The sequence below is a fragment of the Brachyhypopomus gauderio genome, unplaced genomic scaffold (assembly GCF_052324685.1).
Source record: "Brachyhypopomus gauderio isolate BG-103 unplaced genomic scaffold, BGAUD_0.2 sc303, whole genome shotgun sequence".
Classification (NCBI taxonomy): Eukaryota; Metazoa; Chordata; class Actinopteri; order Gymnotiformes; family Hypopomidae; genus Brachyhypopomus; species Brachyhypopomus gauderio.
Window position 1 is genome coordinate 8,733 of NW_027507124.1, and position 70,328 is coordinate 79,060.

Consider the following 70,328-nt stretch of genomic DNA (forward strand, 5'->3'; position numbering starts at 1 on the left):
CACCTCTTCCTGGAGTGGTCTTCTCCACCAGTATGGTGGATTTTCCTAAGACTTTTTTTGGGGGGGTGCTATGAGCCTATGCGTCGGGCCCTCATGTCTCATCAGACCGACCCCATTGGCAATGTGGGGAGGAAGAGGGGACTGAGGGGCGGCGCAAGGGCATGTCCATGTTCCTCCCCAGATGCTCCAGCGGCCTCGGCGCCTCCTAACCCGCAGACAGACATACATTTGCTATCAAATCAAAGCCCATCCTATCCTCTAAAATATTAATATAAACTGATTCCACTGTAGGCAAGGTAGTTAATCACTGTATGTATAGTGACATAGAACATTTGTGGAATTACGGTAAATTGCAAATAAACAAAATACAACATGACTGTTGTCCACAAACTTTAAATAAATTATGCATGCAATGTATGGATTATATTCAGATATAACCAAAAAACTTCTCTCTGCCTCAGAGGATGAAACATGGACTACTAAAAGCAACCAGAGCTTCCACTTGCCCAAATAATCCATGTACCTCTGAAGGCAAAGCATGAATGATCTCTGCAGCTTCTGCACTGTTACTGTATCTTTGTACCAGTACTCTCCTAATAAGGTGATACATAATATTTAAAATAATATAACAGGTTTGATTATTATTATTTACTTAAACTATTTCCGCTCTTTAAAAAAAAAACTCAGGAGTGTTGTGTCCTGTGGTTTTATTTGTTTCTTTGGTGGCATGCTGAAATGAAATGACAAAAAATGTATGTTAAGGTTTCCTGACTAGACAAGACTAACGTTAATGTTGGACAGTCCGTGTCCCAAACAGCACACTCTGGAACATTACATACTGCACTACTGAAAACACTTCAAACCATGGTGTCCTTTTATTTATTCGTTTATTTGTTTTATTCATTATATTTTATTTTTTACACATTCAGTGTAGTAGCAGTTTTGGACGTGGCCAGAGAGTAATGTAACTTTATGTTTCAGAGAGCTTTCTGACAAGTTTTAATATAAACGTTAGCTAACCCAAACCCTCCTAGTCTGGTACCATAACAGCACATTACAATAAAGCTATTTTATGGTCATATGGTTGGCTATTCATTGCTCTTATCACTGACCTCGCATTTAACTGTGCGTTCACACCGAAAGCGATAAAATCGCTCTCCGTCGCCGAGTCGCCAGCATCGCATCGCGTGGGGGCGTGTCCAACAAACATCACGCCGGCATGCAGCACGTGACAGATATGCAAATCACATTTTTAAAGCAGGACGCAGTATTTATGTTAATCTATTGATTACAGGACACACGATTATAAAGGAGTGCGTGTATAAAACATAGTGTGTGTATAAAATACATATAGTATATAAACCTAAAATGTTTATGTTTTTTTTTTTTACTTTTTACCCCAGACCCAAAAATCAAACAGGAATTTAAAAAATCATAACCAATAATCGGGTATACGCTAATGTATTGCAGATGTTTTTTAACAAATGAACAGTATTGAACGAGGGTGTGATGGAAATTGAGAAACCAAGTCCAAACCAAAGACTGGCACTTGTGGATTAATTGTTCAGGTACTGCTGCTGTGTTGCAGTTGGCCTGAAAGAGAAGGTTCTTGCAGACATCTTTGGGGTCAGCACAACAACTGTAAGCAGAGTTCTCATCACATGGGCCAACTATTTATACCTGGTCTTGGGGTCAGTGCCAACCTGGATGTAAAGGGAACAGGTCCAAGCAACCATGCCAGAGAAGTTTAAACAGTACTGTTCAAACGTTAAGAGTGATCCTGGACTGTACAGAAATCAGATGCAAAACTCCATCATCGCTTACACTCCAGTCTGAAACATTTTCAGTGTACAAGAATCACACAACTTTTAGAGCACTGATAGGTGTTGCCCTATGTGGTGTAATCACCTTTGTTTCAAAGCTCTTCACAGGGGCAGTGTCTGACAAAGAAATAACAAGACAGTCTGGAATTCTCAGCCTACTGGAACCAGGAGACAAGGGCAGACAAGGGCTTTATCATTGACCAGATGCTGTCTGATGTTGGTGCAACACTCATCATCCCCCCCTTCAAGAAATCCACCTGCTTCAGCAAGGAGGACACGGAGAAAACACAAGCCATAGCTCGTCTCTGAATCCTGGTGGAGAGAGCTATCAGAAGAGTCAAAGAATACCACATCTGGGACACAACCATTCCTCTTACCCTTTCAGGCTCAGTGAATCTGCTGTGGACTACCGGTTGTTGTAATGACCAACTACCAAGGTCCCTTAGATTTAAACAGTGATGTACCTGTCTAAATTATTCTTCTAACACTGGAAGAAACAAAGATACAAAATTATTTATAGTTCTATTCATGTTTAATGATGGAATGAAGGTTTTTTGTTTATATTATGTTTTTTTTTTTGTTACAGACCTGTAACAACTTCTTTAAGAGGCTTCTCTGTCCTCCACTCATTACCTGTATTAATGGCACCAGGATGATGTTTCCTCTTGTGAGTCTTGGTTCCTCCCAAGGTTTCTTCCTATAGTTTTTGAAGGAGATTTTCCTTGACCACTGTTGCCTTTGGCTTGCTCACCAGGGTTTTTTTTTTTGTTGTTGATGATTCTGGACTTCTATAAGGGTGCTTTGTGTAAAAACCACTATATAAATACATTTCATTTGATGATTAATGTTTATTAAATGTTCCTTTTCTACACAATGTTTGCATATTTCATTAATTAAGGTAACAGGCTGGTAATATAAATACAGATTTAATACATCAGGGTATATACAAAGATTCTTAAGTTGAATTTAATACCTTTTTAATACCTACAAAATATTTTTTAATACCAGCATGACTTAAAGCGGCGACTGAAGTGGCCTCTCGGTTGTTACTAACCACTGGCCTAAACCAGTCTTTAAACAGGCATGAAAATGGGTCAGTGTCAGTCCTGCCTCCCTCCTGTCGGTCATGTCTTCTGTTTGTCTTTTATTTTGAAATTTCCTAGTTGTGTCTGTCTTCACTCCCCTGCCCCCTCGTTATTGCTTTCTGCTGTGTCTTGTTGAGTCCCTTGGTTGGTTAGTGTATTTAAGTCTTGTGTTTAATCTCTTGTTTGTATGCGATTTGGTATCTTGGTCTTTTGTGTCTGTAATACTAGTCTGTATGTACTCCTTGTATTTTGTGTGACTTTGGTTTCTCTAGTGATTTTGCTTGTTGATGTCTTTGCTTTTATTTAGCCTTGTTCACCCAGCTATTTCTGTTAGTGTTGTTTGGTTCATAAGTTAGGTGTTTGATTATTCTTGGGGTATGTTTTGTGTGCTTTGTGTATATGTATCAGTTTTGTCATTAAATTCATTGTTCAGTCCGCACTTGCGTTCAGCCCTCTCTCCTAGTTGTTACAGAATAACCGACCTACAATGAACGCAGCGGACAGTGGAGTGAGGCATGTTGCTTGCTTGCCTCCTCCCAAAGATGATGAGGACTTTCAGGTACAGCTGGACTATTTGCAGTCATGTTTCATTTTGGACACTGCAGGTAAACCTGTTGCAATGCCCTCTTTAACTGACTCCCCAGACATGTACGATGGAGAGGAGCGTAATGCTGATGCCTTTGTTCTACAATGTAGCCTGTATTTTCAGTTCCTGACATGCCCTATGCCACCGGAAAAGGCTCTGGTGCTCTTTATGAGGGCAAGACTACAGGGAAAGGCGCTTCAGTGGGCAAACCTCATCCTTGCGCACCGGACGGGGGAAGCCTGGACTGTGGAGGGGTTTTTCAAACTCTTACAGGCTAGGTTCTCCGGTGTTGCCCCCCAGCCCTACAGCATGTCTGAGACTGTAGGTGCTACTACACCTCTTCCTGGAGTGGTCTTCTCCACCAGTATGGTGGATTTTCCTAAGACTTTTTTGGGGGGGGTGCTATGAGCCTATGCGTCGGGCCCTCATGTCTCATCAGACCGACCCCATTGGCAATGTGGGGAGGAAGAGGGGACTGAGGGGCGGCGCAAGGGCATGTCCATGTTCCTCCCCAGATGCTCCAGCGGCCTCGGCGCCTCCTAACCCGCAGACAGACATACATTTGCTATCAAATCAAAGCCCACCCTATCCTCTAAAATATTAATATAAACTGATTCCACTGTAGGTAAGGTAGTTAATCACTGTATGTATAGTGACATAGAACATTTGTGGAATTACGGTAAATTGCAAATAATAAACAAAATACAACATGACTGTTGTCCACAAACTTTAAATAAATTATGCATGCAATGTATGGATTATATTCAGATATAACCAAAAAACTTCTCTCTGCCTCAGAGGATGAAACATGGACTACTAAAAGCAACCTGACCAGAGCTTCCACTTGCCCAAATAATCCATGTACCTCTGAAGGCAAAGCATGAATGATCTCTGCAGCTTCTGCACTGTTACTGTATCTTTGTACCAGTACTCTCCTAATAAGGTGATACATAATATTTAAAATAATATAACAGGTTTGATTATTATTATTTACTTAAACTATTTCCGCTCTTAAAAAAAAAAACTCAGGAGTGTTGTGTCCTGTGGTTTTATTTGTTTCTTTGGTGGCATGCTGAAATGAAATGACAAAAAATGTATGTTAAGGTTTCCTGACTAGACAAGACTAACGTTAATGTTGGACAGTCCGTGTCCCAAACAGCACACTCTGGAACATTACATACTGCACTACTGAAAACACTTCAAACCATGGTGTCCTTTTATTTATTCGTTTATTTGTTTTATTCATTATATTTTATTTTTTACACATTCAGTGTAGTAGCAGTTTTGGACGTGGCCAGAGAGTAATGTAACTTTATGTTTCAGGGAGCTTTCTGACAAGTTTTAATATAAACGTTAGCTAACCCAAACCCTCCTAGTCTGGTACCATAACAGCACATTGCAATAAAGCTATTTTATGGTCATATGGTTGGCTATTCATTGCTCTTATCACTGACCTCGCGTTTAACACGGGCGCAAACTACCCGCCGCTCCAGCGAGGCGAGAGCTCGGGTCAGTGACATTGACTGTATATATAATGGACGGTACGTCACCGTTGACTCCCATTGTGAGTTTTTGAAGCCACCAAGATGGCCACAAGGACGCTGCCATCTTGAAAATTGCAGCCAGAGCATGCGCATTAGAACCGGTAGGCAGGACAGTATCTCCGCCAGAGACCTATCTCCGCTCCGACATTTGTTAGGATACGCCCACCAGTATAGACACTTTTGACGTTTTACAAAATAAACAAAGGTAAAAGGTTTTAATATTGCTGTCGAGAGTTTTGCTGTCGAGAGTTTCGCGTTCACGTTTGAGCGTCTGGTATTAGATGTCAACCAACGCAGCTATTAACTGTCAATCACCTTATCGCCACACCCCTTTAAGTAACACTTAATAACTTCTATAAAATCTGTTTATCATAGAGAAAAACACTGGAAGAGATACTAACGCAATGGGGTCTTACAGAATTGACAAAATATAATTGCTCAAAAAACTTATTTTACGTGTAATAAAAATTCAAAGTTTGTCGTCCGGCCCGTTCACCAACATGGGAATGGGCGGGGTTAAAAGTTGTACTGCAGCCAGCCACTAGAGGGCAGCTGACTCACGTTTTAAACGTTTCATCACGACAAGAGCTACACAATACTGCTCTAAAACACAGTGCTCTGATAAAGAAGATAAATGGAATGTATGGAAGCCCATTTCCGCCACCTAAAATAAAAAATAAAAATTGCTATCTCATTATTTTGAGATACTAAGTCATTATATACTATAGTATCTCAAAATAATGACTTAGTATCTCGAAATAATGAGATAGCAATTTACTTAATAATGAGAAAAAAATATATGTGCTGTTTTTTTTTACTTTAGGTGGTGGGAATGGGCTTCCATATAAATGTCTGTATTGTAAAGACGACATTTTACCCTGATGCTTTTGTCGGCATTTTTCAGGTGCCCTGGATGCTGCTGCTGAAAAAATCAGAGAATTGGAGGCCAAGGTCAGAGAATTAGAATCTCAGCTCAGGGGCCTGCAAATCAACAGATTTTGTGCAACTGATGAGAAGTTCAGATTCTACACCCGTTTTCCATCAGAGAAGGTATTTTTGATCTTTTGGGAGTCGGTTGCTCCCTCAGCATCCAGGTTGGTGTACTGGAGTAAAGCACAGAGGAACGAGGGTGTGATGGAAATTGAGAAACCAAGTCCAAGCCAAAGACTGGCACAACAAGACTGGAAATAACAAGACAGTCTGGAATTCTCAGCCTACTGGAACCAGGAGATGCATGCATGGCAGACAAGGGCTTTGTCATTGACCAGATGCTGTCTGATGTTGGTGCAACACTCATCATCCCCCCCTTCAAGAAATCCACCTGCTTCAGCAAGGAGGACATGGAGAAAACACAAGCCATAGCTCGTCTCTGAATCCTGGTGGAGAGAGCTATCAGAAGAGTCAAAGAATACCACATCTGGCACACAACCATTCCTCTTACCCTTTCAGGCTCAGTGAATCTGCTGTGGACTACCGGTTGTTGTAATGACCAACTACCAAGGTCCCTTAGATTTAAACAGTGATGTACCTGTCTAAATTATTCTTGTAACACTGGAAGAAACAAAGATACAAAATTATTTATAGTTCTATTCATGTTTAATGATGGAATGAAGGTTTTTTGTTTATATTATGTTTTTTTTTTTTTTGTTACAGACCTGTAACAACTTCTTTAAGAGGCTTCTCTGTCCTCCACTCATTACCTGTATTAAGGGCACCAGGATGATGTTTCCTCTTGTGAGTCTTGGTTCCTCCCAAGGTTTCTTCCTATAGTTTTTGAAGGAGATTTTCCTTGACCACTGTTGCCTTTGGCTTGCTCACCAGGGTTTTTTTTTTGTTGTTGATGATTCTGGACTTCTATAAGGGTGCTTTGTGTAAAAACCACTATATAAATACATTTCATTTGATGATTAATGTTTATTAAATGTTCCTTTTCTACACAATGTTTGCATATTTCATTAATTAAGGTAACAGGCTGGTAATATAAATACAGATTTAATACATCAGGGTATATACAAAGATTCTTAAGTTGAATTTAATACCTTTTTAATACCTACAAAATATTTTTTAATACCAGCATGACTTAAAGCGGCGACTGAAGTGGCCTCTCGGTTGTTGCTAACCACTGGCCTAAACCAGTCTTTAAACAGGCATGAAAATGGGTCAGTGTCAGTCCTGCCTCCCTCCTGTCGGTCATGTCTTCTGTTTGTCTTTTATTTTGAAATTTCCTAGTTGTGTCTGTCTTCACTCCCCTGCCCCCTCGTTATTGCTTTCTGCTGTGTCTTGTTGAGTCCCTTGGTTGGTTAGTGTATTTAAGTCTTGTGTTTAATCTCTTGTTTGTATGCGATTTGGTATCTTGGTCTTTTGTGTCTGTAATACTAGTCTGTATGTACTCCTTGTATTTTGTGTGACTTTGGTTTCTCTAGTGATTTTGCTTGTTGATGTCTTTGCTTTTATTTAGCCTTGTTCACCCAGCTATTTCTGTTAGTGTGGTTTGGTTCATAAGTTAGGTGTTTGATTATTCTTGGGGTATGTTTTGTGTGCTTTGTGTATATGTATCAGTTTTGTCATTAAATTCATTGTTCAGTCCGCACTTGCGTTCAGCCCTCTCTCCTAGTTGTTACAGAATAACCGACCTACAATGAACGCAGCGGACAGTGGAGTGAGGCATGTTGCTTGCTTGCCTCCTCCCAAAGATGATGAGGACTTTCAGGTACAGCTGGACTATTTGCAGTCATGTTTCATTTTGGACACTGCAGGTAAACCTGTTGCAATGCCCTCTTTAACTGACTCCCCAGACATGTACGATGGAGAGGAGCGTAATGCTGATGCCTTTGTTCTACAATGTAGCCTGTATTTTCAGTTCCTGACATGCCCTATGCCACCGGAAAAGGCTCTGGTGCTCTTTATGAGGGCAAGACTACAGGGAAAGGCGCTTCAGTGGGCAAACCTCATCCTTGCGCACCGGACGGAGGAAGCCTGGACTGTGGAGGGGTTTTTCAAACTCTTACAGGCTAGGTTCTCCGGTGTTGCCCCCCAGCCCTACAGCATGTCTGAGACTGTAGGTGCTACTACACCTCTTCCTGGAGTGGTCTTCTCCACCAGTATGGTGGATTTTCCTAAGACTTTTTTTGGGGGGGTGCTATGAGCCTATGCGTCGGGCCCTCATGTCTCATCAGACCGACCCCATTGGCAATGTGGGGAGGAAGAGGGGACTGAGGGGCGGCGCAAGGGCATGTCCATGTTCCTCCCCAGATGCTCCAGCGGCCTCGGCGCCTCCTAACCCGCAGACAGACATACATTTGCTATCAAATCAAAGCCCATCCTATCCTCTAAAATATTAATATAAACTGATTCCACTGTAGGCAAGGTAGTTAATCACTGTATGTATAGTGACATAGAACATTTGTGGAATTACGGTAAATTGCAAATAAACAAAATACAACATGACTGTTGTCCACAAACTTTAAATAAATTATGCATGCAATGTATGGATTATATTCAGATATAACCAAAAAACTTCTCTCTGCCTCAGAGGATGAAACATGGACTACTAAAAGCAACCAGAGCTTCCACTTGCCCAAATAATCCATGTACCTCTGAAGGCAAAGCATGAATGATCTCTGCAGCTTCTGCACTGTTACTGTATCTTTGTACCAGTACTCTCCTAATAAGGTGATACATAATATTTAAAATAATATAACAGGTTTGATTATTATTATTTACTTAAACTATTTCCGCTCTTTAAAAAAAAAACTCAGGAGTGTTGTGTCCTGTGGTTTTATTTGTTTCTTTGGTGGCATGCTGAAATGAAATGACAAAAAATGTATGTTAAGGTTTCCTGACTAGACAAGACTAACGTTAATGTTGGACAGTCCGTGTCCCAAACAGCACACTCTGGAACATTACATACTGCACTACTGAAAACACTTCAAACCATGGTGTCCTTTTATTTATTCGTTTATTTGTTTTATTCATTATATTTTATTTTTTACACATTCAGTGTAGTAGCAGTTTTGGACGTGGCCAGAGAGTAATGTAACTTTATGTTTCAGAGAGCTTTCTGACAAGTTTTAATATAAACGTTAGCTAACCCAAACCCTCCTAGTCTGGTACCATAACAGCACATTACAATAAAGCTATTTTATGGTCATATGGTTGGCTATTCATTGCTCTTATCACTGACCTCGCATTTAACTGTGCGTTCACACCGAAAGCGATAAAATCGCTCTCCGTCGCCGAGTCGCCAGCATCGCATCGCGTGGGGGCGTGTCCAACAAACATCACGCCGGCATGCAGCACGTGACAGATATGCAAATCACATTTTTAAAGCAGGACGCAGTATTTATGTTAATCTATTGATTACAGGACACACGATTATAAAGGAGTGCGTGTATAAAACATAGTGTGTGTATAAAATACATATAGTATATAAACCTAAAATGTTTATGTTTTTTTTTTTTACTTTTTACCCCAGACCCAAAAATCAAACAGGAATTTAAAAAATCATAACCAATAATCGGGTATACGCTAATGTATTGCAGATGTTTTTTAACAAATGAACAGTATTGAACGAGGGTGTGATGGAAATTGAGAAACCAAGTCCAAACCAAAGACTGGCACTTGTGGATTAATTGTTCAGGTACTGCTGCTGTGTTGCAGTTGGCCTGAAAGAGAAGGTTCTTGCAGACATCTTTGGGGTCAGCACAACAACTGTAAGCAGAGTTCTCATCACATGGGCCAACTATTTATACCTGGTCTTGGGGTCAGTGCCAACCTGGATGTAAAGGGAACAGGTCCAAGCAACCATGCCAGAGAAGTTTAAACAGTACTGTTCAAACGTTAAGAGTGATCCTGGACTGTACAGAAATCAGATGCAAAACTCCATCATCGCTTACACTCCAGTCTGAAACATTTTCAGTGTACAAGAATCACACAACTTTTAGAGCACTGATAGGTGTTGCCCTATGTGGTGTAATCACCTTTGTTTCAAAGCTCTTCACAGGGGCAGTGTCTGACAAAGAAATAACAAGACAGTCTGGAATTCTCAGCCTACTGGAACCAGGAGACAAGGGCAGACAAGGGCTTTATCATTGACCAGATGCTGTCTGATGTTGGTGCAACACTCATCATCCCCCCCTTCAAGAAATCCACCTGCTTCAGCAAGGAGGACACGGAGAAAACACAAGCCATAGCTCGTCTCTGAATCCTGGTGGAGAGAGCTATCAGAAGAGTCAAAGAATACCACATCTGGGACACAACCATTCCTCTTACCCTTTCAGGCTCAGTGAATCTGCTGTGGACTACCGGTTGTTGTAATGACCAACTACCAAGGTCCCTTAGATTTAAACAGTGATGTACCTGTCTAAATTATTCTTCTAACACTGGAAGAAACAAAGATACAAAATTATTTATAGTTCTATTCATGTTTAATGATGGAATGAAGGTTTTTTGTTTATATTATGTTTTTTTTTTGTTACAGACCTGTAACAACTTCTTTAAGAGGCTTCTCTGTCCTCCACTCATTACCTGTATTAATGGCACCAGGATGATGTTTCCTCTTGTGAGTCTTGGTTCCTCCCAAGGTTTCTTCCTATAGTTTTTGAAGGAGATTTTCCTTGACCACTGTTGCCTTTGGCTTGCTCACCAGGTTTTTTTTTTTGTTGTTGATGATTCTGGACTTTTATAAGGGTGCTTTGTGTAAAAACCACTATATAAATACATTTCATTTGATGATTAATGTTTATTAAATGTTCCTTTTCTACACAATGTTTGCATATTTCATTAATTAAGGTAACAGGCTGGTAATATAAATACAGATTTAATACATCAGGGTATATACAAAGATTCTTAAGTTGAATTTAATACCTTTTTAATACCTACAAAATATTTTTTAATACCAGCATGACTTAAAGCGGCGACTGAAGTGGCCTCTCGGTTGTTGCTAACCACTGGCCTAAACCAGTCTTTAAACAGGCATGAAAATGGGTCAGTGTCAGTCCTGCCTCCCTCCTGTCGGTCATGTCTTCTGTTTGTCTTTTATTTTGAAATTTCCTAGTTGTGTCTGTCTTCACTCCCCTGCCCCCTCGTTATTGCTTTCTGCTGTGTCTTGTTGAGTCCCTTGGTTGGTTAGTGTATTTAAGTCTTGTGTTTAATCTCTTGTTTGTATGCGATTTGGTATCTTGGTCTTTTGTGTCTGTAATACTAGTCTGTATGTACTCCTTGTATTTTGTGTGACTTTGGTTTCTCTAGTGATTTTGCTTGTTGATGTCTTTGCTTTTATTTAGCCTTGTTCACCCAGCTATTTCTGTTAGTGTTGTTTGGTTCATAAGTTAGGTGTTTGATTATTCTTGGGGTATGTTTTGTGTGCTTTGTGTATATGTATCAGTTTTGTCATTTAATTCATTGTTCAGTCCGCACTTGCGTTCAGCCCTCTCTCCTAGTTGTTACAGAATAACCGACCTACAATGAACGCAGCGGACAGTGGAGTGAGGCATGTTGCTTGCTTGCCTCCTCCCAAAGATGATGAGGACTTTCAGGTACAGCTGGACTATTTGCAGTCATGTTTCATTTTGGACACTGCAGGTAAACCTGTTGCAATGCCCTCTTTAACTGACTCCCCAGACATGTACGATGGAGAGGAGCGTAATGCTGATGCCTTTGTTCTACAATGTAGCCTGTAGCCTGTAGTTCCTGACATGCCCTATGCCACCGGAAAAGGCTCTGGTGCTCTTTATGAGGGCAAGACTACAGGGAAAGGCGCATCAGTGGGCAAACCTCATCCTTGCGCACCGGACGGGGGAAGCCTGGACTGTGGAGGGGTTTTTAAAAACTCTTACAGGCTAGGTTCTCCGGTGTTGCCCCCCAGCCCTACAGCATGTCTGAGACTGTAGGTGCTACTACACCTCTTCCTGGAGTGGTCTTCTCCACCAGTATGGTGGATTTTCCTAAGACTTTTTTGGGGGGGGTGCTATGAGCCTATGCGTCGGGCCCTCATGTCTCATCAGACCGACCCCATTGGCAATGTGGGGAGGAAGAGGGGACTGAGGGGCGGCGCAAGGGCATGTCCATGTTCCTCCCCAGATGCTCCAGCGGCCTCGGCGCCTCCTAACCCGCAGACAGACATACATTTGCTATCAAATCAAAGCCCACCCTATCCTCTAAAATATTAATATAAACTGATTCCACTGTAGGTAAGGTAGTTAATCACTGTATGTATAGTGACATAGAACATTTGTGGAATTACGGTAAATTGCAAATAATAAACAAAATACAACATGACTGTTGTCCACAAACTTTAAATAAATTATGCATGCAATGTATGGATTATATTCAGATATAACCAAAAAACTTCTCTCTGCCTCAGAGGATGAAACATGGACTACTAAAAGCAACCAGAGCTTCCACTTGCCCAAATAATCCATGTACCTCTGAAGGCAAAGCATGAATGATCTCTGCAGCTTCTGCACTGTTACTGTATCTTTGTACCAGTACTCTCCTAATAAGGTGATACATAATATTTAAAATAATATAACAGGTTTGATTATTATTATTTACTTAAACTATTTCCGCTCTTAAAAAAAAAAAACTCAGGAGTGTTGTGTCCTGTGGTTTTATTTGTTTCTTTGGTGGCATGCTGAAATGAAATGACAAAAAATGTATGTTAAGGTTTCCTGACTAGACAAGACTAACGTTAATGTTGGACAGTCCGTGTCCCAAACAGCACACTCTGGAACATTACATACTGCACTACTGAAAACACTTCAAACCATGGTGTCCTTTTATTTATTCGTTTATTTGTTTTATTCATTATATTTTATTTTTTACACATTCAGTGTAGTAGCAGTTTTGGACGTGGCCAGAGAGCAATGTAACTTTATGTTTCAGGGAGCTTTCTGACAAGTTTTAATATAAACGTTAGCTAACCCAAACCCTCCTAGTCTGGTACCATAACAGCACATTGCAATAAAGCTATTTTATGGTCATATGGTTGGCTATTCATTGCTCTTATCACTGACCTCGCGTTTAACACGGGCGCAAACTACCCGCCGCTCCAGCGAGGCGAGAGCTCGGGTCAGTGACATTGACTGTATATATAATGGACGGTACGTCACCGTTGACTCCCATTGTGAGTTTTTGAAGCCACCAAGATGGCCACAAGGACGCTGCCATCTTGAAAATTGCAGCCAGAGCATGCGCATTAGAACCGGTAGGCAGGACAGTATCTCCGCCAGAGACCTATCTCCGCTCCGACATTTGTTAGGATACGCCCACCAGTATAGACACTTTTGACGTTTTACAAAATAAACAAAGGTAAAAGGTTTTAATATTGCTGTCGAGAGTTTTGCTGTCGAGAGTTTCGCGTTCACGTTTGAGCGTCTGGTATTAGATGTCAACCAACGCAGCTATTAACTGTCAATCACCTTATCGCCACACCCCTTTAAGTAACACTTAATAACTTCTATAAAATCTGTTTATCATAGAGAAAAACACTGGAAGAGATACTAACGCAATGGGGTCTTACAGAATTGACAAAATATAATTGCTCAAAAAACTTATTTTACGTGTAATAAAAATTCAAAGTTTGTCGTCCGGCCCGTTCACCAACATGGGAATGGGCGGGGTTAAAAGTTGTACTGCAGCCAGCCACTAGAGGGCAGCTGACTCACGTTTTAAACGTTTTATCACGACAAGAGCTACACAATACTGCTCTAAAACACAGTGCTCTGATAAAGAAGATAAATGGAATGTATGGAAGCCCATTTCCGCCACCTAAAATAAAAAATAAAAATTGCTATCTCATTATTTTGAGATACTAAGTCATTATATACTATAGTATCTCAAAATAATGACTTAGTATCTCGAAATAATGAGATAGCAATTTACTTAATAATGAGAAAAAAATATATGTGCTGTTTTTTTTACTTTAGGTGGTGGGAATGGGCTTCCATATAAATGTCTGTATTGTAAAGACGACATTTTACCCTGATGCTTTTGTCGGCATTTTTCAGGTGCCCTGGATGCTGCTGCTGAAAAAATCAGAGAATTGGAGGCCAAGGTCAGAGAATTAGAATCTCAGCTCAGGGGCCTGCAAATCAACAGATTTTGTGCAACTGATGAGAAGTTCAGATTCTACACCCGTTTTCCATCAGAGAAGGTATTTTTGATCTTTTGGGAGTCGGTTGCTCCCTCAGCATCCAGGTTGGTGTACTGGAGTAAAGCACAGAGGAACGAGGGTGTGATGGAAATTGAGAAACCAAGTCCAAGCCAAAGACTGGCACAACAAGACTGGAAATAACAAGACAGTCTGGAATTCTCAGCCTACTGGAACCAGGAGATGCATGCATGGCAGACAAGGGCTTTGTCATTGACCAGATGCTGTCTGATGTTGGTGCAACACTCATCATCCCCCCCTTCAAGAAATCCACCTGCTTCAGCAAGGAGGACATGGAGAAAACACAAGCCATAGCTCGTCTCTGAATCCTGGTGGAGAGAGCTATCAGAAGAGTCAAAGAATACCACATCTGGCACACAACCATTCCTCTTACCCTTTCAGGCTCAGTGAATCTGCTGTGGACTACCGGTTGTTGTAATGACCAACTACCAAGGTCCCTTAGATTTAAACAGTGATGTACCTGTCTAAATTATTCTTGTAACACTGGAAGAAACAAAGATACAAAATTATTTATAGTTCTATTCATGTTTAATGATGGAATGAAGGTTTTTTGTTTATATTATGTTTTTTTTTTTTTGTTACAGACCTGTAACAACTTCTTTAAGAGGCTTCTCTGTCCTCCACTCATTACCTGTATTAAGGGCACCAGGATGATGTTTCCTCTTGTGAGTCTTGGTTCCTCCCAAGGTTTCTTCCTATAGTTTTTGAAGGAGATTTTCCTTGACCACTGTTGCCTTTGGCTTGCTCACCAGGGTTTTTTTTTTGTTGTTGATGATTCTGGACTTCTATAAGGGTGCTTTGTGTAAAAACCACTATATAAATACATTTCATTTGATGATTAATGTTTATTAAATGTTCCTTTTCTACACAATGTTTGCATATTTCATTAATTAAGGTAACAGGCTGGTAATATAAATACAGATTTAATACATCAGGGTATATACAAAGATTCTTAAGTTGAATTTAATACCTTTTTAATACCTACAAAATATTTTTTAATACCAGCATGACTTAAAGCGGCGACTGAAGTGGCCTCTCGGTTGTTGCTAACCACTGGCCTAAACCAGTCTTTAAACAGGCATGAAAATGGGTCAGTGTCAGTCCTGCCTCCCTCCTGTCGGTCATGTCTTCTGTTTGTCTTTTATTTTGAAATTTCCTAGTTGTGTCTGTCTTCACTCCCCTGCCCCCTCGTTATTGCTTTCTGCTGTGTCTTGTTGAGTCCCTTGGTTGGTTAGTGTATTTAAGTCTTGTGTTTAATCTCTTGTTTGTATGCGATTTGGTATCTTGGTCTTTTGTGTCTGTAATACTAGTCTGTATGTACTCCTTGTATTTTGTGTGACTTTGGTTTCTCTAGGGGTATTGCTTGTTGATGTCTTTGCTTTTATTTAGCCTTGTCCACCCAGCTATTCCTGTTAGTGTTGTTTGGTTCATAAGTTAGGTGTTTGATTATTCTTGGGGTATGTTTTGTGTGCTTTGTGTATATGTATCAGTTTTGTCATTAAATTCATTGTTCAGTCCGCACTTGCGTTCAGCCCTCTCTCCTAGTTGTTACCGAATAACCGACCTACAATGAACGCAGCGGACAGTGGAGTGAGGCATGTTGCTTGCTTGCCTCCTCCCAAAGATGATGAGGACTTTCAGGTACAGCTGGACTATTTGCAGTCATGTTTCATTTTGGACACTGCAGGTAAACCTGTTGCAATGCCCTCTTTAACTGACTCCCCAGACATGTACGATGGAGAGGAGCGTAATGCTGATGCCTTTGTTCTACAATGTAGCCTGTATTTTCAGTTCCTGACATGCCCTATGCCACCGGAAAAGGCTCTGGTGCTCTTTATGAGGGCAAGACTACAGGGAAAGGCGCTTCAGTGGGCAAACCTCATCCTTGCGCACCGGACGGAGGAAGCCTGGACTGTGGAGGGGTTTTTCAAACTCTTACAGGCTAGGTTCTCCGGTGTTGCCCCCCAGCCCTACAGCATGTCTGAGACTGTAGGTGCTACTACACCTCTTCCTGGAGTGGTCTTCTCCACCAGTATGGTGGATTTTCCTAAGACTTTTTTTGGGGGGGTGCTATGAGCCTATGCGTCGGGCCCTCATGTCTCATCAGACCGACCCCATTGGCAATGTGGGGAGGAAGAGGGGACTGAGGGGCGGCGCAAGGGCATGTCCATGTTCCTCCCCAGATGCTCCAGCGGCCTCGGCGCCTCCTAACCCGCAGACAGACATACATTTGCTATCAAATCAAAGCCCATCCTATCCTCTAAAATATTAATATAAACTGATTCCACTGTAGGCAAGGTAGTTAATCACTGTATGTATAGTGACATAGAACATTTGTGGAATTACGGTAAATTGCAAATAAACAAAATACAACATGACTGTTGTCCACAAACTTTAAATAAATTATGCATGCAATGTATGGATTATATTCAGATATAACCAAAAAACTTCTCTCTGCCTCAGAGGATGAAACATGGACTACTAAAAGCAACCAGAGCTTCCACTTGCCCAAATAATCCATGTACCTCTGAAGGCAAAGCATGAATGATCTCTGCAGCTTCTGCACTGTTACTGTATCTTTGTACCAGTACTCTCCTAATAAGGTGATACATAATATTTAAAATAATATAACAGGTTTGATTATTATTATTTACTTAAACTATTTCCGCTCTTTAAAAAAAAAACTCAGGAGTGTTGTGTCCTGTGGTTTTATTTGTTTCTTTGGTGGCATGCTGAAATGAAATGACAAAAAATGTATGTTAAGGTTTCCTGACTAGACAAGACTAACGTTAATGTTGGACAGTCCGTGTCCCAAACAGCACACTCTGGAACATTACATACTGCACTACTGAAAACACTTCAAACCATGGTGTCCTTTTATTTATTCGTTTATTTGTTTTATTCATTATATTTTATTTTTTACACATTCAGTGTAGTAGCAGTTTTGGACGTGGCCAGAGAGTAATGTAACTTTATGTTTCAGAGAGCTTTCTGACAAGTTTTAATATAAACGTTAGCTAACCCAAACCCTCCTAGTCTGGTACCATAACAGCACATTACAATAAAGCTATTTTATGGTCATATGGTTGGCTATTCATTGCTCTTATCACTGACCTCGCGTTTAACACGGGCGCAAACTACCCGCCGCTCCAGCGAGGCGAGAGCTCGGGTCAGTGACATTGACTGTATATATAATGGACGGTACGTCACCGTTGACTCCCATTGTGAGTTTTTGAAGCCACCAAGATGGCCACAAGGACGCTGCCATCTTGAAAATTGCAGCCAGAGCATGCGCATTAGAACCGGTAGGCAGGACAGTATCTCCGCCAGAGACCTATCTCCGCTCCGACATTTGTTAGGATACGCCCACCAGTATAGACACTTTTGACGTTTTACAAAATAAACAAAGGTAAAAGGTTTTAATATTGCTGTCGAGAGTTTTGCTGTCGAGAGTTTCGCGTTCACGTTTGAGCGTCTGGTATTAGATGTCAACCAACGCAGCTATTAACTGTCAATCACCTTATCGCCACACCCCTTTAAGTAACACTTAATAACTTCTATAAAATCTGTTTATCATAGAGAAAAACACTGGAAGAGATACTAACGCAATGGGGTCTTACAGAATTGACAAAATATAATTGCTCAAAAAACTTATTTTACGTGTAATAAAAATTCAAAGTTTGTCGTCCGGCCCGTTCACCAACATGGGAATGGGCGGGGTTAAAAGTTGTACTGCAGCCAGCCACTAGAGGGCAGCTGACTCACGTTTTAAACGTTTCATCACGACAAGAGCTACACAATACTGCTCTAAAACACAGTGCTCTGATAAAGAAGATAAATGGAATGTATGGAAGCCCATTTCCGCCACCTAAAATAAAAAATAAAAATTGCTATCTCATTATTTTGAGATACTAAGTCATTATATACTATAGTATCTCAAAATAATGACTTAGTATCTCGAAATAATGAGATAGCAATTTACTTAATAATGAGAAAAAAATATATGTGCTGTTTTTTTTTACTTTAGGTGGTGGGAATGGGCTTCCATATAAATGTCTGTATTGTAAAGACGACATTTTACCCTGATGCTTTTGTCGGCATTTTTCAGGTGCCCTGGATGCTGCTGCTGAAAAAATCAGAGAATTGGAGGCCAAGGTCAGAGAATTAGAATCTCAGCTCAGGGGCCTGCAAATCAACAGATTTTGTGCAACTGATGAGAAGTTCAGATTCTACACCCGTTTTCCATCAGAGAAGGTATTTTTGATCTTTTGGGAGTCGGTTGCTCCCTCAGCATCCAGGTTGGTGTACTGGAGTAAAGCACAGAGGAACGAGGGTGTGATGGAAATTGAGAAACCAAGTCCAAGCCAAAGACTGGCACAACAAGACTGGAAATAACAAGACAGTCTGGAATTCTCAGCCTACTGGAACCAGGAGATGCATGCATGGCAGACAAGGGCTTTGTCATTGACCAGATGCTGTCTGATGTTGGTGCAACACTCATCATCCCCCCCTTCAAGAAATCCACCTGCTTCAGCAAGGAGGACATGGAGAAAACACAAGCCATAGCTCGTCTCTGAATCCTGGTGGAGAGAGCTATCAGAAGAGTCAAAGAATACCACATCTGGCACACAACCATTCCTCTTACCCTTTCAGGCTCAGTGAATCTGCTGTGGACTACCGGTTGTTGTAATGACCAACTACCAAGGTCCCTTAGATTTAAACAGTGATGTACCTGTCTAAATTATTCTTGTAACACTGGAAGAAACAAAGATACAAAATTATTTATAGTTCTATTCATGTTTAATGATGGAATGAAGGTTTTTTGTTTATATTATGTTTTTTTTTTTTTTGTTACAGACCTGTAACAACTTCTTTAAGAGGCTTCTCTGTCCTCCACTCATTACCTGTATTAAGGGCACCAGGATGATGTTTCCTCTTGTGAGTCTTGGTTCCTCCCAAGGTTTCTTCCTATAGTTTTTGAAGGAGATTTTCCTTGACCACTGTTGCCTTTGGCTTGCTCACCAGGGTTTTTTTTTTGTTGTTGATGATTCTGGACTTCTATAAGGGTGCTTTGTGTAAAAACCACTATATAAATACATTTCATTTGATGATTAATGTTTATTAAATGTTCCTTTTCTACACAATGTTTGCATATTTCATTAATTAAGGTAACAGGCTGGTAATATAAATACAGATTTAATACATCAGGGTATATACAAAGATTCTTAAGTTGAATTTAATACCTTTTTAATACCTACAAAATATTTTTTAATACCAGCATGACTTAAAGCGGCGACTGAAGTGGCCTCTCGGTTGTTGCTAACCACTGGCCTAAACCAGTCTTTAAACAGGCATGAAAATGGGTCAGTGTCAGTCCTGCCTCCCTCCTGTCGGTCATGTCTTCTGTTTGTCTTTTATTTTGAAATTTCCTAGTTGTGTCTGTCTTCACTCCCCTGCCCCCTCGTTATTGCTTTCTGCTGTGTCTTGTTGAGTCCCTTGGTTGGTTAGTGTATTTAAGTCTTGTGTTTAATCTCTTGTTTGTATGCGATTTGGTATCTTGGTCTTTTGTGTCTGTAATACTAGTCTGTATGTACTCCTTGTATTTTGTGTGACTTTGGTTTCTCTAGGGGTATTGCTTGTTGATGTCTTTGCTTTTATTTAGCCTTGTCCACCCAGCTATTCCTGTTAGTGTTGTTTGGTTCATAAGTTAGGTGTTTGATTATTCTTGGGGTATGTTTTGTGTGCTTTGTGTATATGTATCAGTTTTGTCATTAAATTCATTGTTCAGTCCGCACTTGCGTTCAGCCCTCTCTCCTAGTTGTTACCGAATAACCGACCTACAATGAACGCAGCGGACAGTGGAGTGAGGCATGTTGCTTGCTTGCCTCCTCCCAAAGATGATGAGGACTTTCAGGTACAGCTGGACTATTTGCAGTCATGTTTCATTTTGGACACTGCAGGTAAACCTGTTGCAATGCCCTCTTTAACTGACTCCCCAGACATGTACGATGGAGAGGAGCGTAATGCTGATGCCTTTGTTCTACAATGTAGCCTGTATTTTCAGTTCCTGACATGCCCTATGCCACCGGAAAAGGCTCTGGTGCTCTTTATGAGGGCAAGACTACAGGGAAAGGCGCTTCAGTGGGCAAACCTCATCCTTGCGCACCGGACGGAGGAAGCCTGGACTGTGGAGGGGTTTTTCAAACTCTTACAGGCTAGGTTCTCCGGTGTTGCCCCCCAGCCCTACAGCATGTCTGAGACTGTAGGTGCTACTACACCTCTTCCTGGAGTGGTCTTCTCCACCAGTATGGTGGATTTTCCTAAGACTTTTTTTGGGGGGGTGCTATGAGCCTATGCGTCGGGCCCTCATGTCTCATCAGACCGACCCCATTGGCAATGTGGGGAGGAAGAGGGGACTGAGGGGCGGCGCAAGGGCATGTCCATGTTCCTCCCCAGATGCTCCAGCGGCCTCGGCGCCTCCTAACCCGCAGACAGACATACATTTGCTATCAAATCAAAGCCCATCCTATCCTCTAAAATATTAATATAAACTGATTCCACTGTAGGCAAGGTAGTTAATCACTGTATGTATAGTGACATAGAACATTTGTGGAATTACGGTAAATTGCAAATAAACAAAATACAACATGACTGTTGTCCACAAACTTTAAATAAATTATGCATGCAATGTATGGATTATATTCAGATATAACCAAAAAACTTCTCTCTGCCTCAGAGGATGAAACATGGACTACTAAAAGCAACCAGAGCTTCCACTTGCCCAAATAATCCATGTACCTCTGAAGGCAAAGCATGAATGATCTCTGCAGCTTCTGCACTGTTACTGTATCTTTGTACCAGTACTCTCCTAATAAGGTGATACATAATATTTAAAATAATATAACAGGTTTGATTATTATTATTTACTTAAACTATTTCCGCTCTTTAAAAAAAAAACTCAGGAGTGTTGTGTCCTGTGGTTTTATTTGTTTCTTTGGTGGCATGCTGAAATGAAATGACAAAAAATGTATGTTAAGGTTTCCTGACTAGACAAGACTAACGTTAATGTTGGACAGTCCGTGTCCCAAACAGCACACTCTGGAACATTACATACTGCACTACTGAAAACACTTCAAACCATGGTGTCCTTTTATTTATTCGTTTATTTGTTTTATTCATTATATTTTATTTTTTACACATTCAGTGTAGTAGCAGTTTTGGACGTGGCCAGAGAGTAATGTAACTTTATGTTTCAGAGAGCTTTCTGACAAGTTTTAATATAAACGTTAGCTAACCCAAACCCTCCTAGTCTGGTACCATAACAGCACATTACAATAAAGCTATTTTATGGTCATATGGTTGGCTATTCATTGCTCTTATCACTGACCTCGCGTTTAACACGGGCGCAAACTACCCGCCGCTCCAGCGAGGCGAGAGCTCGGGTCAGTGACATTGACTGTATATATAATGGACGGTACGTCACCGTTGACTCCCATTGTGAGTTTTTGAAGCCACCAAGATGGCCACAAGGACGCTGCCATCTTGAAAATTGCAGCCAGAGCATGCGCATTAGAACCGGTAGGCAGGACAGTATCTCCGCCAGAGACCTATCTCCGCTCCGACATTTGTTAGGATACGCCCACCAGTATAGACACTTTTGACGTTTTACAAAATAAACAAAGGTAAAAGGTTTTAATATTGCTGTCGAGAGTTTTGCTGTCGAGAGTTTCGCGTTCACGTTTGAGCGTCTGGTATTAGATGTCAACCAACGCAGCTATTAACTGTCAATCACCTTATCGCCACACCCCTTTAAGTAACACTTAATAACTTCTATAAAATCTGTTTATCATAGAGAAAAACACTGGAAGAGATACTAACGCAATGGGGTCTTACAGAATTGACAAAATATAATTGCTCAAAAAACTTATTTTACGTGTAATAAAAATTCAAAGTTTGTCGTCCGGCCCGTTCACCAACATGGGAATGGGCGGGGTTAAAAGTTGTACTGCAGCCAGCCACTAGAGGGCAGCTGACTCACGTTTTAAACGTTTTATCACGACACACAATACTGCTCTAAAACACAGTGCTCTGATAAAGAAGATAAATGGAATGTATGGAAGCCCATTTCCGCCACCTAAAATAAAAAATAAAAATTGCTATCTCATTATTTTGAGATACTAAGTCATTATATACTATAGTATCTCAAAATAATGACTTAGTATCTCGAAATAATGAGATAGCAATTTACTTAATAATGAGAAAAAAATATATGTGCTGTTTTTTTTTACTTTAGGTGGTGGGAATGGGCTTCCATATAAATGTCTGTATTGTAAAGACGACATTTTACCCTGATGCTTTTGTCGGCATTTTTCAGGTGCCCTGGATGCTGCTGCTGAAAAAATCAGAGAATTGGAGGCCAAGGTCAGAGAATTAGAATCTCAGCTCAGGGGCCTGCAAATCAACAGATTTTGTGCAACTGATGAGAAGTTCAGATTCTACACCCGTTTTCCATCAGAGAAGGTATTTTTGATCTTTTGGGAGTCGGTTGCTCCCTCAGCATCCAGGTTGGTGTACTGGAGTAAAGCACAGAGGAACGAGGGTGTGATGGAAATTGAGAAACCAAGTCCAAACCAAAGACTGGCACTTGTGGATGAATTGTTCATGTACTGCTGCCGTGTTGCAGTTGGCCTGAAAGAGAAGGTTCTTGCAGACATCTTTGGGGTCAGCACAACAACTGTAAGCAGAGTTCTCATCACATGGGCCAACTATTTATACCTGGTCTTGGTTTCAGTGCCAACCTGGATGTAAAGGGAACAGGTCCAAGCAACCATGCCAGAGAAGTTTAAACAGTACTGTTCAAACGTTAGAGTGATCCTGGACTGTACAGAAATCAGATGCAAAACTCCATCATCGCTTACACTCCAGTCTGAAACATTTTCAGTGTACAAGAATCACACAACTTTTAGAGCACTGATAGGTGTTGCCCTATGTGGTGTAATCACCTTTGTTTCAAAGCTCTTCACAGGGGCAGTGTCTGACAAAGAAATAACAAGACAGTCTGGAATTCTCAGCCTACTGGAACCAGGAGACAAGGGCAGACAAGGGCTTTATCATTGACCAGATGCTGTCTGATGTTGGTGCAACACTCATCATCCCCCCCTTCAAGAAATCCACCTGCTTCAGCAAGGAGGACACGGAGAAAACACAAGCCATAGCTCGTCTCTGAATCCTGGTGGAGAGAGCTATCAGAAGAGTCAAAGAATACCACATCTGGGACACAACCATTCCTCTTACCCTTTCAGGCTCAGCGAATCTGCTGTGGACTACCGGTTGTTGTAATGACCAACTACCAAGGTCCCTTAGATTTAAACAGTGATGTACCTGTCTAAATTATTCTTCTAACACTGGAAGAAACAAAGATACAAAATTATTTATAGTTCTATTCATGTTTAATGATGGAATGAAGGTTTTTTGTTTATATTATGTTTTTTTTTTGTTACAGACCTGTAACAACTTCTTTAAGAGGCTTCTCTGTCCTCCACTCATTACCTGTATTAATGGCACCAGGATGATGTTTCCTCTTGTGAGTCTTGGTTCCTCCCAAGGTTTCTTCCTATAGTTTTTGAAGGAGATTTTCCTTGACCACTGTTGCCTTTGGCTTGCTCACCAGAATTTTTTTTGTTGTTGATGATTCTGGACTTCTATAAGGGTGCTTTGTGTAAAAACCACTATATAAATACATTTCATTTGATGATTAATGTTTATTAAATGTTCCTTTTCTACACAATGTTTGCATATTTCATTAATTAAGGTAACAGGCTGGTAATATAAATACAGATTTAATACATATTAGCATGGGGGCATAAAGCACAACTTGTAGGTTACTCCAGGACTAGGGTAGGGAACCACTGCACAAAAACATTGAGTATACAGTGGTACCTCGAGATACGAGTTTAATCCGTTCCAGACCCGTGCTCGTATCTCGAACTGCTCGGTTCTGGAAGCAATTTAACAATGTAAAGTATTGTAATTGGTTCCGGTCCTTAAAAAAGTCACAAAACTAGCGTAAATGTGGGGAAAAAAGACATGTTCTTTATTAATAAAGGCACACGCAACATGTATAATTAAACAATAAAATAAATGTAGGAGAAATAGTTATTACAGTACAGTAGTATCAATAAACATGGTACAGTACAGTAAGTACGTACTGTAATCCTTAAATGGCGCTGCGGGGGGTGGGGGGAGTGGGGGGTGTTGTACGAGTCTACTTCACCATACCACACATATGCTTAACAATAGAAACACTTTCACAGTCTAAACGAGACAGGCGAATTAAAGCTGAGAAGACAAAAGGGAGGGGGGAGGGAGTACGGGGGGTGAGGAACCTGATCGATGCACCGGACACACGTACGTACATGCTGAACAATAGAAATTAACAGAGAACATGTTTCAACTGTAAAAAATCTTTTTTTCCATATAGTACTGTACTGCCACCTAGTGGTTCATGCTCGTATCTCGAGCGTGCACTCGGGTGTCGAACAGAAATTTTGCTCGTCTCGGTGCTCGCATCTTGGATCGCTCGTATATAGAGCAGCTCGTATCTCGAGGTACCACTGTACTGGCAGGCAAAATAAAGTCACAATAACAAAAACAATGAATTATGTACAAGAATGTTACATAAAAATGTAGGATATGAGCCCCTTTAATACTAAAATGCTGGCCCATCACTGCACATTCAGATAGGTTTCCATATAGGTGTTGAAAAAGAAAAGGTCAAGTTTCATCTTCATTTCCCTGAGCACAGAGTCATCTCGCCAAACTCTCAACTGTGAGGTCGCTTTTGGTAGATGTGATAAAATCACACCAGAGCAAACCAGTTACTACCAACTGGCCTTGAACCTGCCAAAAGTACTTGTGGTTCCTTTTCAGTTTGGCCTGACCATTGATGAACCTGATGTGTGTGGCGTCCGATATACAGTCAATGTTTGGGCATTTGACTTCAGCAAGCCCAAAGGGAAGATGTGCAGAAGGATCATATACCTTAGCATCAGGGCTGGTACCAAGGTAAGGTGCATCAGGATGTATTAAAAATCCAGACAGTAACACATCTACATTACACAGGTCACTATACTGCTGCAAGACCTCTGGCTCTAGGTCAATACCCCTCTTCATGGCTGACGTCTGCCGCACCCCCTTTAGGATCCTGACTGCTAAAGCCTGACTAGATGACTCCCCCTGAACATTGCAAACTTCCCCAAATCTGCTGGAGGTCAATCGTGGCTGACGCACTTGCTTCCACAGTGGATTTTCTGACAGGCCCCTTGTGTTCTTCTCAATGATGCTGGATAACTCACTAGTGATCTCTAAACTCTCTAAATGGTAAAAGTGATGGTAATTTGGAACAAAATGAAGATGTTGTTCCAAATTTTAGCCATGTACTGGAAGCTGTGGGAATAAGGGGGCATTACCATGCTTACTGATTTCTTGTGTTACCACTGGTGGACACTGATATGACTTTAGTGGACTCAAAATTTGGACCTGTCCCACATGGTTCAGTTCTCTCATATCAGATAAGCCGCACAAGACCTTGCAAATTCCTGGTTGTGGTCTAAGGTCTCTTTTTTTTTTGAGTAAATCTTTTTATTGTCAGTTTTAATTTTAACACTGAACATAGGGGAGCAGAGTACATATATTACAGAGATTTCCATTGCACAGGTTCATAAGACAACACATACACATTCATCTCACAGAGTGAGTGAACTAATAAGAGAGAGGAGAATAAAATAAAAAATAAAATAAAATAAAAGAACACCCCAACCCCTCCTTACATAGACATAGTCCCTAGGCGCTAAGCAAGGAGCTCGTCACTCCATATCTTACTCTGTATCAGGCTTTTACACGATTCTGAACAACAACAGCATATCAGGCCTTGAAGACAGGGAGAGAGGTCATATCGTTATTCTGGAATTGCTGTAAGTAAAAGCTTTTCCATAAAAGCAAAAAAAGGCTTCCATGATCTTTCAAATTTGGAGAGAGAACCGTTCAGAGTGCATCGAATTCGTTCCAGAGTACAATACAGAAGGACATCTCTGATCCACTCGGGATATGTGGGTGGAGCAGGGAGCTTCCATTTTAATAAAATTAGACGTCTTGCTAATAAGGTCACAAAGGCCACAAAATCAGAGCGATATTTTGGCAAGAACAGTTCAGGTGGTGTAACACCGAATACGGCTGTGACAGGGTTAGGATCAAACTGTAGCTCCAAAACCTCTGATAGTGTTGAAAAGATTTCAGTCCAGAACGTGAACAGTGATGGGCACTGCCAGAGCATGTGTATTAGGGAGGCGGGACTTTGGTGGCAGCGATCACATTTTGGGTCCACATCTGGGTAAATTTTGTTAAGTCTAACTTTAGTCCAATATACCCGATGAAAGACTTTACATTGGATCATTCCATGTCTGGCACAATAGGATGATGAATGGATCCTATACAATATTTGCTGCCAGTCATCATCGGGCAGGGGCACACCTAGATCCTTCTCCCATTGTTCTTTAAGATTCAGTAAGGGTGTAGTTTGGACCGAGCTAATTAAGTTGTATAGATGAGAAATAATTTTCTTAAATGTAGTTTGCGGTCTTAAAAACTCATCGAATGGTGTAGACTGTGGAGTTAGTGGAAACTGGGGGTTCATTGAGTTAGCAAAACTGCGCACTTGAAGGTAACGGAAGAAATCGGTCTAAGGTCTCTTAACAGGGCTCCAGCTGATAAAACTGCTGGGTCAGGAAGGGGTCCTAAAAAACAAAAACTATCAGTCCTACCAACCGCTAAAAAGGCGTGGGCGATGTTAAAACAACAGAACATGAGAGGGAGTGTGTTATTTCGAATATCATCATCACAGACGTGATGTTATTCGCGATAACACATGCCCTCAAGTGTTCTATTGCTTTCATACAACAATTTTTACAAAATAAAGAGGATAAATCAAAGAAGCCCTGAATTTCATATTGAATATGCTTTAATATTGACAATATCTTCCACCAAAAACTAGTTCCACATGTATAACGAGTGCTGTCTCTCGTTATAAAGTATTGTCAATATTAAGACATATTCAGTATGACATTTAGGGCTTCTATGACTTATTTTCTTTCTTTATTTTGTAAAAACTGTTGTATAAAAGCAACTCTCGAGGTTGTGTGTTATGTTATCATGAATAACACAGTCCCTCTCTATTGCTTAATTATACCAAATTATATTATTAAAATACTCACCTGGGTATGCTCGATAGAATGTAGACTTAACACAGCTTCGTCCTGGTGCCTTTGGCTTCCGTACCACAAGTTCATCTATGGGTTCTGGACGAATCCCCTTTAACAAATGCAGAAACAGTCACCAGAAGAGTTACCAGTTAATTAAAACACCTGCCCTGTAGCTACCTTCACTGGCCATTTTATCAGGTCAATACATCACAGTGACCTTAAGTGTACAATTACTGTCTGCAGAGCCGCAGCTGATCTGCAAAATACCCCCTCTGTACCACATTCACAGCAGTGACACTGACATTGTTTGGTATATCAGACATAACAGTCCCATGCAAGTATGGGAATGTCATATATAGTATAAGTATATAGCATGGGGCGTACACGGGCACTAATATACTGTGAAGACCAACTGCTTGACTGCAGGATGCAACTGTTTACCAACAATTTGAACCTGCAAACTTTAAACTATCAAACTGGTTCAGACATCTTACCTGGTTCCTTGGTCTGTGCCATGTTTGAAGGACACTAGTGCATGATAGTGGTGGTGGCACTGTTTTTGCCCCCATTGTGCTGTAGTGTGCAGCTTGAAAAAGCAGTGCAACCAAATGGTTACACAAAGCCGAAGCTGTTTAACACCACAGGCTTCATAACTGCTTGCAGTACAACCTTGAAAGAAAGAACAACAACATTAGAATAAAAGATGCAGATGTTACACTATAAGAATACACTCACTCATAAGGAATGGTTAAGTTAAAAAAATCTAATTCTCACAATTTTCCACTTAAGTGTAGCAGATTGGCAAAAACATTTTCCCCTATTTCAGTGAAAAAAATGGAGCCGCAAAGCTTAAAAGACTTTGAATCACTGGATGCCAATTATCACCCAAACCGTTTCCATAACTACAAGCCCAAAACTTACCACTAAAACAGCATACAAGATCTGTAGGGAGTTCAGACTAGTCGATATGATTCAAGACATAGAACTTAAGGATTCAGGTGACTCTTGACTTTCAGTAATTAATAGCCACATTAGTATTGCAGCTTCAGTTTAAAACTAAAGCAAAATTTGGAAACCCAACATGTATTGGCTGATCAATGTAACTGAAAGGAACAAATTATAAACTTTAAACTGTCCAAAACTGCACCCTATTCACTACATAGTTTTGAGATTTGTTTTTTTTGTGTGCCTGAAATTAAACTGAGGAACAGTTTAAATCCTACCATGCACTGCATTAGACTTAGGTGTCCAATGATGTGGCAATCCTTACAGCAGTCCTGAGGACCCCACAGCATTAACATTTCTGCATTTGCCCTCATTTAGTGAACCTGATTCTACTCATTTGTGATATACAAAGAGTTGCCAGTTTATTAGAACACTTGCCCTGTAGCTACCTTCACTGGTCACGTTATCAGGTGTGTAAGAAGAAATAAAATATAATGCACTAGAGGGCACCGGCTAATGCATGTGGATGTTTCTAAGGAATACGGAGTAGGGCATCGTTTCGGACTCCTGAACATTGAGAAACCTGTAGTGTATGGGGCTCCTCGTTTTTTCTCATCGACCGGTAACACCTTGCCTGCACCACTACTTCCTCATTCACTATATCTGACACTGCATTTGAAAGGGGGAGAGTTAGCTTGATTAGCTTACTGACAACTTCACCTGTGGAGAGCTAAAGGCTTGTTACAGACACATCTTGACATTCTCATTTAAAACTGAAAATATGCTGTACTACTTTGTTACATTAACGTTAGATAAATAGCCCTCCGTTAACAGCTACTTGCTATAATTACCACTAGTTAACAGGTTTGTTAGCTACTAGCTAGTACAGAGTAGGCTAACTTAGTTAGCTAACTAATGTTTGCAAGTCACTTACCTTGGGCGCCCAATGGAGAATGGGTTCTTCCTGGAGTTTTTCCTTGCCATGGTCATTTTTTACGGGGTATATACAGAATATTAAGACAACATGAGGGTTAAGAGAAAACCCTCAACAAACATAAGCTACCATAAACGCATACAATTTTGTACACATGAAAAGCTTGTATTAATATACAGAATCCACTGCCATTTTGTTATGAACCATTCATTTTAAAGATGGCTGCAGACTTGGCAAAGACTAGAGTAAACTAATTGAAGACAGGAACATGACACAGATGAAACATGACAAACGAGGGGCTGAACAGGCATGGAACAGGTAAACAATACAAGGAAGGGGAACACTGAGGGTGAGAAGTGTCTCACCCCGCGGAGTGCTCTGACCCAAATGGGCAGCCAGGACAGGAAACTGGTTGGGGCAAGGGAACAGGATTGAGGAGTAGAGCAAACGTGGGGGGTCTGGTTGAGACATAGGAATGAGCCTGGGGGAGACAGAGCGGATAACGGAGGAAGACAGATGGAAGTCAAGAAGAGAGCGGTCTGGGAGTAGGGGAAGAGGTTAACACAATGGTAAGACAAACATGCACAGGGACCAGATGGACAGCTGCATGGCTGGACGAGTGCAGGCCCCAGGCGGGCCTCTGGAACGGGTGCAGGCCCCAGGCGGGCCTCTGGAACGGGTGCAGGCCCCAGGCGGGCCTCTGGAACAGGTCTCGCTGTGGCAGATGATACGGTGTAATAGGGCAGCGCTGTAGCTGACAAGATGGTGTCCGGGGGGGGGGGGGGGGGGGGGGGGGGGGGGGGGGGGGTTGTTTTCAAACAGCATCTGTATACTTCTCTGTATATTTGATAAGTGTTTACTGTTTTCGTTTTTGTACACACACACACACACACACACACATACATATATATATATATATATATATATATATATATTGAATTGCAGTACCTTTTTAAATTTTGTTTTTATTTCTTACATTACCAGCATTAACTCCTTGTCAATGTGAAAACTGTTATTATTTGGCTTCCCTCTTAGGTATGTTACAGTACTCTATAAAATGTGCACATAATGACAATTACACTGTTTTAAGCTTTTAATTTTTTTTTCCAATAAATGTTGAGCATATTGTAATATTTTACATATTTTTTAAATGCTCTTTTAATTACAAAATTTTCACAATTGTTTCAGCCAAACCCATGACCTTGCCATTGCTAGTGCTTTGCTTAGTAGCAAATATGTACCATTAAGTTAATAATTGTGCCATTCACATATTTTTTATTTTTATATATTCTGCAACATTCTAGAGTAAGGGGGGATCAGGGAGTTGAGAATGTCCAGATAGCACGCTTCATGTTCAGTCCGTGGTACTGGGAGGAGCAGTTTCATTTCTGGAAAAAGTGTCCACAACCAGCGGTGCGTTTAAACCAAAATATGTATCAGACATTCTCATATTCTCTTTAATCCTGTGAAGATCTCTGAGATTAAGGATACACAAACTGTAGTCTTGTTTTCAAGTAACATTGTAGGCTTTGATGATTTTTCTGCTCTTAATGTAACAATTAACGCTTTTAGTTGATTAAAAATTACATGCTTTTACCTGTGTTTTGGCCTTAACCCAAATTTTAATGTTATTCAGGAATTCTAACATGCTTTCTATAAGTAATTATTTCGAAACAGGACCATTCCATATTGTAAATGGAGGCTACTACAGCAGTACTTACTGTCTTCTGAGGTGCAGTACTTTTACTTTTTAGTATCGAGAGATTATGGAGAGATGTGTGGACTGCAGTGACCAGCGTGTACTATGATGTCCTCCACTATCTTGAGGAAGGCAACTATCTTGACATGGCAGACCAAACATACATTTTCTGTTGCCATTATACCTTTGTACCAAGACTTCAAGATGACCTAGACATTTTTCAAGATGGCTGGGACAATCACCAGAAGGCAACAGGACTCCAAACCAACTGTGGGCAATAGGACACGTTTATCAGCCAGTTCAGGAGCCCCAAAATGAGGAGGTGGGTATGTTGTTACCCATCACATGTCTGTATTTACTCTAATACACTTGGAAGTTTTTTTGATTCAACACTGACCCTGGATTACCCAGTCCTGCATATTTTTGTGTATTTCTTCCTCTAACACACCTCCTTAACCTAATAGAGGGTTTGTTAATGAACGTATTTGGTGGTATGGATGCAGGGTAAATAGTAACATGTAGGGCATGAGGTACTCCAGGACCAGGGTTTAGAACCCCTGGTTTAAGCCAGGTCAGGTTTAAGTACTATAAGAAATCTCAAACTATTGGTTGGTACAACGCACTTCCTTGATTTTTGCTTTTTTATTTTTTATCTAGGCATTGGACATCCCAGAGATTGACTGGGAGAGCAGTGGGTTACCTCACATTAGAAATGCTGGAATTCATGTTGCTGCAACAGGCTGTCCACTTACAGCAGAGCAGTTTACAGCACTCAGAGACCTCATTGACCCCAGAGCAACATCACAGTCACGTGGTGCTGACATCTACATGGCTGCTGTGCAGTTCTACCAGACTCTTTGAGTGAGAGGTTTATGAATGTGTTTTGGAGGATGATGGGGGTGAAGGCAAGAAAACTGCTGCAGTGGATCGTTTTCAAATAGAAAAGACTGGAAATGTTAAGACACTATTGCCTTAAACATTTAAGTTTTCATCAATGTCTTAAAACTAGTAGTTTCCTAATAGGAAGTATAAAGATATCCCATAAAAGCTTAAATGTATTCATTACAATTTTATTTGTAATTCACAATGTCAAGTAGAACACAAATAAAAGTTTATGTACTTCCAAGATTGTCACTTGTGACCAATATTTTGTTAATGAAAGGTGGTGTATGGTAACAAAAAAGGGTTTATGCATTACAGTAGAGAAACACTTCTCTGCAGAATGTAAACAGACATTCAAAGACATGCACAATTGTAACAATGCTTGCACAGTCAGCATGTTAATAAAAGTAATAATAAAAATTAGTGGTGGGCCGTTAACGGCATTAACGCCGATAACGGCCCACCACTAATATATATATATTTATGTCTATATAGGATATATATATGGTAAAATGTAACCATGGTCAAAGAAAATTTTTTCCACTTAGAAAATCAACAGATCCTCTAGAGCAGGGGTCACCAACATGGCGCCCGCAAGGACGTCATGAGTCGCCCGCGGGCCTGTTCTAAAAATAGCTCACAATGAGCTGCATCTTTTTTTTTTTTGCTACTATTAGAGATTGTCCGCGATTGCCGTGTGGCTACTAGCTAGCGGGCTATGTAAATAATGTACTCGCCAACCAACAAACAATAGCAAAATGTAACGCAATCACCATAATTGTACTGTCCTTCCAACTTTGCACTGTGCAGAGGAGGAACTGGCAGCAAGGTTGAACACTTCTCTTCCATTAATACTCTGAAGACCACAGGTTGTCCACAGGTTTAATAACGTAGAAAGTGTGAAACTGAATAAAAACTACAACAAAATACAATTACAACATATACTATTGTAATAATACACGGTCCCTACAGTGTAACATAGCATACATTGACACTGTATTAGTGCACTATAAACATTTGGCTTCAATAATATATGACAGCTACAGAATAAATTTATCTGATATTGCAATATATCATGATAGAACTAAATATAAGTAAATAAACAATATACATACAGACGATACCACGAAAGACGAAGGATGAAGGCAGATGCATGTGGATTATCTGTCAGTCATCAAACACATGTAAAACATCCATGAACTTTCTACTTCCTGTGATGTTACTGACTATTTACAAAATCACTAATAGGAGGTGCTAAAGCTACACTTACAACACTAACAGCACAAGCTAACAGCACAATAATAATTGAAAGAAACTCATACCAGTCTCAATGAACTGCTGAAAATATCCCGAGATGCGACACTTGTTTTCCAGTGGTCAGTCGTCATCATCATCATCTGCACTGCTTTCAGTGGGCCAGCGTATGTATGGGAGCAATATCTTAAAAACAAAAGCACTCAAGACTCCTGCTGTTTGTATATGTCTAGGTCATGTACACCACATAAATGTGTTATCGAAAATTGTTTTCTTTAAAAAATATGTACATAAACATACCTGTGGCATAAGTGAATATTCACTTTCCTTTGGAAAAACCTGCACATCTTTCCTTTCAATCAACAGTGACCACACCTTGGTTTCCTTTAGTCCTTTCCAAATTTGTTTCAACTGACGCAATCGTCTACCAATTACCTGCAGATTTGGCAAAAGTCACAATACAATACTGCTTAATTTCATGTAATGTATTAAAATTTGCAGTGAAATGGAATGTGTAGATAGGGCATGTTACCGCATGTGACAAAAGGCGTTCAAAGAGCCACCTTCTGTTTGTATTGGTTGGGCCAGGTAGATCCCAAGAAAGATTCAAGGACAGCCTGGCATTCATCTTCACTGAGTTCATCATCTCCATCAACCTGGACATAAATGGCTGCAACAACTTTTTCAATAAAAATAGAAAGAAAAAAAAATTAAACACATGATGTACATACCAATTTGATGATTTCTCGTATATCATGGTCAGGACAATCTTCTATTTGCACTGTGGCTGTCTCAGGTGAATCATGGACAATTGCTCTGCTGAGTCCAGGCAGCCGAGGCCCCCCATGTAAGAATGTCCCAGCATCCGTCCAGCTACTAGAAACATGTCACCCTCAATGAGGAACTGGGATGATGAAGGGACCAGATGATCAGGTTCACCTTCAAATAGGCATGTCCTTTCGGTATTTCCTGTAATTGAAAGATGGACACGAATGTCAACATTTCTAATTCCAAGAAAAAGTAATAAACATGTGTAACAATGATCATCATCAGTGTGAAACTGAATAAAAACTACAACAAAATACAATTACAACATATACTATTGTAATAATACACGGTCCCTACAGTGTAACATAGCATACATTGACACTGTATTAGTGCACTATAAACATTTGGCTTCAATAATATATGACAGCTACAGAATAAATTTATCTGATATTGCAATATATCATGATAGAACTAAATATAAGTAAATAAACAATATACATACAGACGATACCACGAAAGACGAAGGATGAAGGCAGATGCATGTGGATTATCTGTCAGTCATCAAACACATGTAAAACATCCATGAACTTTCTACTTCCTGTGATGTTACTGACTATTTACAAAATCACTAATAGGAGGTGCTAAAGCTACACTTACAACACTAACAGCACAAGCTAACAGCACAATAATAATTGAAAGAAACTCATACCAGTCTCAATGAACTGCTGAAAATATCCCGAGATGCGACACTTGTTTTCCAGTGGTCAGTCGTCATCATCATCATCTGCACTGCTTTCAGTGGGCCAGCGTATGTATGGGAGCAATATCTTAAAAACAAAAGCACTCAAGACTCCTGCTGTTTGTATATGTCTAGGTCATGTACACCACATAAATGTGTTATCGAAAATTGTTTTCTTTAAAAAATATGTACATAAACATACCTGTGGCATAAGTGAATATTCACTTTCCTTTGGAAAAACCTGCACATCTTTCCTTTCAATCAACAGTGACCACACCTTGGTTTCCTTTAGTCCTTTCCAAATTTGTTTCAACTGACGCAATCGTCTACCAATTACCTGCAGATTTGGCAAAAGTCACAATACAATACTGCTTAATTTCATGTAATGTATTAAAATTTGCAGTGAAATGGAATGTGTAGATAGGGCATGTTACCGCATGTGACAAAAGGCGTTCAAAGAGCCACCTTCTGTTTGTATTGGTTGGGCCAGGTAGATCCCAAGAAAGATTCAAGGACAGTCTGGCATTCATCTTCACTGAGTTCATCATCTCCATCAACCTGGACATAAATGGCTGCAACAACTTTTTCAATAAAAATAGAAAGAAAAAAAAATTAAACACATGATGTACATACCAATTTGATGATTTCTCGTATATCATGGTCAGGACAATCTTCTATTTGCACTGTGGCTGTCTCAGGTGAATCATGGACAATTGCTCTGCTGAGTCCAGGCAGCCGAGGCCCCCCATGTAAGAATGTCCCAGCATCCGTCCAGCTACTAGAAACATGTCACCCTCAATGAGGAACTGGGATGATGAAGGGACCAGATGATCAGGTTCACCTTCAAATAGGCATGTCCTTTCGGTATTTCCTGTAATTGAAAGATGGACACGAATGTCAACATTTCTAATTCCAAGAAAAAGTAATAAACATGTGTAACAATGATCATCATCAGTGTGAAACTGAATAAAAACTACAACAAAATACAATTACAACATATACTATTGTAATAATACACGGTCCCTACAGTGTAACATAGCATACATTGACACTGTATTAGTGCACTATAAACATTTGGCTTCAATAATATATGACAGCTACAGAATAAATTTATCTGATATTGCAATATATCATGATAGAACTAAATATAAGTAAATAAACAATATACATACAGACGATACCACGAAAGACGAAGGATGAAGGCAGATGCATGTGGATTATCTGTCAGTCATCAAACACATGTAAAACATCCATGAACTTTCTACTTCCTGTGATGTTACTGACTATTTACAAAATCACTAATAGGAGGTGCTAAAGCTACACTTACAACACTAACAGCACAAGCTAACAGCACAATAATAATTGAAAGAAACTCATACCAGTCTCAATGAACTGCTGAAAATATCCCGAGATGCGACACTTGTTTTCCAGTGGTCAGTCGTCATCATCATCATCTGCACTGCTTTCAGTGGGCCAGCGTATGTATGGGAGCAATATCTTAAAAACAAAAGCACTCAAGACTCCTGCCGTTTGTATATGTCTAGGTCATGTACACCACATAAATGTGTTATCGAAAATTGTTTTCTTTAAAAAATATGTACATAAACATACCTGTGGCATAAGTGAATATTCACTTTCCTTTGGAAAAACCTGCACATCTTTCCTTTCAATCAACAGTGACCACACCTTGGTTTCCTTTAGTCCTTTCCAAATTTGTTTCAACTGACGCAATCGTCTACCAATTACCTGCAGATTTGGCAAAAGTCACAATACAATACTGCCTAATTTCATGTAATGTATTAAAATTTGCAGTGAAATGGAATGTGTAGATAGGGCATGTTACCGCATGTGACAAAAGGCGTTCAAAGAGCCACCTTCTGTTTGTATTGGTTGGGCCAGGTAGATCCCAAGAAAGATTCAAGGACAGCCTGGCATTCATCTTCACTGAGTTCATCATCTCCATCAACCTGGACATAAATGGCTGCAACAACTTTTTCAATAAAAATAGAAAGAAAAAAAAATTAAACACATGATGTACATACCAATTTGATGATTTCTCGTATATCATGGTCAGGACAATCTTCTATTTGCACTGTGGCTGTCTCAGGTGAATCATGGACAATTGCTCTGCTGAGTCCAGGCAGCCGAGGCCCCCCATGTAAGAATGTCCCAGCATCCGTCCAGCTACTAGAAACATGTCACCCTCAATGAGGAACTGGGATGATGAAGGGACCAGATGATCAGGTTCACCTTCAAATAGGCATGTCCTTTCGGTATTTCCTGTAATTGAAAGATGGACACGAATGTCAACATTTCTAATTCCAAGAAAAAGTAATAAACATGTGTAACAATGATCATCATCAGTGTGAAACTGAATAAAAACTACAACAAAATACAATTACAACATATACTATTGTAATAATACACGGTCCCTACAGTGTAACATAGCATACATTGACACTGTATTAGTGCACTATAAACATTTGGCTTCAATAATATATGACAGCTACAGAATAAATTTATCTGATATTGCAATATATCATGATAGAACTAAATATAAGTAAATAAACAATATACATACAGACGATACCACGAAAGACGAAGGATGAAGGCAGATGCATGTGGATTATCTGTCAGTCATCAAACACATGTAAAACATCCATGAACTTTCTACTTCCTGTGATGTTACTGACTATTTACAAAATCACTAATAGGAGGTGCTAAAGCTACACTTACAACACTAACAGCACAAGCTAACAGCACAATAATAATTGAAAGAAACTCATACCAGTCTCAATGAACTGCTGAAAATATCCCGAGATGCGACACTTGTTTTCCAGTGGTCAGTCGTCATCATCATCATCTGCACTGCTTTCAGTGGGCCAGCGTATGTATGGGAGCAATATCTTAAAAACAAAAGCACTCAAGACTCCTGCTGTTTGTATATGTCTAGGTCATGTACACCACATAAATGTGTTATCGAAAATTGTTTTCTTTAAAAAATATGTACATAAACATACCTGTGGCATAAGTGAATATTCACTTTCCTTTGGAAAAACCTGCACATCTTTCCTTTCAATCAACAGTGACCACACCTTGGTTTCCTTTAGTCCTTTCCAAATTTGTTTCAACTGACGCAATCGTCTACCAATTACCTGCAGATTTGGCAAAAGTCACAATACAATACTGCTTAATTTCATGTAATGTATTAAAATTTGCAGTGAAATGGAATGTGTAGATAGGGCATGTTACCGCATGTGACAAAAGGCGTTCAAAGAGCCACCTTCTGTTTGTATTGGTTGGGCCAGGTAGATCCCAAGAAAGATTCAAGGACAGTCTGGCATTCATCTTCACTGAGTTCATCATCTCCATCAACCTGGACATAAATGGCTGCAACAACTTTTTCAATAAAAATAGAAAGAAAAAAAAATTAAACACATGATGTACATACCAATTTGATGATTTCTCGTATATCATGGTCAGGACAATCTTCTATTTGCACTGTGGCTGTCTCAGGTGAATCATGGACAATTGCTCTGCTGAGTCCAGGCAGCCGAGGCCCCCCATGTAAGAATGTCCCAGCATCCGTCCAGCTACTAGAAACATGTCACCCTCAATGAGGAACTGGGATGATGAAGGGACCAGATGATCAGGTTCACCTTCAAATAGGCATGTCCTTTCGGTATTTCCTGTAATTGAAAGATGGACACGAATGTCAACATTTCTAATTCCAAGAAAAAGTAATAAACATGTGTAACAATGATCATCATCAGTGTGAAACTGAATAAAAACTACAACAAAATACAATTACAACATATACTATTGTAATAATACACGGTCCCTACAGTGTAACATAGCATACATTGACACTGTATTAGTGCACTATAAACATTTGGCTTCAATAATATATGACAGCTACAGAATAAATTTATCTGATATTGCAATATATCATGATAGAACTAAATATAAGTAAATAAACAATATACATACAGACGATACCACGAAAGACGAAGGATGAAGGCAGATGCATGTGGATTATCTGTCAGTCATCAAACACATGTAAAACATCCATGAACTTTCTACTTCCTGTGATGTTACTGACTATTTACAAAATCACTAATAGGAGGTGCTAAAGCTACACTTACAACACTAACAGCACAAGCTAACAGCACAATAATAATTGAAAGAAACTCATACCAGTCTCAATGAACTGCTGAAAATATCCCGAGATGCGACACTTGTTTTCCAGTGGTCAGTCGTCATCATCATCATCTGCACTGCTTTCAGTGGGCCAGCGTATGTATGGGAGCAATATCTTAAAAACAAAAGCACTCAAGACTCCTGCTGTTTGTATATGTCTAGGTCATGTACACCACATAAATGTGTTATCGAAAATTGTTTTCTTTAAAAAATATGTACATAAACATACCTGTGGCATAAGTGAATATTCACTTTCCTTTGGAAAAACCTGCACATCTTTCCTTTCAATCAACAGTGACCACACCTTGGTTTCCTTTAGTCCTTTCCAAATTTGTTTCAACTGACGCAATCGTCTACCAATTACCTGCAGATTTGGCAAAAGTCACAATACAATACTGCTTAATTTCATGTAATGTATTAAAATTTGCAGTGAAATGGAATGTGTAGATAGGGCATGTTACCGCATGTGACAAAAGGCGTTCAAAGAGCCACCTTCTGTTTGTATTGGTTGGGCCAGGTAGATCCCAAGAAAGATTCAAGGACAGTCTGGCATTCATCTTCACTGAGTTCATCATCTCCATCAACCTGGACATAAATGGCTGCAACAACTTTTTCAATAAAAATAGAAAGAAAAAAAAATTAAACACATGATGTACATACCAATTTGATGATTTCTCGTATATCATGGTCAGGACAATCTTCTATTTGCACTGTGGCTGTCTCAGGTGAATCATGGACAATTGCTCTGCTGAGTCCAGGCAGCCGAGGCCCCCCATGTAAGAATGTCCCAGCATCCGTCCAGCTACTAGAAACATGTCACCCTCAATGAGGAACTGGGATGATGAAGGGACCAGATGATCAGGTTCACCTTCAAATAGGCATGTCCTTTCGGTATTTCCTGTAATTGAAAGATGGACACGAATGTCAACATTTCTAATTCCAAGAAAAAGTAATAAACATGTGTAACAATGATCATCATCAGTGTGAAACTGAATAAAAACTACAACAAAATACAATTACAACATATACTATTGTAATAATACACGGTCCCTACAGTGTAACATAGCATACATTGACACTGTATTAGTGCACTATAAACATTTGGCTTCAATAATATATGACAGCTACAGAATAAATTTATCTGATATTGCAATATATCATGATAGAACTATACATACAGACGATACCACGAAAGACGAAGGATGAAGGCAGATGCATGTGGATTATCTGTCAGTCATCAAACACATGTAAAACATCCATGAACTTTCTACTTCCTGTGATGTTACTGACTATTTACAAAATCACTAATAGGAGGTGCTAAAGCTACACTTACAACACTAACAGCACAAGCTAACAGCACAATAATAATTGAAAGAAACTCATACCAGTCTCAATGAACTGCTGAAAATATCCCGAGATGCGACACTTGTTTTCCAGTGGTCAGTCGTCATCATCATCATCTGCACTGCTTTCAGTGGGCCAGCGTATGTACGGGAGCAATATCTTAAAAACAAAAGCACTCAAGACTCCTGCTGTTTGTATATGTCTAGGTCATGTACACCACATAAATGTGTTATCGAAAATTGTTTTCTTTAAAAAATATGTACATAAACATACCTGTGGCATAAGTGAATATTCACTTTCCTTTGGAAAAACCTGCACATCTTTCCTTTCAATCAACAGTGACCACACCTTGGTTTCCTTTAGTCCTTTCCAAATTTGTTTCAACTGACGCAATCGTCTACCAATTACCTGCAGATTTGGCAAAAGTCACAATACAATACTGCTTAATTTCATGTAATGTATTAAAATTTGCAGTGAAATGGAATGTGTAGATAGGGCATGTTACCGCATGTGACAAAAGGCGTTCAAAGAGCCACCTTCTGTTTGTATTGGTTGGGCCAGGTAGATCCCAAGAAAGATTCAAGGACAGCCTGGCATTCATCTTCACTGAGTTCATCATCTCCATCAACCTGGACATAAATGGCTGCAACAACTTTTTCAATAAAAATAGAAAGAAAAAAAAATTAAACACATGATGTACATACCAATTTGATGATTTCTCGTATATCATGGTCAGGACAATCTTCTATTTGCACTGTGGCTGTCTCAGGTGAATCATGGACAATTGCTCTGCTGAGTCCAGGCAGCCGAGGCCCCCCATGTAAGAATGTCCCAGCATCCGTCCAGCTACTAGAAACATGTCACCCTCAATGAGGAACTGGGATGATGAAGGGACCAGATGATCAGGTTCACCTTCAAATAGGCATGTCCTTTCGGTATTTCCTGTAATTGAAAGATGGACACGAATGTCAACATTTCTAATTCCAAGAAAAAGTAATAAACATGTGTAACAATGATCATCATCAGTGTGAAACTGAATAAAAACTACAACAAAATACAATTACAACATATACTATTGTAATAATACACGGTCCCTACAGTGTAACATAGCATACATTGACACTGTATTAGTGCACTATAAACATTTGGCTTCAATAATATATGACAGCTACAGAATAAATTTATCTGATATTGCAATATATCATGATAGAACTATACATACAGACGATACCACGAAAGACGAAGGATGAAGGCAGATGCATGTGGATTATCTGTCAGTCATCAAACACATGTAAAACATCCATGAACTTTCTACTTCCTGTGATGTTACTGACTATTTACAAAATCACTAATAGGAGGTGCTAAAGCTACACTTACAACACTAACAGCACAAGCTAACAGCACAATAATAATTGAAAGAAACTCATACCAGTCTCAATGAACTGCTGAAAATATCCCGAGATGCGACACTTGTTTTCCAGTGGTCAGTCGTCATCATCATCATCTGCACTGCTTTCAGTGGGCCAGCGTATGTACGGGAGCAATATCTTAAAAACAAAAGCACTCAAGACTCCTGCTGTTTGTATATGTCTAGGTCATGTACACCACATAAATGTGTTATCGAAAATTGTTTTCTTTAAAAAATATGTACATAAACATACCTGTGGCATAAGTGAATATTCACTTTCCTTTGGAAAAACCTGCACATCTTTCCTTTCAATCAACAGTGACCACACCTTGGTTTCCTTTAGTCCTTTCCAAATTTGTTTCAACTGACGCAATCGTCTACCAATTACCTGCAGATTTGGCAAAAGTCACAATACAATACTGCTTAATTTCATGTAATGTATTAAAATTTGCAGTGAAATGGAATGTGTAGATAGGGCATGTTACCGCATGTGACAAAAGGCGTTCAAAGAGCCACCTTCTGTTTGTATTGGTTGGGCCAGGTAGATCCCAAGAAAGATTCAAGGACAGCCTGGCATTCATCTTCACTGAGTTCATCATCTCCATCAACCTGGACATAAATGGCTGCAACAACTTTTTCAATAAAAATAGAAAGAAAAAAAAATTAAACACATGATGTACATACCAATTTGATGATTTCTCGTATATCATGGTCAGGACAATCTTCTATTTGCACTGTGGCTGTCTCAGGTGAATCATGGACAATTGCTCTGCTGAGTCCAGGCAGCCGAGGCCCCCCATGTAAGAATGTCCCAGCATCCGTCCAGCTACTAGAAACATGTCACCCTCAATGAGGAACTGGGATGATGAAGGGACCAGATGATCAGGTTCACCTTCAAATAGGCATGTCCTTTCGGTATTTCCTGTAATTGAAAGATGGACACGAATGTCAACATTTCTAATTCCAAGAAAAAGTAATAAACATGTGTAACAATGATCATCATCAGTGTGAAACTGAATAAAAACTACAACAAAATACAATTACAACATATACTATTGTAATAATACACGGTCCCTACAGTGTAACATAGCATACATTGACACTGTATTAGTGCACTATAAACATTTGGCTTCAATAATATATGACAGCTACAGAATAAATTTATCTGATATTGCAATATATCATGATAGAACTAAATATAAGTAAATAAACAATATACATACAGACGATACCACGAAAGACGAAGGATGAAGGCAGATGCATGTGGATTATCTGTCAGTCATCAAACACATGTAAAACATCCATGAACTTTCTACTTCCTGTGATGTTACTGACTATTTACAAAATCACTAATAGGAGGTGCTAAAGCTACACTTACAACACTAACAGCACAAGCTAACAGCACAATAATAATTGAAAGAAACTCATACCAGTCTCAATGAACTGCTGAAAATATCCCGAGATGCGACACTTGTTTTCCAGTGGTCAGTCGTCATCATCATCATCTGCACTGCTTTCAGTGGGCCAGCGTATGTATGGGAGCAATATCTTAAAAACAAAAGCACTCAAGACTCCTGCCGTTTGTATATGTCTAGGTCATGTACACCACATAAATGTGTTATCGAAAATTGTTTTCTTTAAAAAATATGTACATAAACATACCTGTGGCATAAGTGAATATTCACTTTCCTTTGGAAAAACCTGCACATCTTTCCTTTCAATCAACAGTGACCACACCTTGGTTTCCTTTAGTCCTTTCCAAATTTGTTTCAACTGACGCAATCGTCTACCAATTACCTGCAGATTTGGCAAAAGTCACAATACAATACTGCTTAATTTCATGTAATGTATTAAAATTTGCAGTGAAATGGAATGTGTAGATAGGGCATGTTACCGCATGTGACAAAAGGCGTTCAAAGAGCCACCTTCTGTTTGTATTGGTTGGGCCAGGTAGATCCCAAGAAAGATTCAAGGACAGCCTGGCATTCATCTTCACTGAGTTCATCATCTCCATCAACCTGGACATAAATGGCTGCAACAACTTTTTCAATAAAAATAGAAAGAAAAAAAAACACATGATGTACATACCAATTTGATGATTTCTCGTATATCATGGTCAGGACAATCTTCTATTTGCACTGTGGCTGTCTCAGGTGAATCATGGACAATTGCTCTGCTGAGTCCAGGCAGCCGAGGCCCCCCATGTAAGAATGTCCCAGCATCCGTCCAGCTACTAGAAACATGTCACCCTCAATGAGGAACTGGGATGATGAAGGGACCAGATGATCAGGTTCACCTTCAAATAGGCATGTCCTTTCGGTATTTCCTGTAATTGAAAGATGGACACAAATGTCAACATTTCTAATTCCAAGAAAAAGTAATAAACATATGTAACAATGATCATCATACCTAGATTAATACTGAAGCCAGCTTTAAGCCTTTGAATAATTGCTGAAAAGAAGTATCTTGTCACTCCTTCACCAACAGCAACATCTCCTAATATGGTAAACACAATTTAAAAGATAAAAACACAGAAATTAACAAGTTGTGTAAATGAATTAACAATTAACAAGTTGAAGGTGGTGTGCTGGACTTAGTCCTCCAATATCAGAAACTGAATTAGGGTCATTCTATTATCATCCACAATAAAGATCTTGGCTCAAATTCTTGGGGTTAAAATTATTAATACTACAGACTATATTTTTGCTGTATTGACTAGACATTTCCTACTGTTCTTTCATACAAAAAGCTTTACAATGCTTTACAATTTTTGACTTGAAAAGGTACAGAAACGTCTAGCCCAACACCTGCAGCCTAAATCTTGCAAGCTAGACATGATTTTGAAGATTCAATTGATAAATAACTGAGCATGGTACTTCTTAGATCAGATCAATGAACTAACTATGGGCTAGTTATTTAGGTGGTGATGAAAAAATTACTGATATGAATATTTACTGATAATGGCTATACTTGCTGCAAATGAACCAGAAGTTATTTCTGTATAACTGTTGAAACATGATCAGGAAGGTGCACTGAAAGCACTTTAAGGAAGGTAAATATGTTTTCTCTACAGAGTTCAGATTCAGTTGAGCATTATTTAGTCTAGATGCCAATAATAAGTGAAACAGAAATAACTGTCTATGGTTGGTATCCCATTCAAGAAGAAATCTGTTAAACAGCAATTTCAGACCACTTTTTCATGGTCTCGCTGGACTCGCACTTAAAATGAATGAATTAGTGGCTAATTTTATGTGATTTACGTAATTTCGAACATATCAAATCTTGTTGAACATGTTCGTGTTTGTTCTGTTATATACCGTTCAGTAGATCAAAAGTTCTGGAGTTTTGAAGATTAAGGTGATTTGTAAGCGCTAAATAAAGTAACTTCCTGTTCGAAGGCAGAATTAATTCATGGTTAGGAAGATTTTATAAACTCTTAACTGCTACCATGTGAAATTTCATAACCATCCGAGAACCGGCAATGAGTGAATTTGTTCAGTACAAAAACGCGCATCCTGCAGGTCGAGTACATGTAGCTTAGACGCTCCACAGAAAGGATAACCAGTAATTCCTCCCTTAATCTTTGACCTTGACATTTGACCTGTATTGATCAAAGTAATGTTGATGTGGTTCCATATCCTGTAGGCCAATTGTATTTTATTCCTTCCTTGAAAATTTCATTTCATTATCTTCATTATTTCCATTATTCACAAATTTGACCACAACATATTATTTGTATTGTAGCACATAGTACAAAATATTTAGCTCACTACATTAAAATATATAAGAGACCTGACATTATCTTGACTAGGGCCAGCTGCACTTCCTGACTGCGAGGTCAACAAGGACAACAGGTTCCTTGTGGACCTGATAACATTTGCATTTCCCTACAAGCACAAAGAAAACACAACTAATATTTGTACCCTTTCTTGCATCCTACGCATTCCCGCCATGCTGCCAATCGTGGAAAGAAAATAAATGGTTTAACAAGAATGAATAAACATGTATAAAATGGCGGCATGAACAACTTCTGAAACACTCTGCTATGCCTTTGTTTTTTATATGCATTTAAAACATTAACTGCCAATAGCAAACCATTTACTACGATACTTTTGAACGGTCCAAACGCGAAGTTTAAACGTATTGCCCGTTTTACAGCCTGTAGCTAGTTCTGATAACTAGAACCAGCAAGACCCTGATTGTTTTATGCCCTAAAATTAACTATTTTCTATCCTACAACCATTCTGACAAATGAATGTTACTACGTCAGGGAAACACATACTTAAACGATAATGTTAATCAGTACACTTCAAACTCTTTATATGAGAGCAGCTCATACCAACCAAAGCTCTTAGTTAACCTCTACTAACAAGCTAGCTAACTAGCTAAAGTTCCCCCGCGTTATAACGCAACCACCGTTACGTAACGCAACACATCAAACTTGCCGCGTTGAATCTGAATAACTTTGGATGCACTTACCTCGTTGTGCTCCATTAGTTGTCTCCGCCACAAACGCGACTGATCTTCACCCACAGACGCGACCGAGAGTGAGGCACCGCTGTGATTGGTTTAATGCGTTGGATTGCTCTAAGGTTTACTTTTCCTGAGAAGCCCGGATGTTTCATCGCGGGTCTGAATCTGTATTTCTGAGTTTTGAATCATAGCGATTTGAATTTAAGGATCTAATTTTTTTTCATGTGAAAAATGCAAGTTGTAATATTGAAATTTATTTTTTTCCAACAGCAAATTTCACCATCTCGCAAGTTCAAAACATAAAAAAGCATTGTTAAAATTCAAATGTATGAATTACGCCATTAAATATTTCAAGTGTATTAAATGTAATGTAAATATAATACAAATATACAAAATTCAGATTCAAATATTTATGCTCCATATTTTTAGCTCCATATTCATCAGGTTATTGTAGCAGCCTGGCTGATTTGGTGTTTTGGTTAAAACATTTGGAAGTCGTGACATCGCGCGTGCTAAGCCACTTAGAATGTTTGGTTTTGAATGTTTGATTGGGAAGGTGGAATGTTTGGATTTCAGTTTCGATGCTGAAAAGCTCAAAACCGGTCGTATGAGATTTTGCTCTGCGATTTACAATCTAATGCGATTTTCTAATCTTCACTTTGAGAATGAGTTTTTACCCTCTGATAACTGACCTGCCTGGGCAGGAACAGAACCACGTCATGGACACGCCAGATTTTACCACTCATGGTGAGAAAAAAATGTTCATATACTGTACATAACTTTATACTCAGGGTTGCCAACTCTCACGCATTGAGCGTGAGACACACACATTTGACCGTCTTCACACGCTCTCACGCCACACTTGCGATATCTCACGGCGAAAAAAAAAATCCGGTTTATTTATCTCTGATCTACATCTATGATTCAATTAGTTACTAGTTCGCTCTGGCGCCAACCACCGGCGATCGATATAATACTTAATTTGTGTCCATTTTATCGATAGATCGCGATATAACACTTAATTTGTGTCCATTTTATGTTCACCCCCCGTCGACAACTTACGTTCGCCACCAATTTACACTCGCCACCTCCTCCAGGTTCAAATCTCACTCCAAGCGATCTTCAAAAGTTGGCAACCCTGTATACTTCTATATAAGACAGTACATTTAGTCAACATTGCTTATGAGTATTGATTTCCATAGGCTTATTTATATTAAAAATGTAATATACACATGTATGTAGTTTTCTAAGGTTTAGAAAAATAACCTATATATATATATATATATATATATGTATTCTACTGGTGACTTTCAAGCTCTTTATTTCATGTGTACAGGACATTTTGATTATTATAATTAATGGAGCATGGGTTATTTCTTTGACTCAGCACAATTTTCATAAATCCCACCATGTTAACATTCTCCATGTTGCCATGGAAAATGCAAATACAAATAAACATTTTTAAAAAGAAACGGGTTTCATGACATGACATCACAAATTCTTATGCATTCTCCCCACATTCTAATGACATCACATGGCACCATAGCCCTTCTTATAATCACTTGTTCATAATCACTTACAATAAGAATAAAGGAATATAAGAGGAATAAACTTCTTGAAGTCATGAGATGTGCACAGATTATAGTCACTTTCAGAAACAGAAAAAATGTGCTCCCATGCCTTACAGATTTATTCAGCTGTTTTAGCTCTCAAGTGAAAAGCACAGCTATTCTGTAGCTTTGATTTGATGCACTTTATATCTTTTATGTCAAACGTTTTATTTAAATGTCTACATTTAATTTAAAATTTAATAATGTGTTTTCCTCTATAAATTTATTTCTAACATTTCATTATTGAATTTTTGTTCTATTTAAATCAATTGTATTTAATTATTTGTGATAGCTTTTATCTCTATTTTTTTTCTTATAGACCTGATGATCTTATAGACTCATGCTTCCTCTGTGCCCTGGGTTGGTGTTTTGCATTTAAAACAGGGTTGCCAAATGACACACGCATTTGACCGTCTTCACTCGCTCTCACGCCACACTTCCGATTTCTCACGCAGTGGGTGGGTGGGGGGGTTGCGAACGTAAGTTGTCACCGGCCGGGGTGTAAAATGGACACAAATTAAGTATTATATCGCGATCGATCGCCAGTGGTTGGCACCAGAGCGAACTAGTAACTCATTGAATCATAGATGTGAATCAGAGGTAAATAAACTAGATTTTTTTTCCGGCTTGAGAAATCGTATGTGTGGCGTGAGAGCGTGTGAAGACGGTCTAATGCGTGTGTCTCACGCTCAATGCGTGAGAGTTGGCAACCCTGTGTATCTGCATGCACGGACGTAATTTGGGGGGGGAGGGGGGGTCATGTCACCCCCACTTTTTCAAAAGCCAGTTTTGGACCCCCCCAGTTTTTACGGTTAAAACCAAATATTTAAATACCCCCCCCACTTTTTATTACAAAATTACGTCCATGTCTGCATGTACCTGTAACTAATTTCTCAACAGTGAACTGTACCAAAAAATGGTTGGAGTATCCAATTTGAGGGCATTTTACTGTTTGATTTTGAGTAACAAAACAGGTTATCGTACAAGCTTGAGGCAGTAGACCTCAAGTAATAGTTGTAACAATGTGACCCCCCCCCCCCCCAGCCAGCATGTATGTTCTGTTTGTGTCATTCTGAGCAATTACCACAGGTGAGTTCTTGAAAAGTGCATCTAACTTCAACGATCTGATTCTATCTGGCAGGAATGAATAGTGACCATGGAGAAGATAAGCCCAAGGAGACTGGTGAGTACTTTACCGTTTACTCCATGTTCCAGGGATGCACCGGTTCTGTGTCCTGCAAGCATTTCTGAAGCAACCGTGTTGCTGTACGAAAGCCGTAACGAATGCCTCTGTTTGTCCATGTAGTGGTGCTTGCCAGTGGCGATGGCATCCCTCTACCCCAGATGGTCCTGTTCCCAGCAGAACACCTCTGTTTAAATTGGAACCAGGTCCATCGTATTGGAGCAGGTCTACAGAACCTGGGCAACACGTGTTTTTTAAACTCTGCCCTTCAGTGTCTCTCCTACACTGCTCCTCTCGCCAACTACATGCTGTCCAGAGAGCATTCCACAACATGTGAGTCACTCCCCATCCTTCTCCTCCTGCCACACATCTTGGTTCTAAAGTATTTAACATATCCAACGTAGCCTGTTTTAGTTCTTGCATCATTATGTAATCAGCCTTATATGAGCTGACTGCAAGTTGAACAAGAGTAAATTGTCTAACATTTCTAATATCACAAGAGAGGAGCAGAAATTAAGCTTGGTTGTCTAGACCAATGTTGGGTAAAGAATGGAGTGTCCACTGGTATGAGACGATATTTAGGGCTGTTCAATAAAAGGTGTTAACAGAGGTGTCAGCAGGCCTCTGTTTTGCATGAACCAGCAGGTGTCTTTGTTGGGAGCAGAGTGTGCTTCTTCCCATTGGCTGCAACAGTTCATTCAGTATCTCGATCATCTCAGGATGATCTACACACAGTCCTTAATTTCACAATGTGTTCAGAGTTTCTATGTAATGCTGTAAGACAAAACGCAGATCTGATGAACATTTGCTATGATGTTTTGGGTTTATTGTATGTTTTCCCATCTGTTGAATGAAGTCTTTATCAACCAAGGGGTGCAGTTGTCCTTTGTACAAACTATTTAACATTATTGTGAGTTTGTCAATGTTATTTGCTTCCGTAAAGGTTTTCTAATTGATATACATAGAAAACATTTGGTTGGAAACATGGCTGTGTTAATTACCTGCTTATTAACTGCTTATTAACTTTCAAGATTATCTACTGGTATTTAGTGATACCATCTGTATATTTATTATGCCTTAATTCTGAGTCCTCTTTTTCCCCCGAAGGTCATGAACCTGGATTTTGCATGATGTGCATCATGGAGAATCACATCACCCAGGTGTTTGCCAATTCAGGAAAAGTCATTAAACCCATCAGTGTGCTGAATGAACTAAAATGTGAGTATGCAAATGGTGATGGACAAAAGCAACATCATATTCCTTTGAGCACCGTTAAATATGAACATTTCTAATTGTGGTCCATCTCCTTTTCTTTTTCAAAGGTATTGCAAGTCATTTCTGTTTTGGGAGTCAAGAAGACGCTCATGAGTTCTTGCGGTACACAGTGGACACTATGCAAGAGTCCTGCCTGTTTTGGAGCATGTATGTTTACTTGGACCACACCCTATATTATTGCTCAAGTTGCTAAATTATTGAAATTTTAGCATTCATCTATTTCTTAGCATGTTTGTTGGATATCTGTGGGTCGCAGAATTGTTACTTGACTCTTCTTGCAGACAGATATTTAAAAATGTCACTTCTAGCAGGTGCAGCTGTGGCTGTTAGTCAGGTGTATTATTATTATTATTATTATTATTATTATTATTATTATTATTATTATTAATAATATTATTTGGAGAGTAAATACGTGGATCCAAGGGTCCTTTTTTGGCGTTTTTTGTGCTTTCCATTTCACTGACTGAAAAAAGAGCGGAGACTGGTGCTTGATACCGGTGTGAAGAAAATTGCTGATGTATCCACCAGTTATTAAGATTGTCCTGTATCTAAATGAGGCCAGGTTGGTCTAAGAAAATAGAAGTAGTTCTGCATTTGTGCAGAAACTGCACAGGCATACAGGGTGGTTTACTCTCACCCCTCTCTTCCATACCACAGTCGACAGCTTGTTTATGTGTGGCTAACACGTTAGTCCACCAGCGCTCTGTATGTGGGCTGTGCGCTCTCTCCCAAGTTGCTTTGATGCGGTGCCAGCTGCTGCTTCTCAACATCTCTCCACTACTGGCCAGCCAGCAGCCTACATTCAGAACGAAGCGTTTGACTTTACCAGTTACGTGTGGAGATGAATCCATCAGGGAATCGCTGCGTCGTTCTAGTTTCTGGCAATTTTCACGTCAGACCTCATTTCTGTTCTGCTTTGTGCTTTTAGAAAGCGTTATTCAGAAAGGCGTTTAGATACACTTAAAGGTTGTACTCTTACAATTGCATGTTTGTTTATATTCTCTTTTTAATTTCTTGTTTTAGTTTCTATCTGAATAAATTACATTTTCTGCCTTGTCTGATGTTTTTATTTAATCAGACTGGACAGGGAAACACAGGCAACCACTCTGATCCATCAGATATTTGGAGGTTACCTGAGGTCAAGATGTGAGTTTGTCAGTCATACTTCATTTCAATTTGTGAACATCAAATGGTAAAATGGTATTTACTGTAAAATGTTACTATAAATTATTTATTTCATAAGTGTTCAATGTGTATGACTGGCAATGCTATTTGAGATGTTTTTGATCAGTTAAATTGATTATATTCTTTCTGATTTCACAGTGGAGTGTTTGAACTGCAATGGAGTATCTGATACGTTTGATCAGTATTTGGACATTGCACTGGACATTGAGGTAGCCATCAGTCACTCTGTTGTATCTTTTATAAAGATGTCCATAGAAATGATCTGGGCTTTGAAATTGATTCTATCAGTTTGTTAAAGTGTGTGCGTGCATGTGTACATGTGTGAGGTGGACATTTGTTTAGATTATTAATTAGGTCTGCTAATCATGGCATGTCTGGCTTACAATTTAGTCTTGTATGAGAGTTGCTGTCTTAGTGAATTAATGATTACTCAGTGAATTGATAATTGCTTGTCCCAAACTGGTGTCTGAGATGTAAAGCATCATGGGATCAGTTTGACAAGATTTTCTTTAGCCCTGTGTCTGTGCCTAAGCGTGTTTACATGTGTTTTGTAGACTGCTCCAACCATCACCAAAGCTCTTGAGCAGTTTGTTAAGCCTGAGCAGCTTGATGGAGACAATGCCTACAAGTGCACCAAGTAAGTGTCCCAGCTCAGATCTGCTCCACCATGCTGTCCAACAGGGTAACCATGTGTTTTTTCCAAAAGTAGCATGACCAGTAACTTTAGACTCAGGAAGGCGGATACAAACTGCCAGCCTCATTTTCAAAATATTTTCACATAAAACTCAAAAAGCCGTCTTCGGCCACGTACTACAGAGGGCTTTGAAACCAATGGATAAGAGGGATAAAGGTGCTCTTTACTTCTGTCCCTTAACACACGGCAAGTCTATTTTGGATAAGTCTGAGGCACACCGGTTTATCTCTGGAGATAAACCAAGCTCTATTTGTTGTCATGGGACCACTAGTGGTGAATTTACTGTGGTCTGTGTTGCCTATTATCTTTTCTGTCCTCATTGTGAATTTGGTTGTGTTTGTAGATGTAAGAAAATGGTTCATGCCTCAAAAAGATTTACAGTCCACCGTAGCTCGAATGTGCTCACCATTGCTTTAAAGCGCTTCGACTTCAACGGAAGCAAAATTGCAAAGGTTTGACCACCGTACTTAATTCTGCCGCACTGTTGTACACTTTCCTTAGTCGTTTCACGTGATCTATGCCGTTGCACAACTGTTCTCTGTCCCCCTGTGCAGGACGTGAGGTATCCAGAGTATCTGGACATGCGTCCGTTCATGTCGCAGTCCCACGGAGAGCCACAGCTCTACGGCCTGTACGCTGTGCTGGTCCACTCCGGGATTAGCTGCCACGCCGGACACTACTACTGCTATGTGAAGGTTTGATGTGCTGCGCGGTTTCAGCATTCTCTGCGTTTTTGCACTGAGTTTCTGCTCTAGCTAATGGATGGAATAATGTTTTTATTTCAGTCTGGTAATGAGCAGTGGTATAAGATGAACGACGCATCAGTAACTGTAAGCGACATACAATCAGTGCTGAATAAACAAGCATATTTACTGTTCTACATCCGGTAAGTTCAACTTAATGTTTAAACCAACTCCAGATTTTTGAATAGTGGAATATTTAGAAAGGCATTTTATACACTTTTATTGACTGTAACTCTGTGACCCGTGGTCCCGGTCATTGCTCCCCTCGCCCGGTCAGCACGGCCAAGGTGAACGGGCCTCAGTTCACCTCCACCTCCGTCATCAGTCCACAGCTTTCTCCTCACATGGCAAAGGTATCACCGCACCACTGCACCATGCCAGGAAATCTGACTGGGAACTGGTTGTTATTGTTCACTAGTATAATTGAGAGGGCTGTGTTTTGTTTGTTTACACTGTTAAACTCTTACTTTCTGTTCCTGATATTCAGATTTCCCATAACTGACCGCTGTTCACTTTGCAGAATAACTCTCCCGTGAAGGAGGACCAAGGTGGCTCAAAGCCTGGCGGCAGCAACAGCGGCAGCGTCCCGAAGAGCCAGCCCAGCCCCTGCAGTTCTTCGGCTGCCGCATCCCCGACCTCTGACCTCAGACGGCCTGTGCAGGTGAACGGTGGCGCCGCCGCTCACAATAGAGCAGCATCTCTGTCTGATACGCCAGGCTCTAGTGAAGGCAGACGAGCGCATAAAGAGCGGAAGTGTGATAAAGACTCTGGGCAGCCACACCTTTCCTCCACCCTGAAGGAGCGAGGCAGATCCAGGCAGGGACATTATCGCGAGCGGGAAAACCGGAGTCGGGAGCGCTACGGGCATCGCCATCGCCATCGCAATCGTTCCAACAGAGACCACCATACTGATAAGGATCGCTCGGCCAGTCGAGAGAGGATCCCTGGAGAGCGAGAGGGAGATCGCCACCGGGACGGGCACACCCACCACCGCCGAGACCACTACCACCACCGGCGCCATCACAGCAGCAAGGACGAACGAGACCGGGATGTGGAGAATGGTCAAGGTGACTTCCCTCGCTCATTTGAGTACTATGTTGGGAAGAAAGACTCGGGACACAAGCGGGCTAAAGCACCACGCCCCGCCAGCCCTGCCCCGCGGCCCCAGGCACAAAAGCGTAGCCTGTCGGACAGGGAGGATCCATGTGAAGAGCGGCCTGTCAAAAAACATAAGAAATCCAAGAAGAAGAAGAAGGACAAGCGGAGGTAAGGAGCTATTTATGTTGCATGAGAACGGCCATTGCTATACTGTGTGTGACCAGGAGGGGTCAGCAAACAGAACTGTTACTGTTGTAGAAAATCTAGCAACCATAAGCCAGAAAGTGTACTACAGTTTCCTTAAGCAAATCATTTTCAATCTGCAGGAGTTCTGAGAGGGACCCATCAGACAGGAATGGGGACAGCAGCTCCTTCCGACACAAAAAGATGAAAAAGAAGAGGAGGAGGCACAACTTGGAGGAGGAGCCTCGTATGGAGTGTCGCTCTGGCCATAGCTTAGACAAACGTAAGCGCTGCCTCAGCTCCGACCCAGACGAGTCTTCACCCAGCGCCAAGCGACCTACTACTGAGGACTATTACCAGACTCAGTAGATCGTGCTCTGATGCCACGCTCCCTCCTTCGCCTTCCTCTGGACAGACAAAAGCGATGTCCGAGCCTCTTACTCAGGATATCGCTCCCCTGCTGTCCCCGCCTCCGCACAGGCCCCATTCAGCCCCCGAGACGCCAGCTAAGCCAACCGACACCACGCCTCGCACCCAGACGGCCTCGGCTGAGGAGCCCATCTACTGCCACGACACCCATGTGACGAAAGGCACCACGGCGCCCCCAGAGGCCAACCACGACCTCTGCTCACAGGGGGGCGACGGGCACGTGGCTTTAGAGAGGCCCGTGGCAACCGCGGACGCCTTTGTGCCCAACGGCGATGACTGCAGGGAAGATGCGGTGGCGTCTCTGTCTGGTGCGCCAGGCTCTAGAGAAGGCAGACGAGCGCGTGAGGAGCGGAAGTGTGTGTGCCGCCTCAGCTGCGACCCAGACGGGTCTTCACCCAGCGCCAAGCGACCTACTACTGAGGACTAATACCAACTTAACGTCACTCAGGTGCATAAGGGTCAACTTTCTTTCCAAGTTTCAATTATCCATTACAAACTAGTAATGAGCAGTGGTATGAAAGGCATTTTATACACTTTTATCACCGCACCACTGCACCATGCCAGGACATCTGACTGGGAACTGGTTGTTATTGTTCACTAGTATAATTGAGAGGACTGTGTTTTGTTTGTTTACACTGTTAAACTCTTACTTTCTGTTCCTGATATTCAGATTTCCCATAACTGACCGCTGTTCACTTTGCAGAATAACTCTCCCATGAAGGAGGACCAAGGTGGCTCAAAGCCTGGTGGCAGCAACAGCGGCAGCGTCCCGAAGAGCCAGACCAGCCCCTGCAGTTCTTCGGCTGCCGCATCCCACCTGCGCCCGCTGCCCTCGTCCTCTTCCTCCAGCGCACCACAGTCTACCTCAGACCTCAGTTGGCCTGTGCAGGTGAACGGTGGCGCCGCCGCTCACAATAGAGCAGCTTTCCTGGTTCCGTATGGCCAAGAGTCATCCGACGAGTCCGACCAGGAAGGCGGAGCCTTGGATAATGGCACAGGGAAGTCTTACCCTGGTGCCAAGGCATCCGACGGGAAAGGTGGGATGGATGGTCTCCTCTTCCACAGCTCAAGCTGCCTCACGCCCAAGACCAACGGAGAGAGGCCCGTGGCAACCGCGGACGCCTTTGTGCCCAACGACGATGACTGGGATAAAGGTGCTCTTTACTTCTGTCCCTTAACACACGGCAAGACTATCTTGGATAAGTCTGAGGCACACCGGTTTATCTCTGGATATAAACCAAGCTCTATTTGTTGTCATGGGACCACTAGTGGTGAATTTACTGTGGTCTGTGTTGCCTATTATCTTTTCTGTCCTCATTGTGAATTTGGTTGTGTTTGTAGATGTAAGAAAATGGTTCATGCCTGAAAAAGATTTACCGTCCACCGTAGCTCGAATGTGCTCACCATTGTTTTAAAGCGCTTCGACTTCAACGGAAGCAAAATTGCAAAGGTTTGACCACCGTACTTAATTCTGCCGCACTGTTGTACACTTTCCTTAGTCGTTTCACGTGATCTATGCCGTTGCACAACTGTTCTCTGTCCCCCTGTGCAGGACGTGAGGTATCCAGAGTATCTGGACATGCGTCCGTTCATGTCGCAGTCCCACGGAGAGCCACAGCTCTACGGCCTGTACGCTGTGCTGGTCCACTCCGGGATTAGCTGCCACGCCGGACACTACTACTGCTATGTGAAGGTTTGATGTGCTGCGCGGTTTCAGCATTCTCTGCGTTTTTGCACTGAGTTTCTGCTCTAGCTAATGGATGGAATAATGTTTTTATTTCAGTCTGGTAATGGGCAGTGGTATAAGATGAACGACGCATCAGTAACTGTAAGCGACATACAATCAGTGCTGAACCAACAAGCGTATTTACTGTTCTACATCCGGTAAGTTCAACCTAATGTTTAAACCAGCTCCAGATTTTTGAATAGTGGAATATTTAGAAAGGTATTTTATACACTTTTATTGACTGTAACTCTGTGACCCGTGGTCCCGGTCATTGCTCCCCTCGCCCGGTCAGCACGGCCAAGGTGAACGGGCCTCAGTTCACCTCCACCTCCTTCATCGGTCCACAGCTTCCTCCTCACATGGCAAAGGTATCACCACACCACTGCACCATGCCAGGAAATCTGACTGGGAACTGGTTGTTATTGTTCACTAGTATAATTGAGAGGGCTGTGTTTTGTTTGTTTACACTGTTAAACTCTTACTTTCTGTTCCTGATATTCAGATTTCCCATAACTGACCGCTGTTCACTTTGCAGAATAACTCTCCCATGAAGGAGGACCAAGGTGGCTCAAAGCCTGGCAGCAGTGTCCCGAAGAGCCAGCCCAGTCACTGCATTTCTTCGGCTGCCGCATCCCCGACCTCTGACCTCAGACGGCCTGTGCAGGTGAACGGCGGCGCCGCCGCTCACAATAGAGCAGCATCTCTGTCTGGTGCGCCAGGCTCTAGTGAAGGCAGACGAGCGCGTGAGGAGCGGAAGTGTGATAAAGACTCTGAGCAGCCACACCTTTCCTCCACCCTGAAGGAGCGAGGCAGATCCAGGCAGGGACATTATCGAGAGCGGGAAACCCGGAGTCGGGAGCGCTACGGGCACCGCCATCGCCATCGCCATCGTCCCAACAGAGACCACCATACTGATAAGGATCGCTCGGCCAGTCGAGAGAGGATCCCTGGAGAGCGAGAGGGAGATCGCCACCGGGACGGGCACACCCACCACCGCCAAGACCACTACCACCACCGGCGCCATCACAGCAGCAAGGACGAACGAGACCGGGATGTGGAGAATGGTCAAGGTGACTTCCCTCGCTCATTTGAGTACTATGTTGGGAAGAAAGACTCGGGACACAAGCGAGCTAAAGCACCACGCCCCGCCAGCCCTGCCCCGCGGCCCCAGGCACAAAAGCGTAGCCTGTCGGACAGGGAGGATCCATGTGAAGAGCGGCCTGTCAAAAAACATAAGAAATCCAAGAAGAAGAACAAGGACAAGCGGAGGTAAGGAGCTATTTATGTTGCATGAGAACGGCCATTGCTATACTGTGTGTGACCAGGAGGGGTCAGCAAACAGAACTGTTACTGTTGTAGAAAATCTAGCAACCATAAGCCAGAAAGTGTACTACAGTTTCCTTAAGCAAATCATTTTCAATCTGCAGGAGTTCTGAGAGGGACCCATCAGACAGGAATGGGGACAGCAGCTCCTTCCGACACAAAAAGATGAAAAAGAAGAGGAGGAGGCACAACTTGGAGGAGGAGCCTCGTATGGAGTGTCGCTCTGGCCACAGCTTAGACAAACGTAAGCGCCGCCTCAGCTCCGACCCAGACGAGTCTTCACCCAGCGCCAAGCGACCTACTACTGAGGACTATTACCAGACTCAGTAGATCGTGCTCTGATGCCACGCTCCCTCCTTCGCCTTCCTCTGGACAGACAAAAGCGATGTCCGACCCTCTCACTCAGGATGTCGCTCCCCCCGCTGTCCCCGCCTCCTCACAGGCCCCATTCAGCCCCCGAGACGCCAGCTAAGCCAACCGACACCACGCCTCGCACCCAGATGGCCTCGGCTGAGGAGCCCATCTACTGCCACGACACCCATGTGACGAAAGGCACCACGGCGCCCCCAGAGGCCAACCACGACCTCTGCTCACAGGGGGGCGACGGGCACGTGGCTTTAGAGAGGCCCGTGGCAACCGCGGACGCCTTTGTGCCCAACGAGGATGACTGCAGGGAAGATGCGGTGGCATCTCTGTCTGGTGCGCCAGGCTCTAGAGAAGGCAGACGAGCGCGTGAGGAGCGGAAGTGTGTGCGCCGCCTCAGCTGCGACCCAGACGGGTCTTCACCCAGCGCCAAGCGACCTACTACTGAGGACTATTACCAACTTAACGTCACTCAGGTGCATAAGGGTCAACTTTCTTTCCAAGTTTCTATTATCCATTACAAACTAGTAATGAGCAGTGGTATGAGATGAACGATGCATCAGTATCTCTAAGTGACATACGATCAGTGCTGAACCAACAGGCGTACTTACTGTTCTACATCCAGTCATTTCAATCTAATGTTTAAACCATTATATTTAGAATATTTAGAAAGGCATTTTATACACTTTTATTCCCCCCCCCCCCCCCCCCCCAATCCATCATTTTTAGGTCAACAGATCTTAAACTGAGACTGTAACTCTGTGACCCATGGTCCCGGTCATTGCTCCCCTCGCCCGGTCAGCACGGCCAAGGTGAACGGGCCTCAGTTCACCTCCACCTCCTTCATCGGTCCACAGCTTCCTCCTCACATGGCAAAGGTATCACCGCACCACTGCACCATGCCAGGAAATCTGACTGGGAACTGGTTGTTATTGTTCACTAGTATAATTGAGAGGGCTGTGTTTTGTTAGTTTACACTGTTAAACTCTTACTTTCTGTTCCTTATATTCAGATTTCCCATAACTGACCGCTGTTCACTTTGCAGAATAACTCTCCCATGAAGGAGGACCATGGTGGCTCAAAGCCTGGCGGCAGCAACAGCAGCAGCGTCCCGAAGAGCCGGCCCAGCCCCTGCAGTTCTTCGGCTGCCGCATCCCACCTGCGCCCGCTGCCCTCGTCCTCTTCCTCCAGCGCACCACAGTCTACCTCAGACCTCAGTTGGCCTGTGCAGGTGAACGGTGGCGCCACCGCTCACAATAGAGCAGCTTTCCTGGTTCCGTATGGCCAAGAGTCATCCGACGAGTCCGACCAGGAAGGCGGAGCCTTGGATAATGGCACAGGGAAGTCTTACCCTGGTGCCAAGGCATCCGACGGGAAAGGTGGGATGGATGGTCCCCTCTTCCACAGCTCAAGCTCCCTCACGCCCAAGACCAACGGAGAGAGGCCCGTGGCAACCGTAGACGCCTTTGTGCCCAACGATGATGACTGGGATAAAGGTGCTCTTTACTTCTGTCCCTTAACACACGGCAAGTCTATCTTGGATAAGTCTGAGGCACACCAGTTTATCTCTGGAGATAAACCAAGCTCTATTTGTTGTCATGGGACCACTAGTGGTGAATTTACTGTGGTCTGTGTTGCCTATTATCTTTTCTGTCCTCATTGTGAATTTGGTTGTGTTTGTAGATGTAAGAAAATGGTTCATGCCTGAAAAAGATTTACCGTCCACCGTAGCTCGAATGTGCTCACCATTGTTTTAAAGCGCTTCGACTTCAACGGAAGCAAAATTGCAAAGGTTTGACCACCGTACTTAATTCTGCCGCACTGTTGTACACTTTCCTTAGTCGTTGCACGTGATCTATGCCGTTGCACAACTGTTCTCTGTCCCCCTGTGCAGGACGTGAGGTATCCAGAGTATCTGGACATGCGTCCGTTCATGTCGCAGTCCCACGGAGAGCCACAGCTCTACGGCCTGTACGCTGTGCTGGTCCACTCCGGGATTAGCTGCCACGCCGGACACTACTACTGCTATGTGAAGGTTTGATGTGCTGCGCGGTTTCAGCATTCTCTGCGTTTTTGCACTGAGTTTCTGCTCTAGCTAATGGATGGAATAATGTTTTTATTTCAGTCTGGTAATGGGCAGTGGTATAAGATGAACGACGCATCAGTAACTGTAAGCGACATACAATCAGTGCTGAACCAACAAGCGTATTTACTGTTCTACATCCGGTAAGTTCAACCTAATGTTTAAACCAGCTCCAGATTTTTGAATAGTGGAATATTTAGAAAGGTATTTTATACACTTTTATTGACTGTAACTCTGTGACCCGTGGTCCCGGTCATTGCTCCCCTCGCCCGGTCAGCACGGCCAAGGTGAACGGGCCTCAGTTCACCTCCACCTCCTTCATCGGTCCACAGCTTCCTCCTCACATGGCAAAGGTATCACCGCACCACTGCACCATGCCAGGAAATCTGACTGGGAACTGGTTGTTATTGTTCACTAGTATAATTGAGAGGGCTGTGTTTTGTTTGTTTACACTGTTAAACTCTTACTTTCTGTTCCTGATATTCAGATTTCCCATAACTGACCGCTGTTCACTTTGCAGAATAACTCTCCCGTGAAGGAGGACCAAGGTGGCTCAAAGCCTGGCGGCAGCAACAGCGGCAGCGTCCCGAAGAGCCAGCCCAGCCCCTGCAGTTCTTCGGCTGCCGCATCCCCGACCTCTGACCTCAGACGGCCTGTGCAGGTGAACGGTGGCGCCGCCGCTCACAATAGAGCAGCATCTCTGTCTGGTGCGCCAGGCTCTAGTGAAGGCAGACGAGCGCGTGAGGAGCGGAAGTGTGATAAAGACTCTGGGCAGCCACACCTTTCCTCCACCCTGAAGGAGCGAGGCAGATCCAGGCAGGGACATTATCGCGAGCGGGAAAACCGGAGTCGGGAGCTCTACGGGCACCGCCATCGCCATCGCCATCGTTCCAACAGAGACCACCATACTGATAAGGATCGCTCGGCCAGTCGAGAGAGGATCCCTGGAGAGCGAGAGGGAGATCGCCACCGGGACGGGCACACCCACCACCGCCGAGACCACTACCACCACCGGCGCCATCACAGCAGCAAGGACGAACGAGACCGGGATGTGGAGAATGGTCAAGGTGACTTCCCTCGCTCATTTGAGTACTATGTTGGGAAGAAAGACTCGGGACACAAGCGGGCTAAAGCACCACGCCCCGCCAGCCCTGCCCCGCGGCCCCAGGCACAAAAGCGTAGCCTGTCGGACAGGAAGGATCCATGTGAAGAGCGGCCTGTCAAAAAACATAAGAAATCCAAGAAGAAGAAGAAGGACAAGCGGAGGTAAGGAGCTATTTATGTTGCATGAGAACGGCCATTGCTATACTGTGTGTGACCAGGAGGGGTCAGCAAACAGAACTGTTACTGTTGTAGAAAATCTAGCAACCATAAGCCAGAAAGTGTACTACAGTTTCCTTAAGCAAATCATTTTCAATCTGCAGGAGTTCTGAGAGGGACCCATCAGACAGGAATGGGGACAGCAGCTCCTTCCGACACAAAAAGATGAAAAAGAAGAGGAGGAGGCACAACTTGGAGGAGGAGCCTCGAATGGAGTGTCGCTCTGGCCACAGCTTAGACAAACGTAAGCGCCGCCTCAGCTCCGACCCAGACGAGTCTTCACCCAGCGCCAAGCGACCTACTACTGAGGACTATTACCAGACTCAGTAGATCGTGCTCTGATGCCACGCTCCCTCCTTCGCCTTCCTCTGGACAGACAAAAGCGATGTCCGAGCCTCTTACTCAGGATATCGCTCCCCTGCTGTCCCCGCCTCCGCACAGGCCCCATTCAGCCCCCGAGACGCCAGCTAAGCCAACCGACACCACGCCTCGCACCCAGACGGCCTCGGCTGAGGAGCCCATCTACTGCCACGACACCCATGTGACGAAAGGCACCACGGCGCCCCCAGAGGCCAACCACGACCTCTGCTCACAGGGGGGCGACGGGCACGTGGCTTTAGAGAGGCCCGTGGCAACCGCGGACGCCTTTGTGCCCAACGGCGATGACTGCAGGGAAGATGCGGTGGCGTCTCTGTCTGGTGCGCCAGGCTCTAGAGAAGGCAGACGAGCGCGTGAGGAGCGGAAGTGTGTGCGCCGCCTCAGCTGCGACCCAGACGGGTCTTCACCCAGCGCCAAGCCACCTACTACTGAGGACTATTACCAACTTAACGTCACTCAGGTGCATAAGGGTCAACTTTCTTTCCAAGTTTCAATTATCCATTACAAACTAGTAATGAGCAGTGGTATGAGATGAACGATGCATCAGTATCTCTAAGTGACATACGATCAGTGCTGAACCAACAGGCGTACTTACTGTTCTACATCCAGTCATTTCAATCTAATGTTTAAACCATTATATTTAGAATATTTAGAAAGGCATTTTATACACTTTTATTCCCCCCCCCCCCCCCCCAATCCATCATTTTTAGGTCAACAGATCTTAAACTGAGACTGTAACTCTGTGACCCATGGTCCCGGTCATTGCTCCCCTCGCCCGGTCAGCACGGCCAAGGTGAACGGGCCTCAGTTCACCTCCACCTCCTTCATCGGTCCACAGCTTCCTCCTCACATGGCAAAGGTATCACCGCACCACTGCACCATGCCAGGAAATCTGACTGGGAACTGGTTGTTATTGTTCACTAGTATAATTGAGAGGGCTGTGTTTTGTTAGTTTACACTGTTAAACTCTTACTTTCTGTTCCTTATATTCAGATTTCCCATAACTGACCGCTGTTCACTTTGCAGAATAACTCTCCCATGAAGGAGGACCATGGTGGCTCAAAGCCTGGCGGCAGCAACAGCAGCAGCGTCCCGAAGAGCCGGCCCAGCCCCTGCAGTTCTTCGGCTGCCGCATCCCACCTGCGCCCGCTGCCCTCGTCCTCTTCCTCCAGCGCACCACAGTCTACCTCAGACCTCAGTTGGCCTGTGCAGGTGAACGGTGGCGCCACCGCTCACAATAGAGCAGCTTTCCTGGTTCCGTATGGCCAAGAGTCATCCGACGAGTCCGACCAGGAAGGCGGAGCCTTGGATAATGGCACAGGGAAGTCTTACCCTGGTGCCAAGGCATCCGACAGGAAAGGTGGGATGGATGGTCCCCTCTTCCACAGCTCAAGCTCCCTCACGCCCAAGACCAACGGAGAGAGGCCCGTGGCAACCGCAGACGCCTTTGTGCCCAACGATGATGACTGGGATAAAGGTGCTCTTTACTTCTGTCCCTTAACACACGGCAAGTCTATCTTGGATAAGTCTGAGGCACACCAGTTTATCTCTGGAGATAAACCAAGCTCTATTTGTTGTCATGGGACCACTAGTGGTGAATTTACTGTGGTCTGTGTTGCCTATTATCTTTTCTGTCCTCATTGTGAATTTGGTTGTGTTTGTAGATGTAAGAAAATGGTTCATGCCTGAAAAAGATTTACCGTCCACCGTAGCTCGAATGTGCTCACCATTGTTTTAAAGCGCTTCGACTTCAACGGAAGCAAAATTGCAAAGGTTTGACCACCGTACTTAATTCTGCCGCACTGTTGTACACTTTCCTTAGTCGTTGCACGTGATCTATGCCGTTGCACAACTGTTCTCTGTCCCCCTGTGCAGGACGTGAGGTATCCAGAGTATCTGGACATGCGTCCGTTCATGTCGCAGTCCCACGGAGAGCCACAGCTCTACGGCCTGTACGCTGTGCTGGTCCACTCCGGGATTAGCTGCCACGCCGGACACTACTACTGCTATGTGAAGGTTTGATGTGCTGCGCGGTTTCAGCATTCTCTGCGTTTTTGCACTGAGTTTCTGCTCTAGCTAATGGATGGAATAATGTTTTTATTTCAGTCTGGTAATGGGCAGTGGTATAAGATGAACGACGCATCAGTAACTGTAAGCGACATACAATCAGTGCTGAACCAACAAGCGTATTTACTGTTCTACATCCGGTAAGTTCAACCTAATGTTTAAACCAGCTCCAGATTTTTGAATAGTGGAATATTTAGAAAGGTATTTTATACACTTTTATTGACTGTAACTCTGTGACCCGTGGTCCCGGTCATTGCTCCCCTCGCCCGGTCAGCACGGCCAAGGTGAACGGGCCTCAGTTCACCTCCACCTCCTTCATCGGTCCACAGCTTCCTCCTCACATGGCAAAGGTATCACCGCACCACTGCACCATGCCAGGAAATCTGACTGGGAACTGGTTGTTATTGTTCACTAGTATAATTGAGAGGGCTGTGTTTTGTTTGTTTACACTGTTAAACTCTTACTTTCTGTTCCTGATATTCAGATTTCCCATAACTGACCGCTGTTCACTTTGCAGAATAACTCTCCCGTGAAGGAGGACCAAGGTGGCTCAAAGCCTGGCGGCAGCAACAGCGGCAGCGTCCCGAAGAGCCAGCCCAGCCCCTGCAGTTCTTCGGCTGCCGCATCCCCGACCTCTGACCTCAGACGGCCTGTGCAGGTGAACGGTGGCGCCGCCGCTCACAATAGAGCAGCATCTCTGTCTGGTGCGCCAGGCTCTAGTGAAGGCAGACGAGCGCGTGAGGAGCGGAAGTGTGATAAAGACTCTGGGCAGCCACACCTTTCCTCCACCCTGAAGGAGCGAGGCAGATCCAGGCAGGGACATTATCGCGAGCGGGAAAACCGGAGTCGGGAGCTCTACGGGCACCGCCATCGCCATCGCCATCGTTCCAACAGAGACCACCATACTGATAAGGATCGCTCGGCCAGTCGAGAGAGGATCCCTGGAGAGCGAGAGGGAGATCGCCACCGGGACGGGCACACCCACCACCGCCGAGACCACTACCACCACCGGCGCCATCACAGCAGCAAGGACGAACGAGACCGGGATGTGGAGAATGGTCAAGGTGACTTCCCTCGCTCATTTGAGTACTATGTTGGGAAGAAAGACTCGGGACACAAGCGGGCTAAAGCACCACGCCCCGCCAGCCCTGCCCCGCGGCCCCAGGCACAAAAGCGTAGCCTGTCGGACAGGGAGGATCCATGTGAAGAGCGGCCTGTCAAAAAACATAAGAAATCCAAGAAGAAGAAGAAGGACAAGCGGAGGTAAGGAGCTATTTATGTTGCATGAGAACGGCCATTGCTATACTGTGTGTGACCAGGAGGGGTCAGCAAACAGAACTGTTACTGTTGTAGAAAATCTAGCAACCATAAGCCAGAAAGTGTACTACAGTTTCCTTAAGCAAATCATTTTCAATCTGCAGGAGTTCTGAGAGGGACCCATCAGACAGGAATGGGAACAGCAGCTCCTTCCGACACAAAAAGATGAAAAAGAAGAGGAGGAGGCACAACTTGGAGGAGGAGCCTCGAATGGAGTGTCGCTCTGGCCACAGCTTAGACAAACGTAAGCGCTGCCTCAGCTCCGACCCAGACGAGTCTTCACCCAGCGCCAAGCGACCTACTACTGAGGACTATTACCAGACTCAGTAGATCGTGCTCTGATGCCACGCTCCCTCCTTCGCCTTCCTCTGGACAGACAAAAGCGATGTCCGAGCCTCTTACTCAGGATATCGCTCCCCTGCTGTCCCCGCCTCCGCACAGGCCCCATTCAGCCCCCGAGACGCCAGCTAAGCCAACCGACACCACGCCTCGCACCCAGACGGCCTCGGCTGAGGAGCCCATCTACTGCCACGACACCCATGTGACGAAAGGCACCACGGCGCCCCCAGAGGCCAACCACGACCTCTGCTCACAGGGGGGCGACGGGCACGTGGCTTTAGAGAGGCCCGTGGCAACCGCGGACGCCTTTGTGCCCAACGGCGATGACTGCAGGGAAGATGCGGTGGCGTCTCTGTCTGGTGCGCCAGGCTCTAGAGAAGGCAGACGAGCGCGTGAGGAGCGGAAGTGTGTGCGCCGCCTCAGCTGCGACCCAGACGGGTCTTCACCCAGCGCCAAGCCACCTACAGTTGTGGTCAAAAGTTTACATACACTTGTAAAAAACATAATGTTATGGCTGTCTTGAGTTTTCAATAAGTTCTACAACTCTTATTTTTCTGTGATAGAGTGATCGGAACACATACATGTTTGTCACAAAAAACAGTCATAAAATTTGGTTCTTTCATAAATTTATTATGGGTCTGCTGAAAATGTCACCAAATCTGCTGGGTCAAAAATATACATACAGCAACATTAGTATTTGGTTACATGTCCCTTGGCCATTTTCACGGCAACTAGGCGCTTTTGGTAGCCATCCACAAGCTCCTGGCAAGCTTCAGGTCGAATGTTTGACCACTCTTCTTGACAGAATTGGTGCAGTTCAGCTAAATGTGATGGTTTTCTTGCATGAACCTGTTTCTTTAGCACTGTCCACATGTTCTCAATGGGGTTTAAGTCAGGACTTTGGGAAGGCCATTCTAAAACCTTAATTCTAGCCTGGTTTAGCCATTCCTTTACCACTTTTGATGTGTGTTTTGGGTCATTGTCTTGTTGGAACACCCAACTGCGCCCAAGACCCAACCTTCGGGCTGATGGTTTTAAGTTTTCCTGCAGAATTTGGAGGTAATCCTCCTTCTTCATTATCCCATTTACTTTCTGCAAAGAACCAGTTCCACTGGCAGCAAAACATCCCCAGAGCATAATACTACCACCACCATGCTTGACAGTAGGCATGGTGTTCCTGGGATTAAAGGCCTCACCTTTTCTCCTCCAAACATATTGCTGGGTGTTGTGGCCAAACAGCTCAATTTTTGTTTCGTCTGACCAGAGAACTTTCCTCCAGAAGGTTTTATCTTTGTCCATGTGATCAGCAGCAAACTTCAGCCGAGTCTTAAGGTGCCTTTTCTGGAGCAAGGGCTTCTTTCTTGCACGGCAGCCTCTCAGTCCATGGCGATGTAAAACACGCTTGACTGTGGAGACTGACACCTGTGTTCCATCAGCTTCCAAATCCTTGCAGACCTGCTTCTTGGTGATTCTTGGTTGACTCTTGACCATCCTGACCAATCTCCTCTCGGCAGCATGTGATAGCTTGCGTTTTCTTCCTGATCGTGGCAGTGACACAACTGTTCCATGCACTTTGTACTTGCGTATAATTGTCTGCACAGTTGCTCTTGGGACCTGTAGCTGCTTTGAAATGGCTCCAAGTGACTTCCCTGACTTGTTCAAGTCAATAATTCGCTTTTTCAGATCCACACTGAGTTCCTTTGACTTTCCCATTGTAGCTTTTGTAGCTGAGTCTAATCACTGGGTCAAATGAGCCCTATTTAAATGGGCTCATGAGAAGTCAACAGCTGTAGTCAATCAGAATCACTTACAAGAAGTGAAGAGGCCATGACATGAAGCTAATTTGATTGACACAACTCGCTACATCACCAAAATTGACAAATTTTGTTGCTGTATGTATATTTTTGACCCAGCAGATTTGGTGACATTTTCAGCAGACCCATAATAAATTTATGAAAGAACCAAATTTTATGACTGTTTTTTGTGACAAACATGTATGTGTTCCGATCACTCTATCACAGAAAAATAAGAGTTGTAGAACTTATTGAAAACTCAAGACAGCCATAACATTATGTTTTTTACAAGTGTATGTAAACTTTTGACCACAACTGTACTACTGAGGACTAATACCAACTTAACGTCACTCAGGTGCATAAGGGTCAACTTTCTTTCCAAGTTTCAATTATCCATTACAAACTAGTAATGAGCAGTGGTATGAAAGGCATTTTATACACTTTTATCCCCCCCCCAATGCATCATTTTTAGGTCAACAGATCTTATGTAACTCTGTGACCCATGGTCCCGGTCATTGCTCCCCTCGCCCGGTCAGCACGGCCAAGGTGAACGGGCCTCAGTTCACCTCCACCTCCGTCATCGGTCCACAGCTTCCTCCTCACATGGCAAAGGTATCACCACACCACTGCACCATGCCAGGAAATCTGACTGGGAACTGGTTGTTATTGTTCACTAGTATAATTGAGAGGGCTGTGTTTTGTTTGTTTACACTGTTAAACTCTTACTTTCTGTTCCTTATATTCAGATTTCCCATAACTGACCGCTGTTCACTTTGCAGAATAACTCTCCCATGAAGGAGGACCAAGGTGGCTCAAAGCCTGGCGGCAGCAACAGCAGCAGCGTCCCGAAGAGCCGGCCCAGCCCCTGCAGTTCTTCGGCTGCCGCATCCCACCTGCGCCCGCTGCCCTCGTCCTCTTCCTCCAGCGCACCACAGTCTACCTCAGACCTCAGTTGGCCTGTGCAGGTGAACGGTGGCGCCGCCGCTCACAATAGAGCAGCTTTCCTGGTTCCGTATGGCCAAGAGTCATCCGACGAGTCCGACCAGGAAGGCGGAGCCTTGGATAATGGCACAGGGAAGTCTTACCCTGGTGCCAAGGCATCCGACGGGAAAGGTGGGATGGATGGTCCCCTCTTCCACAGCTCAAGCTCCCTCACGCCCAAGACCAACGGTTCCAGTTGCTTCCCCGGAATTCTCCCACGAGAAAACGGATCGGGACTTGTTCACAGTGCCCAAAATGGCCACCATAAAGTCAATGGCTTCAAACCATGTGATAAGGTATAAATTGATCAGTCAAAGCTGATTAAGCGATGGTGTTTTCGGTGGGGTACCTTTTTTATCACAGTATTTTTTAAATTCTGCATATGTATGTTTTATATTACTTTAACATTTAAAGACCAAAAATGCTTTCATTTGAATATTTGCAAACAGCACATGGTTTCCTGGTTCTACTCCTGAAATGCTATAGCTGTGTAGTTCCATCAGCTTCAGTATTCAGATAATACTATTAGACAAGAGGAATTAGACAGAGAAATTGTGAACCCATTAAGTAATATAATCGGTAAACTGAAGCCATCAAATGGCCGTTAACAGCTTTTTGTTGCTTGCGTTGTTCAGGCTACAGAAATTGGAGCATCTTTATCTTCCCTGGTGAGCCCCACCAGCGGGTTGGACTCCCAGCTCAGAAAGAACGCATACAGGTACACAAGCCGCTCTGGTCATCTTTCAGATTCACTCATTCAGCGAATAGAAAGGAAACACTGCAGGTAGATGAAGTGAGTAACACTGCTGCCTTTTTCTTCTCTGTTCAGCTCCAAGCCATCGTGCTCTGATGCCACGCTCCCTCCTTCGCCTTCCTCTGGACGGACAAAAGCGATGTCCGAGCCTCTCACTCAACATGTCCCCGCTGTCCCCGCCTCCGCACAGGCCCCATTCAGCCCCCGAGACGCCAGCTAAGCCAACCGACACCACGCCTCGCACCCAGACGGCCTCGGCTGAGGAGCCCATCTACTGCTACGACACCCATGTGACGAAAGGCACCACGGCGCCCCCAGAGGCCAACCACGACCTCTGCTCACAGGGGGGCGACGGGCACGTGGCTTTAGAGAGGCCCGTGGCAACCGCGGACGCCTTTGAGCCCAACGGCGATGACTGCAGGGAAGATGCGGCAGCGTCTCTGTCTGGTGCGCCAGGCTCTAGAGAAGGCAGACGAGCGCGTGAGGAGCGGAAGTGTTAAAGACAAGACAAAAGAAATGCTTCCATATGCTCATATAACAAATAAAGTATAATAGCATGTTACCTAAGCAATAACTTGGTTTCTCAGTGCACACAAAATGTAAAGGAACACTGAAATTCAACCTGACCATTAAAAACTGTAAATGAGATTTTCTTGATAATTTACTAGATTCTATACCTTTACATGTCCATGATCTTTACACAACCAGTCCTGCTGATTTAAATGACACAATAAAGTTATGAACAAAATAATTTGTAATGGATAATTCTAGAATGGAAAACAGAAGTATGGGGTTAATGTGGGATGTGCTTAGGAGAAAACTCATCTTAAATATTAGCAGTTTCCAGTTCTAGGGATTTTGGCCGCTTGAAAAAACCAAATGGGCCCCGGTCGTTTGGGGACTGTGTCAGTCATAACTGCACTCCCTCACCTAGCATCTCTGCTTAAATGCTTGTTTAATTCTGAGACTGTGGTTTCCTATTTGTCTGAATTTTCCCATAATGCCAAAAAACCACCCAAGAATTGGTAGCCTTTGTTTATCCCCCAGGGCAAATGTAGACAGATTCTGCTGTACCATTTTTCAAAAATCCACACTGAAGTCTTAATTTTGTTAGGGCTTGGAGATACATTTCTCAGAAATTGGTTATCAGTTTCTCAGAAGTCTCCCATAATGCCAAAAGAATTCCACTGCTGCATGAGAGTATGAACCCTTAACTATCATAACAGTAAGTTTTTGCATATTTCACTGTACCATTTCCTCATAAATCCATTTTAGGTTCATACTGCATTTAGGTGAATTAAAGCACTCATATCAAATAGGCTGAATCTGTGTAAATATCCTTTTGATCCTGACCAGAGTGAGCTTGTTCACT

The 70,328-nt window shown here is 42.6% G+C and overlaps 3 protein-coding genes and 11 long non-coding RNA genes across 16 annotated transcripts; 4 read left to right on the forward strand and 10 right to left on the reverse strand.

Annotated features, from left to right (window-relative positions):
- Positions 1-24,280: 24,280 nt before the first annotated feature.
- LOC143504584 (uncharacterized) lies at positions 24,281-30,102 on the reverse strand. Of its 3 annotated transcripts, XR_013127610.1 has the most exons (5): positions 29,346-30,102; positions 28,995-29,080; positions 27,961-28,135; positions 27,479-27,575; positions 24,281-27,001 (listed from the first exon to the last, which is right to left on the reverse strand). It is a non-coding gene; the product is annotated as an uncharacterized LOC143504584 (long non-coding RNA). The 3 variants fall into 3 exon arrangements; XR_013127609.1 differs by having other exon boundaries at positions 27,961-29,080; XR_013127608.1 differs by having other exon boundaries at positions 28,995-30,102.
- Positions 30,103-30,284: 182 nt separating this feature from the next.
- LOC143504586 (uncharacterized) lies at positions 30,285-31,834 on the forward strand. The gene is made up of 3 exons (XR_013127611.1): positions 30,285-30,758; positions 31,100-31,366; positions 31,702-31,834. It is a non-coding gene; the product is annotated as an uncharacterized LOC143504586 (long non-coding RNA).
- LOC143504587 (uncharacterized) lies at positions 30,962-33,095 on the reverse strand. Its single transcript, XR_013127612.1, has 2 exons — positions 33,042-33,095; positions 30,962-32,842 (listed from the first exon to the last, which is right to left on the reverse strand). It is a non-coding gene; the product is annotated as an uncharacterized LOC143504587 (long non-coding RNA).
- Positions 33,096-33,480: 385 nt separating this feature from the next.
- LOC143504577 (uncharacterized) lies at positions 33,481-34,535 on the reverse strand. The gene is made up of 3 exons (XR_013127604.1): positions 33,912-34,535; positions 33,713-33,836; positions 33,481-33,615 (listed from the first exon to the last, which is right to left on the reverse strand). It is a non-coding gene; the product is annotated as an uncharacterized LOC143504577 (long non-coding RNA).
- Positions 34,536-34,928: 393 nt separating this feature from the next.
- On the reverse strand, positions 34,929-35,940 carry LOC143504573 (uncharacterized). The gene is made up of 3 exons (XR_013127600.1): positions 35,321-35,940; positions 35,122-35,245; positions 34,929-35,024 (listed from the first exon to the last, which is right to left on the reverse strand). It is a non-coding gene; the product is annotated as an uncharacterized LOC143504573 (long non-coding RNA).
- A 395-nt stretch (positions 35,941-36,335) lies between these two features.
- On the reverse strand, positions 36,336-37,353 carry LOC143504576 (uncharacterized). The gene is made up of 3 exons (XR_013127603.1): positions 36,730-37,353; positions 36,531-36,654; positions 36,336-36,433 (listed from the first exon to the last, which is right to left on the reverse strand). It is a non-coding gene; the product is annotated as an uncharacterized LOC143504576 (long non-coding RNA).
- A 393-nt stretch (positions 37,354-37,746) lies between these two features.
- LOC143504574 (uncharacterized) lies at positions 37,747-38,758 on the reverse strand. The gene is made up of 3 exons (XR_013127601.1): positions 38,139-38,758; positions 37,940-38,063; positions 37,747-37,842 (listed from the first exon to the last, which is right to left on the reverse strand). It is a non-coding gene; the product is annotated as an uncharacterized LOC143504574 (long non-coding RNA).
- A 397-nt stretch (positions 38,759-39,155) lies between these two features.
- On the reverse strand, positions 39,156-40,010 carry LOC143504578 (uncharacterized). The gene is made up of 3 exons (XR_013127605.1): positions 39,548-40,010; positions 39,349-39,472; positions 39,156-39,251 (listed from the first exon to the last, which is right to left on the reverse strand). It is a non-coding gene; the product is annotated as an uncharacterized LOC143504578 (long non-coding RNA).
- Positions 40,011-40,541: 531 nt separating this feature from the next.
- Positions 40,542-41,398, reverse strand: LOC143504579 (uncharacterized). Its single transcript, XR_013127606.1, has 3 exons — positions 40,936-41,398; positions 40,737-40,860; positions 40,542-40,639 (listed from the first exon to the last, which is right to left on the reverse strand). It is a non-coding gene; the product is annotated as an uncharacterized LOC143504579 (long non-coding RNA).
- Positions 41,399-41,929: 531 nt separating this feature from the next.
- LOC143504575 (uncharacterized) lies at positions 41,930-42,947 on the reverse strand. Its single transcript, XR_013127602.1, has 3 exons — positions 42,324-42,947; positions 42,125-42,248; positions 41,930-42,027 (listed from the first exon to the last, which is right to left on the reverse strand). It is a non-coding gene; the product is annotated as an uncharacterized LOC143504575 (long non-coding RNA).
- Positions 42,948-43,557: 610 nt separating this feature from the next.
- On the reverse strand, positions 43,558-46,377 carry LOC143504582 (uncharacterized). Its single transcript, XR_013127607.1, has 3 exons — positions 46,119-46,377; positions 44,049-44,135; positions 43,558-43,965 (listed from the first exon to the last, which is right to left on the reverse strand). It is a non-coding gene; the product is annotated as an uncharacterized LOC143504582 (long non-coding RNA).
- A 269-nt stretch (positions 46,378-46,646) lies between these two features.
- Positions 46,647-57,891, forward strand: LOC143504585 (ubiquitin carboxyl-terminal hydrolase 42-like). The gene is made up of 14 exons (XM_076995967.1): positions 46,647-46,859; positions 48,864-48,905; positions 49,029-49,238; positions 50,013-50,123; positions 50,228-50,327; positions 51,259-51,326; positions 51,504-51,574; positions 51,920-52,002; positions 52,403-52,511; positions 52,614-52,754; positions 56,296-56,396; positions 56,531-56,606; positions 56,774-57,507; positions 57,666-57,891. The coding sequence occupies exons 1-14, from the start codon at positions 46,778-46,780 to the stop codon at positions 57,889-57,891; spliced, it is 2,154 nt and encodes a 717-aa protein (XP_076852082.1). The 5' UTR covers positions 46,647-46,777.
- Positions 57,892-61,411: 3,520 nt separating this feature from the next.
- Positions 61,412-62,535, forward strand: LOC143504581 (uncharacterized). Its single transcript, XM_076995964.1, has 2 exons — positions 61,412-62,165; positions 62,416-62,535. Exons 1-2 carry the CDS (start codon positions 61,713-61,715, stop codon positions 62,428-62,430), a joined length of 468 nt encoding a protein of 155 aa, XP_076852079.1. The 5' UTR covers positions 61,412-61,712; the 3' UTR covers positions 62,431-62,535.
- Positions 62,536-67,474: 4,939 nt separating this feature from the next.
- On the forward strand, positions 67,475-69,674 carry LOC143504583 (uncharacterized). The gene is made up of 5 exons (XM_076995966.1): positions 67,475-67,576; positions 67,694-67,833; positions 68,001-68,498; positions 68,838-68,920; positions 69,032-69,674. The coding sequence occupies exons 2-5, from the start codon at positions 67,825-67,827 to the stop codon at positions 69,174-69,176; spliced, it is 735 nt and encodes a 244-aa protein (XP_076852081.1). The 5' UTR covers positions 67,475-67,576; positions 67,694-67,824; the 3' UTR covers positions 69,177-69,674.
- Positions 69,675-70,328: the final 654 nt, after the last annotated feature.

Excerpts from the sequence above, each read along its gene's own strand:
- LOC143504585 (XM_076995967.1), top strand. The coding sequence starts at position 46,778 with ATGAGTTTTTACCCTCTGATAACTGACCTGCCTGGGCAGGAACAGAAC. Across the intron at positions 50,124-50,227 it reads TGTGCTGAATGAACTAAAAT|GTATTGCAAGTCATTTCTGT; the intron begins GTGAGTATGCAA and ends TCTTTTTCAAAG. Across the intron at positions 52,512-52,613 it reads ACGGAAGCAAAATTGCAAAG|GACGTGAGGTATCCAGAGTA; the intron begins GTTTGACCACCG and ends CCCCCTGTGCAG.
- LOC143504581 (XM_076995964.1), top strand. The coding sequence starts at position 61,713 with ATGTCCGAGCCTCTTACTCAGGATATCGCTCCCCTGCTGTCCCCGCCT.
- LOC143504583 (XM_076995966.1), top strand. Across the intron at positions 68,499-68,837 it reads GCTTCAAACCATGTGATAAG|GCTACAGAAATTGGAGCATC; the intron begins GTATAAATTGAT and ends TGCGTTGTTCAG. Across the intron at positions 68,921-69,031 it reads CTCAGAAAGAACGCATACAG|CTCCAAGCCATCGTGCTCTG; the intron begins GTACACAAGCCG and ends TTCTCTGTTCAG.